Here is a 60656-nt window from a genome sequence, read left to right on the forward strand (position 1 = left end):
TATCAGAGAATCACAGACAGGACTCGTCAAATTACATAATATAATACACAATGTACATACCAAACAAAGGCAGATTCCATGTGCTATAAGTGCACAAACTGCCATGATCAAATTGAATTGAAAGTGGAACGGAAAAGTATTCAACTGAAGGAACTTTTCTGATGACAATGGTCTATTTTGATGAATCACACGTATGTGCACAATATCAATACCAAATCTTTTTTTAAATGAGTACCTTTCCGACAAGATTATTTTTCATCTTCGTAAGGTCAGAAGTCACATTCTGTTCTTGATGTGTCTAAATCAAGATATCAGGTGTTGATAAAGTCTGGGACACAGGCTAAATAAAAAGAACCCGCACAAATGTTTATTCGGCACCAAACGGACGGTGCAGCTGGATCAGCAAGTGCATTCGATCTTTTCAATGCACATGTATTTAAAAGCTAAATCATTTCTGACCGTGAATTTTAGTGCACTGTGTAAAAAGAAGATATTTTGGATTACGTTCAAGAAATCTTACAGAATGGAAAGATTACTACACAGAGCTCCCACATTATATAGCCGGGTAACCATAGCAATGAGAGAGGAAAATCAGAATCCGCACGACTATGGCCTCAATTATTTAAGTGCAAAAATCATCTTGAGGGAATGTTACGGTTTCTCGCCACTAAAACTTAGCAGGCTTTTCCACGAAGCTACAAATGAGGGAAAGATGTAGGCTCTCTTTAATCAATTGTTAAATGTATGCCACAAGACCAAACCATATAGGAGTACAATATAACAGTAGCGTACCATAGAAATAAGAAAACAAGGATTTGGGTAACATAAACGCTCATACTTAAAATGAATACAACTAAAATTGCCTTTATCACACACCTCTGCAAGCTAAACAATGCTAATATGGATCACAATGTTCTGTATCAATTCTTCATCTTCACAGTCAACTATGTCTTCACCAACTTTGAGATAATTCGCCAACATTTTCACACGCTATTGTAATAAATTGTAGCCGTGCAATTGTGCAAACACCGTGACCCTCACTGGAACAGAACAATAAATAATGTTGCCAATTACATGTTTTTGCCAAGACAAATGACTGCAGAGAAAAGGACAGTTTAACACTGAACAGCTAATAGGCTTTCTGACATATTGATTTAATAAACAGTAGTGGTAATAATCCAGTAAACGATGTAAATAGATCATTTGCACGCAGATTCAGTAAAAGGTTCAGAGAAGCAGGCAACTGCACAGAACCCAACTACGATAATGCGAGATGGCTTTGCAGGCGAGTTGGAGGAGTGATCAGAAAAGGACAATATGGGCACATCGCAGGACACACAAACACACACACCAGACATTCGATCGCGTGTAATTATGTAGCTGATAGCTGTGTTTGTTTTGGGCAACAGCAAAAAAAAAAAAAGTTAAATATTCAAAAAATGTTCTGCTTTAAATTACACTACCCAGCCACACTATTTGGCACACTTCCCCAACCAACAAGTCGTCATCATCCCATCAACAAGTATCTGTACTTTTACTTAAGTCTGAGTGTGAGTACTTTTGCCACCTCGAGTTGTTTAAGAGGTCGGGAGCGAGGTCGGGGGGTGTCGGGCGCTGAACAAGCTTGTTGGCGGAAGGCACTAGTGGGGGGGGGTCGCATCGACAATAGACTCACGGCAATTCGCATGAGCATAGATTGGTGGTACTTGGTGATCTATCACTTTGCTCCCGAACAAACTGCCATCTACTTGAGCGAAAGTATAAAATGACAAGGAGCACGAATAAAAACCTACAAAATTGTCAAAACATCATGAGAACAGCAATATGCAGGGAGCACTTAAATGCCAGTTGTTTGCACACTGGCTATCTTATTGTAAATTATTATTATTGGCCTGTTGGCAATTATGCCCTTGTACAAATACTAGAAGAATGCATTTATTTACGCATCGTTTTTTTACCTCTTTTGTCCGTGACTTCTATTAGAACTGGTACTTTTTTTTGTTACATGCCCTGCACCTCCCTCAAATGAAGCAACTGTCTAAATGATCATTAAAACTCAAATATTGAAATTGAAATGGTTTCATTCTCTCAGACCGACTCGAACGCACGTTTGATGGCTTCCCATTATGTCTCCCTGGAATTGCTTCGTAATGTCATAACCATAAACCAGGGAAATAACTGGAGTGCGGGGATCATGCAGGAGATGACAAGTTCACAATAAAAGTAATTGCTTGAAAATAATTACTTACTACAAAAGACTGTAAGCAGTGGCAGAGTTCAAACAAGACGAGAAACGGGTGCGAAGTCTTAGGAGGGCAAACACTTCAGACAGGAAGTCAAAACACAAAATATAAATGTTAAAACAACTGACTTAAAAATGTTGCTTGGCCTAAGGAAATGTATTTACTGTACTGTTTATGCATTCCCCAGTCACTTCACTGCATACAGTTGTGCTAATAAAATCCAATAAAACAGCTGTATGAATTGACAAATGATTGCCTCACCTTCATTAGTAATAATTGAACAAATCTTGGCTGTTTAGTTTGTGAGCTTCAACCACGATAGTATACTTTAGATTCAGTCTTAGCTCCGTCGTAGCACAGTCACAATCAACGGGTTCGTCGACGCCGCGCTGCGCTGCGCTCTGCGAAGTGCAGTGGGAAAAGCCCTTTTTATGACAATCACAACAGTTCAGCAGGTTATGCGTCAAATGCATTATGTCATTTTGTAAACTTAGGGCCTGATTTACTGAAGGTTTTTCAAAAAACGGTCTCCATCTTGATCGCCCACGAAAACAAATATGGACGCAATCTATTAACCGGGGCGCAACCAGGATTGCGCCTGCCAAACGCACTGAACTGCCGCGCAGTTAATTTTTTGTGTTGTGGGAGGATTATATGCAAATATATGAAAATGCCACATGAATGGAATCATGTCTGCATGGGGTTATTGCAGTGTGCATTTGGCAGCCTGTGAGTGACACAAGCATCCCAACCACTTTTTCACTCTTCCGTCGTCGTCGTCCTCTCCAATCCATTCACCTTCACCCTCATTCAATATATTCATTTCCTAAACATTGAATAACCATTTGCCACATTGAAGTGCATAATTGAAAGTTTAAACATTTAAAAAAAAAAATTCTGCACTGTAAGTACCTTAGTAATTAATAAAGGAGAAGAGTCTACATTTAAGGCTAGAAATAGATTTACTTGACAGCAGGTTTCTTTGGTAATCGGGTAACTGATAAATAAGAGAGCGTTTTTGTAAACTTGGCAATGGTTTGTGTTGGTATGCAGAGGGTGTGCTTTAATTTTCACTGTTACCCGTGAAATTGTTGGTCATTTCCTTGAACTCAGCCTTATGACAGGAGCTTCAGGAAAGGTCCCCAGATGGGCCATCGGCATCATCTGTCTCTAATAAAAGTAACATCAAATGTTTACAAGTGAAACCTGCGTCTATTTCTAGACTTTCTAAATTAAGCTATGCATTCCATCTGAGATGTAGCTTGTGTTTGCATTTTATAAAGTAAAATCATACAAAAATGAATAAAATAATATATATATATGTTGTTTTATTCATTTTTTGACTCATTTTTTGCATTGCATGCAATAAAATCATAAGTTTTTTCTCAGATAAATCAGCTAACCAGTAAAGCTTTATGGACGTTTTGAATTTCCGGAAAATACGAATGTACCACCCAATGCGTGTTGGCTGTGTCAGGGCGCAAAAGTGTGCCCAACGGTTTGTCTCTAAGGCTTGACACCAATGTTCTTATCTTCAATGTTAAGTGACAATCACGTAAACAGATTTAACAAATGATAACTCATAGAAGATATTAAGCAGAGGGCTCGTAATTGGATACGAGGGAAAAGAACTCAACTTGCCTCGCAGCTTTCAAATGCGAGTCGTCAAATTTCAAAGGACCACTGAATGCAGCTCAGTAGCCAATTGTGTCTTTCTGCAGCTCAGTCTGACAGGCAAGAACCGGGGCTAAGGCTCATGTGTTTCCACGGCTTGGTGGCTATGCTAGCAGCTAGCTCCCCGGCGTTGATGATGTTGCAAAGTCAGGCTGGGACATTCTGAGAGCAAGCAAGCAAGCACGCTGGCTTGCTGCAAATCAATAAGCAGGGTGAATGAGGAGGCGGCACAACTATTAGTCTCGGTGGTACCGGCCGCCTCCTGCAGCTAGCTGGAAGTTTATCATCCTGCCGCAGAAGAAGAAGAAGAAGGAGAAGAAGAAGGAGGAGGAGGAGGAGCAGGAGGTTTGGCTAATTAGCTAGCCGAGACCGGGGCAAGGCGGCCCGTACATGTCTTCCTCTCCACCTACTGCCACACGGAAATCTTGCAGTTCATGTTTCGCCAAGAAGTCAGTGTGACGTCTTTTATTCCGTCTTGTTCGTATCTTTTCCACCACGAGAAGACGAATATGTCCAGGTACAACATATACAGCCTGTTAGACTGGGTGTACGGCGGGGTGGACCCCAAGTTTGAGGGCAACGGGGGCCCAGAATGCGCCGCCTTCCTCGCGCCCCAGCAGCGCATCAGCGAAAGTCTGGTGGTGCTCCTCGTGTCCCTGGTGGAGATTGGCGTGGCGTTGAAGAAAATAAACATCTCCAGAGAGCTCAAAGTGGTGGGCAAAGAGTGCACAAGGACCAAGGAAGACAGTCTCGGCAAGAACTTGTTGCTTGTTGCACTATGCATGACTTTTGGAGTGGAAGTGGGCTTCAAATTCGCCACCAAGACGGTCATCTACCTGTTGAATCCGTGCCATGTGGTCACCATGATCCAGGTGAGGGGGACACTGTGGCTCAGTGGCACACTCTGCTGTGACTAATTGACGTTGATGTGCACGTTCAATGACGACGATAAGCACTTGTGCGCTCACCGGGGCCAACGCGAGGTAAAACTGCAAACTCTGATTGTGTCCACTACTTGATTTACACTCTAATATTTCGGTTGCCTTATTTAGAAGAAGGGCTGTCACCAACACTGCTCCATATTATGCAATGCTTGTCAACACCACTTCAAGCTACTCAATAGCCACACATAACACTGTTGGTAGTTGTTTGATTGACCCAAATGTGTTCCCACAATGAGAGTTCCTCCTTTTCAAAAGTAAAAGTTTTCACAAACTACAACATAGTGTTGTTTTGCAAGTTCCCCTTTTTTTCACTTCCTTGTGACTGACTGTAAATGCATCTCATCTGAAGCCTAGCAAACGTTTTGATCGCATCAAAGGTGCTCAACTTGGCCCTTCTGAGTCAAATGTATAACCTGACGATCCAGAATATATCTGCGCTGGATTTAAATACCGTAGTTTTGTTTGGTTTCTAGGTGTAGGACAGTTAAGGTGAGGTCTTGTTTGTACCATCGTTTGCTGCACCTGTGGCTAGATAATGCCACACAAAAGGATTCCGCATTGGATTTACAAGTTGAAGTTGTAGGCTTTTGCCCCGCAAATGGCAAAGATCGTCTGCCAGCTCTCAAGCCCGTCGGCTCACGTGCGCGATTGCAACGGGAGTGCTTTTCATTGACTCTTCCCTATTGCCGTAACTGTAATGTGGTAAATAAATACTGTGGCTACATTCTTATTGAGATTGCACATAGTTGGCATAGTTGGCACGGCTGGTAGCGTGCGGTGATGAAATGTAGAAGAACCACGGTAGGCCTACTCTTGTAACTCTTACATTTTTAGCCTCGCTGAAGTCATCCGGTTTCGGGGAGTTGTTCCTGTCTCATCCAAAAGAGCCAATCCTCGCTCATCCCTCCCCATTGAAATTCCGGCATGCAAATTGTGGACTCCCCCCACCAGTTTTACAGCATGAGTGGAAGCAAAGGTACAGGGCTACATGGCGGTTAGTGATTAAACTCAAAGACCCCTTTGGTGCAGATACGTGTCAGTGGGTCATCCATTTGTTGCTTTGTGTGTTCGAAACCAAATCCCAGTTTGCGTCTTTGTATTTCACCAGGACTTGGATGTATGAATAGACAAGGTCACCTGCATTCTATCTCCATAGAAAAGTAAAATAGGAGCTCTTTTGGGAACAGACCCATGTATCTGGCTGTGTTGTTGACATGCACTGCGTATTAGCTATAGACTAGTAAGAAGCTTTTGCTAAGTGTTGTCCGTTCATAGCTTAAATTGGATATTCCTGAATTTCACTCCCTGTAAAAAAATGTCAGGCTCATGACTTATTGGCCCGTCCGTGTTTGTTGATGTCATGCTAAGTGATCCATCATGTGGTGAGTGTAAATGGAAAGTTGCCAGAGCAGTCAGATGAGCTAGATCTCTACTAAATACAATGTTTTAGAATATGTGTTATGATTTATGACCCAAATGTCCCATCTAATGTATGTCTAGGTTATTATATATATTATATCTAAAACAGGGTCCAGGTATGCCTTACTGAGGTGAAAGAGTCTGACTGAAGCGTTAAGGCTTCCCATCTGGCATGATGTGGCAACAGAGACTTTTTTTATATATATATATATATATATATATATATATTTGCATGAACTAGCTGTCATAACAGTGTAGAAATTAATTTATCGCAGGAATCCCGCTTTTGCCAACATAGTCGTGTGTAAGTCCTTATCACCGCCTAACCTTTCTCCCCTTGTCGTCCAGTTCCCAACTTAATAGAACTGTCTCATGGCTTGTCGCTCATCCTTTCCTTGTTTTTCCACTTTTTGCAAGTCACTTTGAGTGCGTTTCATATAATGTGTCACATTGTTTACAACCTGCATTCAGCAGCAGCAAGTGACCACAATATTAGCATCAGCGGTGAGTATCTCTATCAGCAGTAGCAATGTCAACGAGGATCCACTAGATCACAATTATGTTGAGTTCACTAAACACAGTCATTTTATGACTGTACTTGTAATAAAGAAGATTGGCGTAAGATAGTTTCTTTACACAGCACTTTTTTAGGAATGTTATATAACAAATGTAACTTAATCATAAAGGACATGGTCAAGTTTTATCTCAGTCCAGATGGTTGGTTGATTTTTATCAAAACAATCTGTTGTTGAACCTTTTTCCAGAGTGTGGTGTCATAGATCGATAGGCAGATCAAATTGGACAAAATATAACCGCTAATGTGTTGGTAGCGCCGCAGCACATAGAGTACACACGCTCACTCCCACGCTCATGTTATTGAATGACAAGGTGTGTCTGGTACTGTATTTCAGCCTCCAATATCACCATATAAAGACACATTCTGTTTAGTAGTTTTACTTGAGGTGTAGTGTTGCCGGCAAATGGACATTTTACTCTCACGGAAAGTATTTTATTTTAAAAACATTCATTAATCGGTGTGTTTATGTGGTTCAGTTTCTTCTCTCCTTTACATTTTCAAGATGAGATTGCCGTCGATTGACGTCGGTCACAGCATGTTGTGAAATGTGCCTGTGTGTCAAACCAGAGAGAGGCTCTCTTTTGATTTTACAGATTGTTAGGGGTGCAGAGGATCACTATGGAAGAGAACCGAACCCCCAAGAGTTTATAATTTAGCTGTAAAATTAATAGGGACATGCAGCTATAAAGTTAATTGTGTCTTTAATGCTACATCAGCAGCGTCACGCATAGTTTGCCATCGCTCACGCTTGTGGACATAATGTGGCCGATTTGTTTCGTGGAGCTGCTGATGCTTCTGCGCAGTCGTGATGAAGCTGATGAAGTTGACGGTTGTTGTTGTTGTTGTCCTCTTGAGTCTGCTCATGACTTGTTTGCAGTTGAATGCCCCTGAAGTCGTACCATTTGGAATCTAACCAAAATATTTATTGTGAGCCTTCGTCTCAGTGAGTATCTAAAGCGGGCATCTTCATCTGACGGACTGCGGTCAGGGTCCGGACTGCGTCACCGTCTCTTGCAATTAACAGTTAATTGCTGTTAAATAAAGTATGTGCGCCATCACGCAGTATTTTATTCTCTCCTCCAAGCTGCTGTCACAGACTGTACGCACCCATCTTCAGTATTACGATAGATCATAATGAGCCAATCAAACACCGGAAGTGATTTGCCAGATGGATGACACAGTTGACTGTGTGAGAACGTCGACTCAGAAAACAGAAGTTTTAAAAATGAATGGAAGAATGAATCCTTTTTTTTTTATTCTTCCAGAAGCAAGTGGAAAACCATTTTCTCATATGTTGCGAGACCGTGGCTTTTATAAAAAGCGGGAACGTTAAGCGGCACGGATGCTTCGACCAAACATCCGCTGAACTCTGAGGCCAGAACACGTAAGAGAGGCAAACCAAGAGCATACAAATTGTTGGGACTATAAAGTATGTGCCCACCCATCAAGTGTGAAGCACGTGTAACTAATGAGTTGTATATTTCTGAAAATGCTTCTGTGAGCAAACCATTCAGAATTTTGCCATACAGTGTGGCTTAATTACATAATACCCTTGACTAGTCTGGGTGAAGATCTGCTATTTAAGTCGATAACAGAAGAAAAGAAATACTAATATACACCCCAGAGCGAGCCATGTTTAGTTTTTATTCGAAACAACCAATCTTCAGTCTAGTATTGATATTCAGCAGTTAACTTTTTTTTTTTCTTTTTTTTTTTACTTCTATGATGGCAACCTGGAACAAAATGCAATTTCTAATATTTCTTGTGGGATTTTTTTTCCTCCAAATTGTTGGACTGCACTTGAACACAGAGGTTTCCCTGTATCTCAAAAAGTTGAATGTACAATTATTAACAGTGCAAAGGTGCTCACTGAAACTGTGCAAGATATTATAACATATTTATAAGAGTCCAGTTAGAGGCGGGCCTAAACCGAGATTTGAACGCAGAACCTATGCAACGTGAACCACTACATCACCGTGCTGCCTACTGACAAAATGTTACATGTAAATCCCAGAGCTTCGATTTAGTCATCTCAGCATTTGTATGACTCAGTGTTAACACAAACGCACACACACTGGAAATAATATCCCAACTTCATGCGGCGGCAGCCCAGCCGGGGATTAATGCTAGTTATCACATTATCACAATCTGGCTTTGCCACGCATCATTTGGAACAGACAGATCAGCCTCGTCCTAAAAAAAAAAAAATTCTACCATTTTATATAGCGTATTAGTTCTTCATAAATGTGTCAGCAGTGACACATGAATCTTTAAGCAGTCAATATCTGAGCAGACGAGCAAACATCTCTACTTAGTCAAGATCTTCTTACTCCGAAGCTGCTTGCCTTGTCATTTGCATGAAATCCATTTCAGAGTGTAATCTCTTGTGTGAAGAAGAAGAAAAAAAAAAGCAGCAGTGATGAAGTCACCGCAAAAGACCAGACTTCCATCGGTGTCATGTACTCAAACATCTTGTTACCATGTAAGATCTGTGGTTTTATTGATGCAAATAAATGCTTTGGATGAAACATGCTAATGACATTTTAAACATCATCTGTCTGAGCCAGATCTCTTAACTGTGAACATACCGACATGTTACCCAATATCTAAATTAGAATTTCTATCCAACATGTGCAGCTAGGATCCTCCTCACCAAAGTCGCCCCATTCCAGGTGATTGTTGTTAACAAAGCTTGACAACAGGTGAAGCTTTAACCTGCACTGCAATTCTCATTTTCTAATTTCCGAGCACTGAACCTTTCATTTTTAACTTTTGTGTTGTTGTTACTTTATCAACACTTGTTAAAAGCCACGCTGTGTTCGTCATCCGATCCCCACTAATATGAATGTGACATGAGTGTGTAACTTTGTATTTGTCTTTCTGTTCCGTAGATCTTTCTGCTGGCCTGCCCGCCATGTAAAACTGCAATGATTGTGTTTAGGTAAGCTCACGTATGTAACTCATTACGTATCTCATGCAGATGAATACACTCAATAGCCAAATCATTTAGTGAAAGGCAATACAAGTGAAAGTCAATACAAGAGCTTTATCAGATGTTCTGCCTTCAATATATGAATCGCATTGTTAGAAATGTATTAATTGTCTCTCAACCTGCTCACCCACCACTCTGCAGCGTGCTGCTTCACTATCAGACAAATGTCTTCCCTGCAGCAAGACAAAAAAACAATTGTGGCCTGATGTATTAATGTTGATGTGCAAATGAGAAAATGTGAAACTCCTGGTTTGAGAACCGATTTGGCCTACACTTTGGAACAGTCACACACCTTCGATGCCCCCTATGTGTGGTTGTCTTAGTAATATAGCTACCGTAATTTCTCGTGTATAATACACATTTTTCTCCGAAAAAGAATTCATTCAAAAAATCAATAGTACGTATTATACATAAGTATAAGGACAATTTTAATATTTTATCACATTGTGTTAACGTACACCAGTACCTACGGTTGTTAAAAAGGTGTACTCTCACTCCAATATGATATGTATGTATGTGTTACAAATGTATACATAATTCGGTAAGTTTTCGCTGCTCACCGAGGGTGCATTCGGAAATTCAGTCTGACGCCTAACTCTACTCCGAGCGTGCACATGTGCCACACATTGCAACAACGCTCTGAGTTTCCGAACGGTCGGGAGTGTACCAGAGCGCGCTCAGAGTTTATTTCCAAATGCGCCCCCGAGAATCATGACGGTCTCGCGGGTAAGGCCATATTGTTACCATATATCATATCTGTTGGTACCGCATCCGTTTGAAGGCATCAGCGTTAGCATCTTTGTTTACTAGACGGCAGATTTATTTCTTGAGATGAAACTCAGTGGGACGATCAGAAACGCCGTCTGCTTGTATGAACGGAATGGTGAGTGAGACAAAAAGCTAACTTCAGGCTCCCTCGCATCCGACATTTTCATCACTAGTTGTCAGTCAATAGCTAGAATCGTCACAAATATGATGGCAATTTGAGCACATCGCCGGCACAAGTAGAATCGACGACCATCAACCGAGTAACTTCACAGCGCTCTCAAACTGGCTGCCGAAATGGAAACTGATGCACTCAAAGGTGATGCCGTGAAGTGTGCAATGCGGAAATGCTTTTGCAGAAATGTTAGATGAGCTCAGTTCGTGGCTGGAGGTCATGTCGGCTGAAATCTGTCAAGTTCCCTCATGATGACCTCAGAATGTAATCTTGTCAGCCGATTGTGATGATTGCATGTGTGTATTTCTAGGCTGCAGGTTCATATGTTGAATGGCGCTCTGCTGGCTTTAATGTTCCCTGTGGTCAACACTAGACTGGTAAGCAACAATTACGCTCAGGCAAGCTTTGCCCTGTCCACACGTTGTTGTCCTACGTGTTCACGTTTCTCAATGTTACTCATTTTGTGGAGATGTTAAGACCTGAAGACTAAGCTCTAACTGTACATTAAACATGTTTTTTTTAATGGCTAAATTACATATTTATCTGTACTAATTTGTGTTTGACTAAAAAAAAAAAATAATAATAATAATGTAAAATTTATGGAACAAAGGCCAGTTAATATTAACGAAGAAATTTGTTCTTCTCAAGATTGAGGGCACAAGAACAATGTTCATTCTGGCCAGGACATTTCTTACGTCACCAGAACTCCTCATGAGAAGTCCTTGTAAGGCCCGCCCGCATCGTGTGTCTTTTGTGCACAATATTCTCGCTACCTCTTTACCTCTCATGAATTATTCGCCGTTTGTGTGCCTTTAAATTCCTTACATGACACTGTATTGATGTTTGTACCTTAACGCCTCAGCGAGCTGATTTTCAAAATTCTTTGATTGATCCTCCATTGTTTGAAAACTGTCACTAAAAGCAAGAATTAGAACATTTCTGCTTTTTTTGTGTTAACCATGACCACTTCAAATGATGTCCAATTAAAAATGCAGAGGGAAAAAAAGTTCTGTCGTGTCAAGGGAAAAGATGTCTTTATACCGTTTGGGAAGCATTTGTTTGTTATGACATTTGTCTCCAAATAGATTTAATTTACATGATTGGATGGGGGCAACGCCATTGAAAATATAAAACCATCGCATTAAAAACAACGGTATGGCAGTAACTGAGCGCGCCCTCTTGTGCCACGAAACGACATTCTCTGTTTGTAACCTCGAAATGTCGTATGTTGTAACCGCCGTAAATCGAGGAAACCCTGCACTTGTAAATGAAAGACAAAAGCATCCATTTTCTTTGACTGATAATAACAGAGAAAAACTTGTGCCACAAGTTTACAGCGAGCCCCATCAAAATCAAATTCCCACAGATATCCCTCTTTGTCTATATAACAGAATGTAAATGTGGCCTATCACTTGAAGCAATATTGAAATAATCTTGTGTGTATCTCGTGTCGATTCTGTTCTTTTACCTTTCAAAAGAAAAAAAAACAAACGTGTGACTTCTCCTCTGTGTTGTCTCTTCAGCTGCCATTTGAAAAGGAGATTTACTACATTCAGCACTCCATGCTGTATCTGGTGCCGCTTTACCTTTTCAGGAAAGGAGGTAAGGTGTTGACCTCCGCCTGCATCGCGCCTTCCTCGACGCCAGACTTTGTTCTCCTCTGACGTCAATGCCCGCGTCGTCCGTGTCAGACAGTTCAACCGTAGTCGCTGCTGCTCTCTGTTCTCGGTTTATGTCTCCCCTGACCTCCTCCTATAAAGGTTACCATGCTACTTTATAACAAATGTTTTCAAGCTTCACTCACCATTGATAAAATGGCTGGCAGAATTACATAGCCATTCGCAGTGGCTTGAGCTACCGGAGGTTCTCAGCTGCGCCTTTATTTCCCCTTAATTAACCTTTCGGGAGGCTCAAGCAACATGAAGGCCTGTCTGTATCGAGCGGGAAGCTAATTGTGCACCTTACTAATAGCAGCTCTTTGTGTCATCTTAAGGGGTACTGGGAAACGTTTGTCTACAAATCACCACCAGGGATTTTCTTTTCCTGTGAGAGTCATTTATAAGAACAGTGTTTCCCAATTACATGGCAGCTCATCATGAGCGCAGAATTTTTTTTACAGTATGTTTAATGACCGTAATGCCCTTGTGTGTGTGTGTTATTAAGTCTGTTTTATGACGTTTAAATGTGTAGTTTGCAACTTCAAAAAAAAAAATCTTTTACTGCTCTTACAGTGTGTAGCGTATTCAAGATGACAGTCACGTAAGATGTCTGTCGTAATACCAAAAGTGACCTGGGAGAGGCAGCATGGTGCCACATGGCATCCAGACCGCTGGAAAATACAAACAAACAAAAAAAAGAGTGGTCACAAGTAGTTATAATCAGAAATTAAAGAAGCTAGGCTAACTGTTAGCCTACCTGCTAACTCCGTTGGAGTAACAAACTCTTCTCCTTGTCATTTGTTGGTGTGAGCGTACCCTGCTTTAGGTACATCCTTTCAATCTAGTGCCTGTCAATACAAGAACTACAGTCCAATTCCCAGAGCTCTTGACAAAACGTTTATTTTGATTGCAGTCATTTAAGAGAAGAAGTGTTTCTAATATTTGGACTCGCTTATTTTTGACATGAGGTGCAGTGGCCGCGACAAGTCTCACCCGGTTGTGTCTTATTGTTTTCTGACACAAGGAACACATAGATGTGTTGTTGTTAAGTCAATATGAAACAAGCACATTTGATACCTTTGTGCTCACTGCTCTTTTTATTGAAAACGCAGTCATGAGGAAACAGGAAAAGCCAGTGTGACAACATATCATCTCACTGCAACCGTGTCGCATTACATAGGCTGAAAACTCGTCAAAGATGGAAAATTGACATTGGGCTTTTCAGTGCTTCACAAACATGAGTAGTACTGCCATGGTAAACTTCTTTTTACCCTACGCACACACACACACACACAAATGTGTTTGTTGATGAATGCTTTTCTCTCCTTAGGCGTGTACAAGCCCGAGCCCCTGGGGGACATTTGGTGGGCGCTGCTCTCCACAGGCATCCTCTTCCTCTATCACTTCCTCTTCTTACAAGTTCTTGGCCTGGTAAGAGAGAGACCCCTGCTGGGCGACTACGATAGTTCATTGTTGGAGCTCAACAGAAATTCATTTGAAATATTAGGATTATTATTATATCCATACCTTTGTATGATTACCCACGATCATTGCTTAGATGAGGAGGAGGATCACAACATACAAATGAGATCTTTTTTTATTTATTTATTAGAAGTAATTGTGTCATTGCGACTTTTGCTGAGCTGTTTTTCTCCTCATCTGTAATGAAAACTGCCCCTCTGGGAACCTAACCAGCAATATGTTTTGCATACAATGACTGGAGGGTAAAATAATGCCCTCAGAAGAATTGCCCCTCCCCAGATTGTGCCATGCTGGTACAATATTTGCTTATAATTATGTCTCTGACCTTGAAGAACCTGAACTGTGTGCTTTTATTGGGGAAAGGCGCTGTATGTTTGAATTGGAATGGAATCTACTTTTATGTAAATTTACCACTGCTAATTATATTTAACATTAATTTTAAGAGTATTTAAGGGTTCCTAAATAGTGCTGTTTAAATCCTTCTTCCATCTGTTGTCAACACCGCTTGTCTTCATTTGGGTTGCGGTTGAAGTGGAGCCGATCACAGCAGCAGTCGAGCCTGGCCTCGTTGCCAGCCAATCGTAGGGCGCATATCGACAGATAACCATTCACCCTCACATGTACACACAGAGACCACTTGGAGTCTTCAATGAACCTAATGCAAGAGAAAAATGGAGAAACAATTTATATTATATATATATATATATATATATCTTTTTTATTATTTTTTCTTCTTCTTCTGCAGATGACTGAGGTGAATCTCAACAACATGCTGTGCCCGGCTGTGTCCGACCCCTTTTACGGCCCTTGGTATCGTGTGTGGGCGGCGGGCCACCAGACCCTCCTGACGCTAATCCACGGGAAGGTTGTGACGCTGCTCTCGCAGCACACGGGCCCCGTGTGCAGACACCTGCTGGACACGCTTCGACTGCGCGGCAAGAAAGTCGACTGAACCGCCGATGCACGCGAGCCTTTCACTCTCAATGCCTTTTATGTTGCTTTTATGTTTTTCATTTTAATACCTCTTTTACAGTGGGTTTTAATGCACACGATCCCATGCGTTGTCCTTTTTCATGTTGGCCTGCGTAAGTACACGACTTGTTATGTGGCTATTTCAAAGCTGGCGGTGGTCCTCAGTCGGCTTGATATCGAGAACAATTTTCCCAGAAATATGCAGGAAATCAATCATTTCTTATGCTGCCTTTTGCCTTTTTTTTTTTCGGGCCCACCACTGATCTGCTGTTGTCACTGTTCTTCATGTGCTACATGTACAACATCATATGTTATGAGTGTATCTGCCATTTTATTTGCGTCAAGCGTGTGTTTTTGTTTTGCGCTGTAAATGTAAATTGAAGTCATTTCCTGGTTCGAGTTGGAAGAGTGCCGTGAAGGGTCCGTCAGTGTTGTCAAAACTGATAGGAACGTGTTTATGTTCAAACATAGAAGGGGGAAAATAACATTTGTAAGTCAATGTGCATTTTTCCCTTCCCCTTCAGCCATCCAGTTCAAATTAAGTGATAATGAGGGAATATTAAGTGTTGTTTTAAATCAGTTCTCACTGGAATTTAGTAGAAAATCGTTCAAAAATGTATTATGTTCATACTATATGTTAAATGGACACACCCAAAAGGTGTCTTGTATTTGAATGTCAACGTGTTAAACATTAGGACCAAAACAATTGACTAATTGTCCCATGTTTTTGTACGAAATCCTGCTCAATTCCAGTGCAAACATTGTCGAGACGAATGAGGATTTGTGGGATCACTCAGTGATGTCCTCTGCCAAGGAAGTCCTGCGTTTTTTTTGGGGGGGTGGGGGTGCGTTGTCATATTGGTCAAGAGGGAAGGGCTGCAGTCATGCATCGGGAAACTTGAATTGAGTGTGTTGTTTGATGCTCCTGTTGATATCCACGTGGAAATTTCACTCACTCCGCCAACACAATTATCTGATCATCTATCTGCATGAGGTCACTTTGGGTCGTTTATAGGCATTGGAAAGGAAGTATTAATATTTCATCAGTCACGTTGCATATCATTTCAAGCGTGTATGTGTGGGATGCATCATTGTAGCATATTATACGTATATATTGTACTTCAATGTAAAGAAGGGATTTTTTTTCTACTCTTAAGGGATTATGTGTGGTTCTTAATTAAAGTTATTTTAGTTGACCAAGGTCGTTGTGATTTTCTTACCTACTAGTAAGTAACCTACCAGCTCTGCAATTATACAGTGGGTACGGAAAGTATTCAGACCCACTTAAATGTTTCTTTTTTTTTTTTTTTTTTTTTTTTTTTTATATTGCAGCCATTAGCTAAAATCATTTAAGTTAATTTCTGTTTCCTCATTAATGTACACACAGCACCACATTTGACAGGGGGGAAAAACAGAATTGTTGAAATCTTTGCAGATTTATTAAAAAAGGAAAACTGAAATATCACGCAGCCATAAGTATTCAGACCCCTCGCTCAGTATTTAGTAGAAGCACCCTTTTGAGCTAATACAGCCATGAATCTTTTTGGGAATGATGCAACAAGTTTTTCACACCTGGATTTGGGGATCATCTGCCATTCCTCCTTGCAGATCCTCTCCAGTTCTGTCAGGTTGGATGGTGAATGTTGGTGGGCAGCCATTTTCAGGTCTTTCCAGACATGCTCAATTGGGTTTAAGTCAGGACTGTGTCTGGGCCATTCAAAAACAGTCACGGAGTTGGTCTGAAAACACTCCTTCTGTATTTTAGCTGTGTGCTTAGGGTCATTGTCTTTTTTGAAGGTGAACCTTCGGCCCAGTCTGAGGTTCTGAGCACTCTGGAGAAGGTTTTCGTCCAGGATATCCTTGTACTTGGCCACATTCGTCTTTTCTTCGATTGCAACCGGTCGTCCTCTCCCTGCAGCTGAAAAACATTCCCAGCATGATGCTGCCACCACCATGCTTCACTGTTGGGACTGTATTGGACAGGTGATGAGCAGTGCCTGGTTTTCTCCACACACACCACTTAGAATTAAGGCCAAAAAGTTCTATCTTGGTCTCTTCAGAACAGAGAATCTTATTTCTCACCATCCTAGAGTCCATTTGGGTGTTGTTGTTTTTTTAGCAAACTCCATGCGGGCCTTCATGCGTCTTGTACTGAGGAGAGGCTTCCGTCGGGCCACTCTGCCATAAAGCCCCGACTGGTGGAGGGCTGCAGTGATGGTTGACTTTCTAGAACTTTCTCCCAACTCCCACCTGCATCTCTGGAGCTCAGCCACAGTAATCTTTGGGTTCTTCTTTACCAAGGCTCTTCTTCCCCGATTGCTCAGTTTGGCCGCACGGCCAGTTCTAGGAAGGGTTCTGATCGTCCCAAACGTCTTCCATTTCAGGATTATAGAGGCCACTGTGCTCTTAGGAACATTAAGTGCAGCAGAATTTTTTTGTAACCTTGGCCAGATCTGTGCTTTGCCACAATTCTGTCTCTGAGCTCTTCAGGCGGTTCCTTTGGCCTCATGATTCTCATTTGCTCTGACATGCACTGTGAGCTGTAAGGTCTTATATAGACAGGGGTGTGGCTTTCCTAATCAAGTCCAATCAGTATAATCAAAACACAGCTGGACTCCAATGAAGGTGTAGAACCATTTTAAGGATGATTAGAAGAAATGGGCCGGTACGGTGTACGACTTGTTAGCACATCTGCCTCACAGTTCTGGGGACCGGGGTTCAAAGTCTGAAAACTTTCCGTACCCACTGTATATGCTCCAGTGTTTGGGAGGTTATATTTTCCACCCTAAATAGTCACTATCTTTCTAAAGAATATTGGTGATCGCTTTGTATGAGGTGCGAAACATGGAAACCTTTTACAAAAAATGGGATTCCTTATTTTCTTGGAAATTAGCACATTTATATTTATTTGTGTTCTCTAAGATTATGTCTATATTTTGTATATTGTAAAAAATAGAACTATACAACAACAGATGGTGGAATATTTTTCAAAATAAACACTTTCTCCTAAAAAAAAAAAAGAAAAAGAAAGAAAAATACATGGACATACTGTATGTCTTGTCCCTCATTGGACCAATTCGGTTTCAACAACAACCGTTTTTTTCAAGTGCGTATTTCTATTTGAAAAAACACATTATGATATTAGGTTGTGTGCTGTAGTCTATATTTTAGACAGGCCAAAGAACGAGAGATATTAGCTGGAAGTCTTTTTGAAACCTTACAACCAGAATGGTGGGCATTCATCTGTCTAACTGCAACATCATAATGAGGAGGAGGGGAGAATTTGTGCTCAAATAAAACAAAACACGCTGTATGAGTTTACTTTTTATTGAATAAATGATTTTAAAATGTAACAATGTTTAAAACTACATTATCTTCACATCCACAGCTTACATACTCAGGTAACCCATCTATAGATTTCCTTTCACCCACCCCCAGACCCCACCCCAACTTATTTGCATTTATTTATTTTCTTATATATACATTTCTATATTTTGTATCTGTTTTGCTTTTTTTCCTGTTGAGGTCTTCCGATCATGATTTTATTTTATTTTTTTAAATGCTTATTTCAAGTCTTATCAAACAAACAGCAATTCAAGGAGAGGAGGAAGGTTCTAGCTCTACAGGGGTGGGATTTTAGGTTTCCCACTTCATGTTTTTCTCCATCAACATTTTCAAGTTACTAAAGCAGAGTAAAAACAAGATTCCAAAATCAAAATGACAAGAATTTATCATTGGTATGAGGAGTTACACCAGGCAACCCTCCCAGCCCATCAGGCCACAGCAACTAAAAAAAGTTCATTTTGCACAGTGACACATCTTAGAAGTCAGTGTCTCAAAAAGTCTGAACATAGAAAACCACTAAAATAATTTTCAATGTAGATTCAAAATATTCTTTTGAAAAGAACTTCTGATGTACAAAAACAGTCATTTTCTTTGTGTTCTCTTTTTTAAATCCCATGTAGTAAAAAGTTTCAAACAAGTTTATTGTAGATCTTGTTTCATTTGTCATTATCATTATTCTTTTTTTTCCCTCAAACTACTCATCTAATGTATCAGTGCGATTGTACACCAGTGCAGCTACTGGGTCCAGAGTAAAGAAAACGGGGATTTTCATCTTTAATGGCATAAAAAAATTAAAAAAAAATCCATCTTTTATACAAGGTATAACTGCTGGTCTTGTGGGGGAGGGGACACATTTATAAACCCATAAAGCTAAGAGGCACACCATGGGAGTTTCATTTTTTTCAATTAAGAGCAATAATAAAATAACAAACAAAATAAGTAACACATTTGCAACCATTCTGAACCATCCTTAATGCCATGAACGGCTTCAGAGATACTTTCAATGACAAGTCATTGAAACATTGGGTTGCTTAAGTCCAGACAGTTGAGAGATCAATACACACACGCACAGAAACACAAACAGATGATGGGTTTTTTTGTTGTTGTGTTTTTTTTTTTTTTTTTTTTTTTTTTTTTTTGGAAGGACAGGAAGCCAGGCCTGAAGAGCAGCATTTTGGACATGGCCGCTAGCATCTTTGGTTGAGTCAAACAGGACAAGTTAACATGAGCTCGAGCGATTCTGCGGGAAAACGATATTGACCCCGTGCGGAAGGCTGAGGCCGAACTCTGAAGCCTCCCTCCAGAGCCTACACACCTAACTGCTACAACAAACTACCCACAAAAAAAAAAAAAAAACAATATCCCATGAGGTATCAATGCTTTGAAATCATCCATCAGTACACAAGCAATGCGTTCTACGTAAAACTCACGATGCAAAATGCCGGCCTACTGCTTGGTTTGAGTATTTGCCGTTTCACAACCAATTCAGCAGCTTGAGGGTAACGGAGAATGTGCTCAGGAGTTGTTGGTTGTCATCGTTGTTTTTTTTAAAGCAACATCCAACCTACTGGGAGAGGCAAATGACGCATCAAGACGTGAACAGACTAGTCCATGAGGCTGGGCCATGGTGTACGTATTGGGGGGGGGGGGGGTTAAAAGAGCAGGTTAGCATGTGACTTCTTGTCCTTTCAAACCTGCACTGGTGTTGACACCGGTAGGAACAACAACAACAACAACAAAAACAGATCTGCATATTTCAAGGAGAGTAAAGGTAACACATGTAAGATTCTCTCACAACAGATCTCAGGTGAATGCTAACAGTACATTCTATAGTTTGCTGCTGGGAGTCATCCCGCTTCATTATATGCGAAGGAATATCGTTTTCCCATAGGGAACTCATCCCAATAGTCACCCACAATGAATTTGATGAAAGCAGGGGCTACGTTTGTTTCCTTCAATGTGCCGCATTTTGCAGCAATATAGAGAGAAAATCTTACATGTAACATCACTTTATTTTTTTTTTAATATTTTTTTTTTTTTTTTTTTAAGTATGATATGATCGATGAGTCCGCATGACCAGTCACGAGCTGTGACCACCCCAATATGAGGTCTGATAGCACCATATTTGTCTATTAACTCTCTTAATGGTTCATAAGAGTGTCCAAGCATAATATATACTGTATATCATGGAGAAAACCATAGGTCTCATACTCATACATACATACATGCAACTAAACACATTGCATGTGTATACAAAGACATATATGTCAGAGAGCATGGTCAATTTGGTTTTGCAGCAGATCATTTCTGGTTGTGCTGTGATTAAATGGAGCAGGAGAGTAACGCTCAGTCGGAAAACGATCAGCCGCTCTTCCAGTGGTTTGACCTTCCAAAGGTGGTGGAGCCAGGTAGGACGTGTCCAAGCAGCTACGAACGATCGACCGATCCATCGGTGCCATGATTGGAGCACGGGAAGTCCGAACCACGGGTGGGGACAACGAGAACAGAGCATCCTCTCTCGGTCCATTCGTTTTGAATGCATTCATTTAAGGCAACACAACTTTAAACGTCATTTCGGGTTAGCTGTGGATGGATTGCCAAAAGCCCTTGACGTTTTTGCATAAAGAAAAAAAAGTGAAGAATCCGCCAGTTAGTAAAGGCTGTTACAAAAGATGTTGGTCAAGTAACGAGAACCTCTCAAAAAAAAAAAAAAAAAAAAAGGCCAGTCAGTCAAACCAAAACAGGCAGTTTGCAACATGACACTTAAGCCCCGGTGTGCCTGTGCGTGGATGTGACTAACAACAACAACAATTTCACAGGAAATGTCTTCTTGGGACATATTTGACCCCATGCAAACAATCTGTTCATACTAAATCTGTTATGTCTTCACAGCTGACAAAACAAGAGAACCTAATCTCAAAATTGCAGTTGGAATACATCGCACATTGTGAACAATGCTTCGCCAGCATCCGACCGAGGAGACGACGTTTCTACAAAGTACACTGATAATGTACGAGACGCGAGAATGAGGACACGTAGTGAATGTATGCTGGAGAGAATATGGCTTTACGAAGTTTCCCTGTCACATGACTCCCTACCAGTAAACGCACACTAAGTGGAAACAACACCTTGCATATGTGGGCCCTGGATCTGCTTCTATTGCTCACAACCTACACCTCTTACCACCAGGAAAGATTTCTTAAAAAAAAAAAAAAAAAACGTTCATCACACTTATCCTCCCTTAATGAAAGATTTATAAACACAAAACACACGGATAATGATTGGGAGGTCAACCAAAAACTAATATAAATAATAATAATAAGGTTAAATCCAATTTCTTCTCACTTGGGGGGCGGGGCAATGAACGTCGATATCCACACACAAAAACAAAAGCTGTGAGCTCACACAATGAACACAGGCTGCGAAGAGGGCATCACTATCCTGTACGGTAAACAACACTTTGTGCGTGTACACATCCAAATACAAACTTTCATCTACTAACTAATAGCCTTTACAAAGCTAAAACAACCTTGTTTTTTTTTTTTTTTTTTTTTTGAGAGGGATCAGAGGAGAGACGAAACAGCCTTTGTGAATAACAGTGGCCCCCAGCTACATGGTTTACATAAAGTCAGGGGGGGGGGGGGGGGAAGAAAATGATTACACGTAAAATAGTATCAAAGCCCACACAATATTTACGCAGTGTTAATCCACCGTAAGAGACGTCCTTCCATCCACAGACTCAAACACCTGTTTAGGTTTGCTGAGGAGAATTGATAATGAAGGTTCAAATTTAAAAAATACAAATGAAGGGCTTTACTAGACATATGTGTGCTGCAAAAACCACAGGCCAAGAAAGCCAACAAAGGAGGTGAATTTCTTGCCGTAATCAATTGACGCTTTGTAGCAGACCGTTGCCAAGTCGACGTCTTGGGAGACAGCCACCATGGCAACGGAAACTATCATCATAAAATGGTACAGTAGTAGAAATAGCTAGACCAGGAGGGGGCGGGCTCTCCTGGGAAAAGGTCCGCAGAGAGGTCCAATGATTGGTCATGCGGCTCGCTGTCAGGAATAATGGTTGTAGGGTGGAAGAGGGTGCCCGATGCCATTCTGGTAGTGATGATGTTGGCGGTGGGCTATGTATTCCGCATAGCCCATTGTCATCTTCTCGCTACGGTACCTACGAATGCCAAAAGACATTGTCACAACAACGTATTTTATACGTAGTTGAAACCAGAAGTTTACATATAAAGATGCGATTTTTCTCTCACTGTCTGACATGAAATCAGACTAAACTTTTCCCTGTTTTAGGTCATTTAGGATTTCCAAAACTATTTATATTTGCTAAATGCCCCAATAATGAGGTAAGGATGTTATTTTTTTATTTTTTTTTTTAAGACAAGTTTTCATTACTTTCTTCAAAGTCAGAAATGTAGATACAGTAAGATTACCAAGGTCTTTAGACAATTTGGAAAAAACCCAGACGATGATGTTATGTTTTTGGAAGCTTCTGACCATTGACAACAGCTGAGTTAATTAGTGACCAATCTGTTGATGTATAGATGCAAAGGCACAAATTTCAAAAGTCATTATTTACTTCAAATGAGCTGGCATTATTGGCATTTTTACATCTGTGCTTGCTATTGTAGCGACAACTTGGTCAAATGTTCTTCTATTTGCTGTGCACAAAGACAGGCGGAAGGGGGTGGCGACGGCGAAAAGCGTCGGCGACCTGGCACGCCCGCAGCTGAACTCACAGGTACCATGACTGGGCAGAAAATTTAAGAACCTGCCTGACTTCTGGCGCTCGTTTTCTTTCCCCTCACCCCCACACTCCGGGCGTAGTTTCCGCAAGCAGCCAGCCGCAGATGAGAGCCAGCCCTCGAAGTGAAGCGGAAGAGGAGACAGACAAACGCCCGGCCATAAAGCGGCACTCGCCGGCGAGATCCAGCCGGCTGTTTACGCATACACTTGCCGGGCGAATGCTCAGGGTCTGCCCATGATCAGAGCTTTGTGACAAAAGCCAGACTCGTCATTTACACTTCAGTACATGGACGGGATGAGGGCTGACTCGCTTGCACGAGTGAATGTCGGTCCCTAAACTGGCCGAGAAAGAGCGTGTGTAAAGCATGCTATTATTTTGAATTGTTGGGATATTTTGACGGAAGCACATCACAGAAGTTTTAACAACACACCTGGGAACAGTTTTGAATTGTGAACATGTTACATAAAACTGCCCCATTAAAGCATCACCATACTTGTGAATGGAATACTGTGATGTGAGCTTACCTGGTTAACTTAATGGTCTTCCTGAAATCATTTGTGATGGGAGCTTTGTAACCTCCCTTTCGTAGTAAGGAATCTATGGTTTGAATGTGGTCCCAACCTACAGAAGAAAAGTGTTTATAATTAACAGAGGCACACGGTCAGATATTTATTCAAGAGCATAATTATGTTAAGTGAGCTACATTTCCAAACCGTGCTTCCATCAACACTTACTTCCACTGAAATGGCCCCATTTTGATAGTTTATGTTAAGCTTACATGATATGCATACACACAGAGAAAATGGTTGGTACCCCTCTGTTCTTGATATTTAAAAAATAATAATAATTAAAAATCGTCACTGAAATAACTTGAAACTGACAAAAGTATTAATAAATAAAAATGCACTGAAAATTCAGCATGGAAAATAAAGACTTTGCTTTTAAATTGTGGCTCGACAGAATCAAGTTTTATATATATAAATCTATACACACACACACACATATACATACACACACACTAATGAGCCCAGGCCTGGACAGAAATAATACCCTTAACTTAATATTTGTTTGCACAATCTTTTGAGGCATTTATTTTTAATAAATAAAAATGCACTGAAAATTCAGCATGGAAAATAAAGACTTTGCTTTTAAATTGTGGCTCGACAGAATCAAGTTTTATATATATATATATATATATATATATATATACACACACACACACACACACACACACACACACATGCATACACACACACTAATGAGCCAGGCCTGGACAGAAATAATACCCTTAACTTAATATTTGTTTGCACAATCTTTTGAGGCAATCACCGTAATCAAAGGATTTGATTCGGGTATTTTCTCGGGTTGGACGCGCACCTTCTCCAGACTGCATGTTTCCGTTCCTTCTACAGATGTTCACTAAGATTTAGATCTTAGCCACTCCAAAGTTTGTCTCTGAGCCATTCTTGGGTGTTTTCAGTTGTGTGTTTTGGATCATCAACCTGTCGCGAGAGCGATGAACTGCAACTGAGAGCGAGCATTCTGATACTAAGCAGCACATTTACTCCAGAACGTCTTGAGATTTCATTGTATCCGACACAGATTCAAAATATCTGGTGCCGGATGTATCACAGAAGCCCTAAGACATAACTGAACCTTCCTCTGTTTCACAGTAGGGACAGTGCTCTTTTCTCGGAATGCTTCATTTTTACATTTGTGAACAAAGAGTTGATTTGACTTGCCAAAAAGCTCCAGTTTTGTCTCTTCTCTCTCTTCAACGGACATTCTTCCAGAAGCTTTGTGGCTTGTCATTATGCTTTGTGGCAAAATCCTGTGGCCAATTCCTGTCTCGCTTTATTATGATTTGCTTTCAACAGTTGTCTGCCCTTGGGTGTCTCCCAAGAAGTCTGCTTTGGCTCAAACAACCACAGATGGTGCGACTACTGACACCGATGTAGGCTACCTTGATCTTGAAATGTACCTATAATTTCTTTGGAGGTTGTTCTGGGCTCTGCGGTTACCATTCATGTCAAGCGTCTCTTCCATTTCTCATCCATTTTCCTCTTTCGGCCACGTCCACGGAGGTTGGCTGAAGTGCCGTGGCATCTCAATAATATATAATCTCAACAATAATATAAGTGCCATCTCAATAATATGCACAACTGCAGTCGCAGGAACATCAATCTGCTTGCAGCTTGTCTTATAGCATTTACGTTTACATGCTTGTCAATAGTTTTCTCTCTCATCTCCTGAGACAACAACATCAACAGCACAGTGACTACTTGGCACCCTTAAAATAAACCGACTAGCTGATTACAAGTTTGAAGTGTCGCAAATTGGAGGACGCACCTTACTTTAACATGTCCCTTTTGTCAAAATTTTGTCAATCTGTTCAAGGGATACCATCATTTTTGTCCAGGCCTGTTTCATTAGTTTTTAAGCATTCTCTTGAACCACAATTCAAAAGCGGTCTCAGATATTCATTGGTTAATTTTCAGTACATTTCATAACTGTATGTATACAACCAGTGTTGCCAATTTAGCTACCTTAAAAACCCAAATTAGCAATTAGTTTTCAAAAAGGCTATTAGCAACAAATCTTGTGACTTTGTAGTTCTCGAAGACATTGCCACCTTTGAATGACAACAAATTTGACAACTTATAGCAGGAAGAAACAGATTTACCTTGCTCCTTCGCAACCTCTGGCAGGTAGGTGGCGGTGCGCTTTGATCCTTTCTCATTGAAAAACTCTATCCTAATACCGTGAACACCCACCTATGAAGATAAAATAGACACCATTTTTGAAAACTATTTTTATACAATCTATTCTAGAATGAAGCGACATATAGTCCTAGAAAGGGGAGGGGTATATGTGGCGTTAATATTACAAAGAAGACATTTATTAATGAGTGTTCTGACTGTGGTGCACATATACTATACAAGCAAACCTCTTGTCACTCACCTCCCAGTCAAGGTAGTCACCGACATCTTCAAAGTTGGTGAGAAGAGACACTGAGCAGAAGAGGCGAGGCAGCTCATCCCTTGTCATGGGGGGGAAGCGGCTGTCTTTAAGGGCACTGCAGTCAAAACAAAACAAAGGAAACAACATTAAACGCGTTCACTGCCATTGACGGCTTTAGAAGTCAAATATCCATGTTAACTGGGAGGGCTGGCAGTGATTAACATGGAACCAAAACACTTTTCTATTACATTTCTACATTTTCCTCCCAAGGAGGGTCAACAAGGTCCATTATCTGAAGTTGGGTGTGCTCACATAGCATTAGGGATCTGTACACAATTCCAGAGAGCTGACATGGAAACTGGAGGCATGTGTGTTTACGTGTGTTTGGCAAAAGAGCTGTCTGACCCTGGTCGGGAACTGCAAGTGGAGAAATTCCACACAAAGCAGTTAGAGAGGTAAATACTTTTTTTTAAAACAATATTGTGCAAACACATGATCCCAGCAAACTAACAAAGGGAAATTTTGCAAATTTTGATTTATTTTCACACTGCAGTACACTGCAGTTTTGTCGAGTTAAACCATGTCTGGAACTCAAGACGTTTCCAGAGGTCATCTGGGGGCAGTGAAGGACAGCTGTTGTCACATGATCACCCAATTCAATCCGATGTGAAATTTTCAGTTTGTTTCTGGATGCCTCGGTCTTGTGTTGATTTGGTGAAGGGATTAAGGGTCGGAAACACCCAAGGCTTCAGATCAACTAAAAACAATGAAGTTGCGGCACGGTGGTGGACTGGTGCGCAGTAATTCCTCGTAGAAAGGTCGCTTCAAGCTTGGACCACTATCAACACCTGACTCCGGTTCCCCCACCGACAAGTGCGTGCGAGGTCAATTTACACTGCTCCTCGGGGATGGGTTAAATACAGACAACAAATTTCACTACGGACAGTGCATGTGGCTAATGCACTTTTTTCTCATTAGAATAAATACAAGAGGAGGTTTACATCAGTTTCACAGCATTTCACGATTTGAGGGTGCCATAAATGTTGTCTGGTTGTAGATGGTCACGTTTTATATATTTGTTTTTCTTTTAAATTAGGAGCTACTCTACATGTAATAAATTTTTAAAAATAATTAACCTTAAACAAACAATACCAACAGTCAGTAATATGGCTCACCTGGTAAGGGTGTACTCCCTGAGTCCTGAGTGCAGATTCATGGCAGAAAATGTACCTATACAACCCCTCAACCGCTTGTCTCTGCCTATTTTCCATGTGACAAACAGCGGGCTGAAAAACAAAAGCACAGTATTCATTAATTTTAATGGCAATTTTACACCTTTTGGATGAAAGAACAGCTGTAAAAGTCCTAACTTGAAACAAGCTCATCATAAAAAAGGGTAGACTGAGAAACAATTAACACTTATCTGGGTAGTTGCCTGTGAATGAAATATATCAAATGAAACTGTGAATCAACACCACTGGTACATCCAGGCATGCATATCTGAAATCACATGATTATGAACCAACAGGGAATAATCTCCACCGATATGCATTATTCTGTAAGAACTGTAACTAACCGATGGAGCAGCCTGTGCTCGAAGAAGTGATTCACTTCACAGTGAATGGCACACCCTACTTTAAACTTTAAAATACCGGAGGATTTACTGGCACTTGCAAAATGTGAATCACCAAATGCTTGTGTGTCATACTTGGCTGCCACCACATTTTTCATAAAATGAGGCAAACGCTGAATGAAAGTGTATTAACCCTCCTAAATTTGAAAACTCAGCATAATCATAAAGTCATGGTCAGCTCGGACAGATTTCTTCAATCCTAATGAAAACAAACTGCTTCATGAAAATATGTCATGTCAGCTTTAGAATATATTTTAGAGCTTTAGAATATATTTTAAAGTTCTGCTACTGGTCAATAAATCACTAAACGGCTTAAGTCCTGAATACATGAATGAAATGCTAATGGAATATAAACCCAGTAGGGCTCTGAGAGCGACAGACTCAGGTCAAATAGTGGAGCACAGAGTCCAACGCAAACATGGTGAAGCAGCATTTAGCTATTATGCTGCACACAAATGGAATAACTTGCCAACAGAAGTGACGTCAGCCCCAAGTGTGCATGATTTTTAAGTCCAGGTTAAAAATTATACTTTATTTCCCATGCTTTTTAGAGCATTTCCACTTTTAAATGGTATTTGTTGCACTGTATGCTGTTTTAATTGTATTTTTATTTTATTTCTTTTTTCCTCTTTGTTTTAAATGTTTATAAGCTGTTTTTTCTTTGTTTTTAAATGCTTTTAATCATGTAAAGCATTTTGAGTTACCTTGTGTATGAAACGCGCTATATAAATAAATTTGCTTTGCTTTGCAAATGAGCCAGATACTTGACTGGTGACAGACAAGCACTTACATTCATAACATGGAATTCAACCATTAATGGGAAAAAAAAAAATAATAAACATCAAAAGCCCAAACCACAAAATGCAGTGACACACTTAACATGATGACACAGACGAAAGACATTATGTTCTGTTTACTGGGGCTCTTTTCTTACAGTGGGCATTGGGACTGGGAGAGCACATTTTTAACTCGCACAATTACTGAGACATGGCCTCAGTTGTTCTGCAGTCTTTCTTTTATGGGAAAGTCAGCGGATTTTCCTGTTATGAAAGGTAAAATTAGTCATGCTTGCAAGGTCTGTCAGGGGAAACATTGTGAGATGTGTTTTCATGAGGAATGGGGAAAATGTGTGTGGCAGCGCCCATTCTTTGATTGCAGAATTTTAAGCTGGTCTGTACAAAAGGCATTTAGAAAGAGTTGGATGTTAATATGTCAGTAATGACAAGTTCTTAATCGAAAAAGTGTTAAAAGTTGGTTGAAAAATATGCCATGTTCAAGAAAAGTTTTTGTTTCGCACTTTTAACAATATTTGACTAAAATAAAATATTTCCATCACAATTGCAAGACATATTGGCAGTATTTCGTATTGTTACCATAATTGCCGAGTACACTAATCAGGTCTGAAAAAGTGGTATCTGTGACTCCCTAATATACACTGCGTGTTCAACCACATCCACCCTACATGTACGAGTACAACAGCTGCATCTGACATGATCCAAAATGCATTCAGGCTGTTTTATGGACGTATACTAGTGTTCATTCATCTGAATACACACCAGAATTCTAGTTTGGGACTCAAATAGGCACTACCATAAGTGATTTAGTGGTACACAGTAGTGTAAACAATACAGTAGATTGCATTTATATAGTCAGTAAACTTTTAAAAGATGAAAGTCACAAGATCGTGCTGTAGAAAATCAGTAATTCAACATTACACCCTTCATACTGTAACGCTTAGAGACAGTATTCTCACTTGTGCCTTACTGGTCGATTGCATGCTTGGAAACAGAAGCAAACGATCTTGAACAGCCTCTTCATGAAGGCTAAACCACCGCAGACTCAACATATCAGATTACAATCTCTGAATGAGGTGTGCTCAAAAATGTCTGATGCTCATTGTTAGTTTGGCCGTGACACTTAAAAAATGTAAACTATGAAAACCACGATCTATACTTACGTAAAGTTAATTGGCACTGTCTGTGTTCATATTTGATAGCATTTTGAAATCGGGACAGTATAAAAGTAGTCATTCCGAGGCAAGATACATCTTTCTTTGTTGTGAATGCTAACGGCAGTTATTAGCTCTTTGACTACACTTCACTTATCCACGAATATTGATTTACAAATAGAGGTTTGAAGGGGGAAAATACTTGAAACGTAATAGAATGAATGTTAGTTAGCAGTCGATTAAGGATTACAATCTCATTATGTGCTTCCTCATCGAGCGAGTGGTACCACTGACTGAGCTAACCGAGCTAAGCTTTGAATGTAGCAATATGGAGTTCATTGAATGTACAACTAACAGGATTAAAACAGCACGAAAGCTAACGCTGTATATACCGTGGCTTATTTGATCAAGTTATATTGTATGTGTTTTTGTACAAATGGGCTTCTGTGTGACTTAATAAATTGCAATGAATTTTTAGTTGTTCCACCCTTTTTGTTGAGGCATGCTAATAGTAGCAAGTAGCCGACAGGCTGAGCTAGCGTTAGCCGGTGACAGAAGAGTTAAAAGGTAATATTATCTTATAAATTGTGGCAGAAAGCGACCAGGAATCGGGATAAAATCCGACGGATACTCTTTCACGTGTATGCACATTAGTGCCGGTTAAATGGTTTGAACACAGCCTTTACGTGAATGTAGCGTAGGCCAGGGCAGTCAGTAAGGCCCCAAATTCCAACTGGCCACAGTCGAGGAGAGATTTTCACATTAAAATCGTTCATGTCAAATATTTGTCGGATGTGACAGTTTGTGCCTCCGACTCGGACGCGAAGGCTAGGAACGCTGCCGCTCAAGGCATGTCCTGTGACAACACAGCGGTGCTCTTGTGAGCGTGCAGCAAAATCAACAAGACAATAAGTTGGGACTTACTAGGGATCGTTTGTAAACCTGGGTGTTCTTGGAGGTTGGTATCCGTACAGATGGCAATAAAGCACGTCAAAGCAGAAGCAGCACATCTCCGCCGAAACCACCATTTTTCTGCCTCCACTTCCCGATCCAGGTCCTGGGCTGAGATTCGGGGTGAGACCGGACGAAGTGTAGCCGGCCGGGGATGGAGACAGAGTCGACAGAGCGCTCGTGCCGCCGCAGCCGCTGTTACTACCGCCGCCGCTAACGTTGCCCCCGGGTCCCCCCAGGCCGTTGGCCCTGCTCACGTTCGGCGCTCCTGCAACAGTCGCCGAGGAGCCAATCCCCAACTCCGATCCACAATGTCCGCTTCCTGCCACCCCGCTACCCGCCCCCACCCCGCCGGGACCCCCCGACCCGGGAGATCCCGACAGCTTCTGCTTCTTCACCCCGCAGCACCCGGCCGCCATCTTGGAACAATCTGCACCTACACACCGCTTCCGACCCATAACCGTCACTGCGGGAAGGGTGGGGGGGACGCCGACCGCACGTACAAATCCCACTGCGTTGACACGTATGGCGGACAATACACTACTCCGCTGTCACGCTAGTCTTTTGTCGGAGGCGAACGTCGAAGCGGGCGATGTGGCGAGAAGACCGCAGCGTCACCAGGCGTTGCTTTCCCCGATGCGTGACTTTACTAAGCGAAGCCCATAGCTCACGCGAGCAGGTTAGCTTCGGGCCCCAGTCGGTATTCGCCCCTCCGAGGCTGTCGAGTCAGTCGGCGACGAGCATTCGAGTTCAAGCCGCGTCTGACAGCGGCCGGGCGGTCCAGATGTCGGAGTAGCCCCGCGGCAAATCTCTTAGCTGGAAGCCAGGAGATCAAGTACGCAGTACCCATAAACGCTTCAGCAGCGATTGCGCACAGTGTCATGGACGCTCATCGCTCGTCCACCAGCTTGTGTGCTCCTGCCTGGACAACTTCTAATCACACAACACTTTGCTGGGACCACGCAGACTAAAATGGCCTCTGTCAATGCGGGGCTGCCGTGGCACAATGGACCGCGTCGGCGCACAGCAAGACATTTCAGGAACATTAGCGCCCACTTTGCACCTGCATCGCAGTCTGCTCTTGGAGCGGACTCAACACAACCCGAGCGGAAAGTTTGCGCTGAGAAACGTTTGTCTAGAGGCTGTCATCCGTTGCAGTGGGTGCATAACGAAGCGCATTCTCGTCCTCGAGCCGGGAGAAATCCTCGCTGCGTACCCGTCTCTCGGCTGCTGCCACTCGGTGCCGTTCGGGTAAGAGAGCCCTGTGATCGCTCTGTGGGCATAGGCGTCGGTGTAGTCGGCACGGCACGACGGAACCCGATTCAGGAAATTAGGTTGCGTCCCCTCGCTACGCATAGTGCGCAAATTTGATTTTTTTTTTTTTTTTTTTTTTTTTTTTTTGGGAGTGGCGAGTTCGCGAACGCGCGTTCCTCAAAACTGCGCGCGCACTCATGACGTTCGCCCATTGCTTTCTAGCCAGCCATCCATTTTCTGTACCGCGGGCGTGTGACACTGTCATTCAAAACAAAACATTATGCTGTGTCTAACGGTCAAATATATGATGTACTGTACAACCCCTTCATTGGGTTGTGCTAGTGTACTTAATGATGTTGTCCAGCGGTTGTATGTTTTCGTGCCAACTCAAAACCGCAAAAGTATCTAAACTTAATCGTAGCGATCACTTCTTTTACCGACTGCGTCTCCTCTCCTCCCATTACCGTGAAGGGCTTCCCATTTTCAGTGCATGACCTCTGCAGTGTCAGATGCTCGGCAGCGGGCTGCTCATGAAGTCAGTGAGCGAGATCGAGCCTTTTAATTACAGTGTTTAACGTATCATATAACGGATGTCCCTGAAGAATTATTATACTCGCGTCATGCGGAACTTTGACATAATCGCTTGTTAGGTGGAGCTCGGAAGTATCTGTAACAGATGAGAAGGCTGAGCCATACGTGTGTATTAGAGTGAATAATACTGCAGGTCCTGACGGCACTGTAACCAGTTGTTTCATGAAGAGTGACAAGGACTGGTGCAGCAGCAAACCGAATGCAGCGTCATCACTGCCGAGATGCATAGAATTACAGAACATGACAAAGGTAGAACATAAACATAAGCAGTTTGTGATGACTGGTTGTATTGCATGTAGAGCTCTGTTTTCTGTTCAGAGACCTTGTCATCAATTTAACTGGACTCAGCTGTTTACACCTCTGGCTCCCAGTGTAATGACCTTTTTCTTCCAGCCAGAACAGAGAGTCACTCTCCATTTTTCATGGTAGGCTGAAAACCCATTTCATCAATAGGAATGATTTGTCACACACTTACTTTCTCACAGATCTTTCTCCTCTCTCTGCACTAATATATATGTCCTGAGCAATATTTCTTTTCTTAGCACATCTATCTTAAGGCACAGAAATGTGACCTGGACGAACTAGCATGCACACCACCTCAAGTATTTGGCTGTAAATGTTGCCACCCCACCATCTGTATTCTTCTTCTTCACCCTTTGTATTTTAATATCAATATGACTCTCCTACTAAATGTGCACATTAATAGTTTCATCCTGAAAACCAATGCTATTTGTTTTGATCGTTTTCAGGATGAAGTGAATCCTGTTTGAAAAAGATCTACAATAAATTATGAATATGACTTCAAAATGGATGTGTGCAGTGATCCATTGAGTTGGCAGAAGTACTTATACTCTGTACCTAGAAGATACTTGTGTGGTGGGGGAGGGGGGGGGGGATAATGAAAAACTCTCAAATAAAAGTACAGACTCTGAAATGTACTTGAGTACAAAAGTAAAACTATTTTATTACGGTCAATTGACCCATGAGCAAGCTTATGGACGCAGGCATTTATGCTATCGAAACAATGTGTTCCCGTAGCTTTGCTAACGCTGTGAACTGACGAACAAACAATTCCAAATTAGCTATTAGTAACAATTGAAAAACATACACTATCTTAATATAGCATCTTACCTTGTGATTTTTCTTCAGATACTAAGAATTCTTGAACACCAGACGCTTGTGTTTTTTAGGCTAGCACAAGACAACGTTAGCCACAAATCATCCTAGTAGCTGACAACATAAAAGCACTCTTTAATAAGTGCATTGATGGGAATATCGTCCCCAAATTGCGTTATCAACCATTATAACGCCCTAAGAGTTCAATTAATTTAGATCTCAACCACTTCAGCTCTCTCTATTTATGCCTTTTATTTAAATATTTTTTTTCGTGTCGTCATCCGCCGGTTTATAAAAGTAATGAACCTATTTTGACAAAGTAGAGTAGAAAATACAGAAATCTGTTTTCAAATGTAGAGAGTAAAAAAACAAATAAATACTCTAGTAAAGTAAACTACCTGAAAAATCGACTTAAATAGGCCCCTGTGACAATAATTCGATACTTCCCATATGTGTTGTGTGAAGCCATCATACAGGATGTCACGCTGTCTTTTTCCTTTTCACCTCTTGGTGTCAGTAGGGACACCAAGCGACATCGACTTGGCCTCATCCTTAACAAGAGAAGAAGAAGACGACGAAGCAGAAGAAGAAGAAGCAGCAGCCGAAGAAGAAGAACAAGGGGCGGAGCTGGATGTTTGAAAGTCGCGGGCAGGAACGACACCCCGTTCAAGAGATTGGCTTCATTACACTTTTTTCCTGTTATCATTATCAACGATTGAGAATTATTTCAGGTTGCACTTTCGCTTCGTGACGGTTACTTTGGTTGTCTGTAATCATTAGTTGCCTCTTTTGGGTAATTTTCTGTGAAAGAAACGACGCTGGAGAAGAGGCGGAGAGGTAAGCCAAAGTACTACGAACAATCACCGACGCTATACACTTTGTCTGTACTCCATTTGAAAACACAGCAAAACTGACACACAGATAACTACATGAGTAATTATTACAGTACAGAAGACGTGAAAAATGTGTAGCTTGTCGTGCATGTTTCCATTTTCTACCCCCCACATAACGGCGTTGTTTTAATGAAGTCGTCGTACGTAGTTTACCAAGGAATTCATTGGTTTGCTTTCATATTCTGTTTTACTGTGGAATTGAAGTAATGCTTACGTGTCGCCGGGCATTTACGCATTACTTAGACAAAACAAACACTGGAAATAGTATATAAATTGCATTTTCCAGTGTTTGTATTGAATGCTTTATCAGCACTGTAAGATAATGTCATCTATTTATTTATTGTTTTTCATTGCTGGTATGATTAGACACACCACTAATATTTTTTCCTCAATAATATGGCAAGCCATCCTTCAACAGTTTACATTATGTGTCACATGTGAAGGTTTATTTGATCTCCTGTTCAAAATATGTTTGCTCATTAGCCTCTTGTTCTTTTTAAAGATTATCTAGAATTTCCATCATGACCAACGAGGATGCAAAGGTGATACCAGTGCGGGTCGCCTTGCGCTGTCGTCCTTTAGTGCCAAAAGAAATCAATGAGGGATGTCAGTGCTGCCTCACATTTGTGCCAGGAGAACCACAGGTTGGTATTCACAGGAAGTTAGAGTTTGTTCACTTGATATGAACATCACAAAAACATTGGAGATTGCTTTAAGTGTTTGACGTGAGTGCTCATTCTCAACACTTGTCCACAGGAGGCTCATTCGGTGGATAAAATAGAAGAATATAAATACAAACTCAAAGCTGTACATACGGTATACTGTAATCCCGTTTACTGCGGTGGTGACGTTCCAGAAAACCACCACACTCGATGAAATCCTGTCATGTTCTTTGTATCCTCAAGCAGTTTGGTGATTTACCAAAACAGCACATTATTACAAATTGGCAGTGCACAAACGGGTTGCTGCGTTAGCTTTTAAAGTAATAAATCCTTTACCAAAAAAAAAAATGTTGACTCGTCAACTGATTGCTATGCAGGATGGTCATTCCACTCAACCACACTGGCCATCAACAGCAACACCTTATTGTCGACCACCCCAGGGAACACACCCGCTGAGGAAGAAATAGAGGGACTCCACACTAGAAATTTAGAACTAAAGAAGCATTTTGGATTGAAGGTGAAATGTCTTCAACAAATAAGAACAGTCCAGTTGCCTTGATTCAGCCTTTGCGGATTACCATGACCTGGATGACTGACAATCTACACAGACATGTCGACCTACTCAATTCCAGACTTCAAGTAAAAATCATTTATTTTCATGCCCAGTTAATGGTGTCGTACATACAGCCGCAAATCTTTTCTTTTTCTTTTCAACTTTGCTTAATACTGCTTTTTATTGACACTCAGATGCAGTTGACTGAAACTAAACCCACAACAAAAAGGATTACACACATTGTATATTTTAATACAACATATATTTAGTTTCAGACACATCGCCAACTTGATGTCAACAGCACAATGCAAAATCCTATTTACAAGCTAACAGAGTTTGCGCCAAAGTAGCGATACTTGTAGAGCTCCAAATAATGAATATTTAACACAAACATACACATAGATAGTATAGCAATCCTCACAGGGATATATTCTTCCTATTCTGTTTAAAATGTATTTTATGCAGTTCAACAGCGACTTTCTTCTTCTGGTAAAAACGCGTACCGAACCGTGGCCCAAAAATTGATGTGCGCTCTGTACTGTGGGATACTTGTACTGTCCCACATCTATTAACCACTAGTCCACTCTTCTGGCCTAGCTGGTAATTGTTCTTTAGACAACATGTATATTTGTTTTCGGTGATACTATTTAGGTACAATATAAATCTTTCTTTCAGGTGGTGGTTGGCACAGAGAAGGCGTTCACCTACGACTACGTATTTGATCCCACTGTAGAGCAGGAAGAGGTCTTCTCTACTGCTGTGTCCCCCTTAATACGTGGGCTATTAAAAGGTAGCTGCATGACTGAAGAAGATGACTAAACCGGGGGGGGTGACCAAATTAGCAAAGAGGCCCAGAATGGTGTTTTTTCTTTTGTAGGCTACCATGCCACTGTGCTTGCATATGGACAGACCGGCTCTGGGAAGACCTTCTCCATGGGGGGAGCGTACACATCGGCTCAAGAGAATGATCAGTCTGTTGGTGTTATTCCACGAGTCATCAGGAGGATCTTTGACGAAAAGGAAAAGAGGGGAGACTGTGAATTCAGCATGGCAGTGTCATATCTGGAGGTTGTGTGACTTTGTTTTTATTGAATAAAGATTTCTTTGGCAATCTGAAGGTTTTTTTTTTTTTTTGGTTTTTTTTTTTTAATAAATACACAGTCCTTTCTTTCTCTCTTTCATAGATCTACAATGAGGATGTATTGGATTTGTTGTGTACCGCTAAAGAGAAACCTGCTATGAGCATTAGGGAAGACCCCAAAGAAGGTATCAAGGTAAATGTTGGAAACCTTAAATCAAATGTCAAAAGTTCTTAGTAAACGAGTCAACAGACATTTTCTCATAGCTATGTTTTGTGTTTGTCTGAAAGTCATGTCTTTAATGTCCACTCTCAGATTGTGGGCTTGACTGAGAAGCGGGTGGTCTCTGCTCACGAGATGGTAGCCTGCCTGGAGCTCGGCAACTCCGCTCGCACCGTGGGCTCCACGGCGATGAACGCCGCCTCATCACGCTCGCATGCTATCTTCACCATCACACTGGAGCAACGCAAAGGGAAAGACAAGTCGGTGCCATTATTGTCCCTTCAATTGTTAAATTTAATTCTCTAGTCACTGTTCAGCCATGTGTTGTTCCCTTTGAAATGACTTGAACGTTTAAAAATCTCACTATTTACGAGGCTTTACTCGATCAGGATTTATGGGGCCGATCAAGTTTAAAAAAAGAGGAAAAAAAACGATAATCGATCACCGATCCGATCGCAAGATGGAGCAATGTCTATTTACATGACTTGTTCATTTATTGTATATACTTGTGTACTGTGTTCATCCATCCATTCATTTTGTGTACAGCTTATCCTCACAAGGGTTGCGGGCGTGCTGGACGTCCCAACTCAAATTATTCTCTAGCATTTTAGACAAAAGTTAAAACGCCAATTACCTCTCGGGGGGCATTCAAGGATTGGCCACTGACATAAGTTTAGGTCAAAACAACATTACATGACAGAAATAATGGGTGCTAACTGACTGTAATTCAATTACTTTATTGCAATGCAATTATATTAATAAATACTGTTAATGACATGCTTACTGCTACTCTAACTTTCTCACTGTCCCAGCTATATGGACAGGTGTTGTCCAGAGTTGAAGTCCGTTTGTCTCTCCCCACCCCATGATTAGTACTTGGTCCTCGTCTCGTGTACATTCTTCAGATGCTCGATCAAATTTGTTGTGTCGAAGCATTTAGGTGACGTTCCCCACGACGTACTTCAGTTGTGCACAGACTGCAAATAACTTGCGTGTTGTTTGTCTGAGACACCCCAAAATAGTCCCACACCGACGACGTGTTCTTTCACCGAAATGATTGAAAAAACTTTATTGGCCGTCAGATAGTTGCAGTACTGTGCAACAAGACGTGACAAGGCTAAAACTAAACTAGCTTTTGGATTCATACGCGACAAAGACGTGGGGTTAAATGTCTTGTGCGGAGCCGATCGATGACGTCATTGATCGGATCGGCGACTTATGACATGAAACCTGATCAGCATAAAATGCTAATTGTCGACCGATAACGCCGATCAAATCGCCGTAAAGTCTACTGTTTACTGGAAAATGAGTCCAGATAAAGATCTAGAAATGTATTGAATGATAGTTATATGAATCTCACATAGAAACAAAGATGCCATTCTTATTTTTAATAATTTGGGTGTGTAGGAGTTTGTAACGTGCAAATATGAGGCAACCTTTTCAGTCTGTTTCCTTTATTTGTTGATCTTTGCAGAGTCGACTCTGTTTCCAAACTGCATCTTGTAGATCTGGCTGGTTCGGAAAGGCAGAAGAAAACCAAAGCGGAGGGGGATCGTTTAAAGGAAGGTACAACGCTTTGAAACCTTCGCTTAGCGTAACCTTGAATTAGACATTCAGCACATGATGTGTGCTGCAGAATGAAATTGCTCTACCCTCTGATTGTGTCCCCAATAACATTTTGATCCTCAGGCATCAGTATCAATCGAGGCCTTTTGTCTTTGGGCAATGTGATCAGTGCCCTGGGGGATGAAAGCAAGAAAAATGCCTTTGTCCCTTACAGAGACTCCAAACTCACTCGCCTGTTACAAGGTAGGCTTTGATTCATTTTTAGGTCAGCCTCAGACACATCCTCTCTTTGAGGACCATCACATCTCCAGGCAAACAATATTTGGCAAGCAATGTGCATACTGCCTGTGTCGGCTTTAGTTGAAAGTTAGATTTCATCTTCTTTCATCACTTTTCACCCAACAAGTGAATTAGTTGAGTCAGCTAATTTCTTTTAACCTAAAATGCATTTCTTTAAAATGTATATATTTCTAAGCGACATTAGAGAGGACTACATCTACAGCCACAACCGCATGTGTAGTGTCATTTTATTTTTTCATAGCATAGTTTACCGATTTGTTGTGCCTCATCAGATTCCCTTGGAGGCAACAGTCACACGCTGATGATCGCAGTGCGTCAGTCCTGCAGACTCAAACATGGAGGAGACCATCAACACGCTGCGATACGCTGACCGAGCTCGGAAGATTAAAAACAAGCCTGTTGTGAACATCGACCCCAGAGTGGCAGAGATGAGCCGTTTGAAGCAACAGGTGTATAGGAAGCAACAAAAATCATACGCAAGACAGATATATTATGATGACCACATGCAAATTACATGAAAATTCAGTAAGAGCCTTCACAAAGATAGTAATGCTCATATGTTACTCCTCAAGAGGTTTTAACTCATCAATATCTGTTATCGCGCATATAACTTGCTGAATGAGATACAACAATTCTCTATGATAGTGTAGTTGCTAACCACTGCAAACTAAAACCACAATAATAATCTTTGCCGGTGTTATTCCAACCTCAGTTTTAGAATTTTTGAGAAAGCTCTTGTAGTGGATGCCATCTGATTGTGTAGGTGTACCCAGTGTGTTGGGCAAGTAACGAGAGTCCTCGCATTGTTTTTGTCCACAGGTTCAGGAGCTGCAGGTGATGCTTCTTCACGCCCGTGGAGGAGTCGCGCCGGTGCTGTCTGGGTAAGAAGCAGGAGGAAAAGATTGGCGTCGTGATGGATATGGCTTTACAAAAGGTCATGCTGTTTATTTGTTGTGCTCTTGTTTTGTTTTTGTTTTTGTTGCATTTTTTTTTCTCCCCCCAGGCCAGAGTCTGGCGAGAATGTGAAAAAGCTGCTGGAAAAGAACCGCAGTCTGCAGGACGAGAACAACAAATTGAGCAAGGAGCTGAGTGAGACTGCAGGACAAACCGCACTCATGTTTGAGAAAATCATTATGGTGAGTAACTATGAAAAAGGCTGCCTTCAAGGTCTCCAAACAGCTGAAGGGAATCTGTTGCAGTGAATTTGCATAAAACGTTATTCATTCTAGACATTTTTCTTTTTCACCTCAACAATTGTCATATATGTCATTTTATTGTAGAGTGAACAAACAAATGAGAAACTGCAAAGCAAACTTGAACAACTGCAGCATCATGCAGCGTAAGTTTTTCAGTCAGTTTTGACTTTTTTATTTTTTTTATTATTACTTTTATAGACTGGAACTCTTAATATTAGGCTGGTTAGATGTTTAATTCTTCAGGGCCTACATGTTTTGGGAAGTTCATTTTATTGGTCGCGATGTCTCAAGAATGCTTGTTGTGGTCTTAATTACAGTTGCACAGTCAATCTTGAGAAAGTTTTGGAGACACTAGAGGATCAAGAGTTGAAGGAAAACGTTGAGGTGATGAAGAACCTGCAAGATGTTATCTTGGAGCTCAAGGTATGAAAATTACCACTACAAACCTGTTAATAAACATGTTGCGTGTCAGTAAGTTTAATGAGCTGGGATAAAAACAAATTCTCTAAGCGTGAGAGTGCGGGCATTGCTGCCTCTATTGACGCCATGGCTGCTGGAGGGGACGTGTCAGATGTACTGGGCAATGCCACAACAAACGCAGCAGATGAGTCCTCATCTGTAAGTTGATTTTTCTCCCAGTGAAAATGTTCCTTTTCTTTTTCATTGTGTGCTTTTGTCAAAGTATGTACGTTTTTCCCTAGTGTTATCTTATTAAAATAGCAACTAAAATGCTTCGCCCATTTTTTGACAATAGGATACCAATGGAACTGCTGGCAAGAACTCCCTAGATGGCTTTACAGCTCATCATGCGCTGCAGCAGGCCCAGCTGTCCAAAGAGCTGATTGAGCTGAACAAAGTGTTGAGTTGGAAGGAGGCCTTGGTCAAGAAGATGTGCCAGAATGATAGCCAGCTGGAGTCCGTGCAGTCAGAGCAACAGGTGAGAAACGTTTGTCTCGTAATCATGTCATTCTGAGTCATATTAATCACCAGTCTGAAGTTGTAGGGGAAGAAAATACTACTACAGTGGTGTGCAAGGGTTTTTTGTTTGTTTTTTAAATAAATATATGCCTCATGTTAATGTTTGAGATCATTCAGTAAATGTAAAATATGTGCAAAGGGCCAAATGATTTTTCACACAGGGTCAGGTCACTTTGAATAGTGTTTTTCTTTTAATAAATAAAATCACCATTTAAACTTACTTTTATGTTTCTGTGTGTTAGCTTTGTCTACTTTACATTTGTTTGATGATTGTAAACAAAGTTTGGAAACTGAAAAAAAGAATAATTAGGGAAGGGGGCAAATACTTTTTGGCAGCACTGTACGTGGTGACCTTGGGTCAGGTTTTTTTCATCTTCGTATTCTGCCGAAATATCACTTTGCATCATAGACATTTTATATTTAATCCCGTAGAACAATATGCTGGATCTGCAGATGGCAGTGAACTCCCTGCAAAAGGAGAAAGAGGAGCTAGTGTTGGCACTTCAGTCTGCAAAGAAAGACACCAACCAGGCTAAGTATGTTCTCAGATGTGCCTTTAGGGTTACAGTACTTATTCAAATGCATCATAATTTCACATCATTAAGTAATAGCTTAAGAACCAGCTCTTCCAGCTTCATCTGACTTGCACCCTTCTCCCAAAGGCTGAGTGAACAGCGCAGGAAGCGTCTGCAGGAGCTGGAGGGCCAGCTGGTTGACATGAAGAAGAAGCTTCTTGAACAGTCCAAAATGCTCAAACTCAAAGAGTCATCTGTTCAGAAAGTTAACAAGCTCATGCAGGAGATACAGGTTAGTTAATATTTTGCTGGCTTGAACATACACAAATACACTGCCACGGGCTAAAAAGGCATCTTTAAAAAAAATTAAAAAAAATTATTATATAATAACGCTTGCTCTAACGTTGGTAGTTATCTGGTAATGCCGGTACAAAGTATTTTAATTTGTTTTGACAATTGTGCAAAAATACTTTTTTTTTTTTTTTCAACTACTCAAGATGTCATGGTCCAAAAAGTAAACCAATTTATTGTCTCTGCAGGCGATGAAGTCCCAGCGTATACAGCTAATGAGGCAGATGAGGGATGACTCTGAGAAGTTTCGAATCTGGAAGAGCAAGAAGGACAGAGAGGTGCTTCAACTGAAAGAGAAGGTACAGTATATGGACTTCCTGACACACTGCCAGGATTTTCATGTTCTTTGCCACACATTTAAAACAAAATAAAATCATTTCTATTTGTTACAGGATCGTAAGCGTCAGTATGAGTTGCTTAAACTCGAGAGGGATTTCCAGAACCAGGCTAATGTCTTGCGTCGGAAAACAGAGGAGGTGAAGTTTCTTCTTTTATTCTTCGGTGCAATTTACCATGTGTGAGCTGCACTAGATTACGTCTTGTGGAACGTGAGCCGACTCCATATCCTATTCACAACAGATGTGTACGTTTTGTCCAACAGGCTGCAGCTGCAAACAAGCGCCTGAAAGTTGCTCTGCAGAAGAGAAGTGAAGTTGTGGAGAAGCGTAAAGATAGTCAAAACAGAGGGATAGAAGGAGCTGCTGCAAAAGTGAAGGTACTCTTTGCTCTTCAACATTTTGCGATGCCGTCCTTGATAAAGTAATTGCTGCCCCTCATAGTATTATAGGCTAGCGTTCCATGTTACTGCATCAAGACTACACTGCATATGAATTTACACTATGGGATGTGTGTCTTCATGTGCTCAGAATTGGCTTCTCAATGAGGTGGAGGTTATGGTTAGCACAGAGGAGGCCCGGCGTCACCTCAATGACCTTCTGGAGGACAGGAAAGTCTTGGCTCAGGACATAACTCACCTCAAGCAGCAGATTGATGCCGGGGAGCGTCCTGCTGCCAAAATCAGGGTGGGTTTTCCTTATTATTTCTGGTCTGTGTCGTTTACTGTCATATGTCTCGCTGCTTTGTTTTTAAATGCGTTTATTTGGGTCATCCTCCCATAAAGCGTCGGACACTGCTCATTTCTGAGCTGGAGAGCCAGGGGGCGCTGGAAACACCTCTGACCAAACAGGTGGAGAACCTGAAGACGGAAATGGAACTCAGGTTTGTCAGAAGAACCAAAAATCTTTGTAAATCCCACTAATCTGTTCATTTGAACTATTGGTGCAATGAAGCCCCCAAGAGGTGTGCTAAAGTCAATGTTTCTGGAAACACTACTTGGATATACTTGTCTTTATGACTGATTGCCATTAACCAGCAGTTTTATTAACATTCATCATTTGAACAGGAATGCCCAGATAGCCGACCTTCAGCAGAAGGTCCTTGCCGCAGACAGCGAGGGGCGTCTGAAACAGCGAATAGATGGCATCACAAGCATTGTTGATGCCAAGTGTGCGGTCAGAGTCCTGATGGCTGAGGTGAACTTAGCTGGTTGGATGAAGTGCTTGAGTTTTACTTTAAATTTTTAAGAGCTTCCATTTTACGTTCAGTCTTAAAAAAAAATGTTTAGAACCATTTTCGGTACTTTTCTTGAATAAGAAATGAAATCATGTTGTGTGTGCTCATACACACCCCCCTTAATTAGCTGGTGTCAGCAAAGACAGCTGCAGCCAAGCTTGAGAGTGAACTCCAACAAGAGAAGGCAAATGGACAAGACTTAAACAAAATGTTGGCTGATGAACGAATCGTGATGTCCACCATGGACATGGAGCACCAGCAGCAGCTTGTGGACTTAGAGCAGATACATCAAGAGAAAGTACTAATCTCTTTAGTTGTTTTGCACATTTTTTAAAAGATTTCTACCTCTACAATATTTGCTTCTCCATTTCTCCCATGCAGGTCCATTGTCTCCTCAACCAGCTCCAGAACAAACCATCTGAGGAGAGATTAAAGGAGAAGGAGCTCCTGCAGTGTCTCAAAGTTCAGGTTAGTCTGGCACACAGAGAATTGTTAAAAATAAAATCAACAATTATACCTGTGTAATGTGGGTTTGGTGATAGAGAAAATAAAACATGCAGGCATAAACCTGAACAAAATGTATTGTCCTAAATCAAATGTCTTGCATAATAAGCTAAATTATTTTTAGTTCTCGTAATTTATTTGTGTAAGTATGCAAGTTACCTCAGGCATTTAAAGTGCTTGAATTTTTCTTGAAATTGTTGTCAAGATCTATCATTTCATAACTGTTTTGGATACTTTGAAATGTGATCATGTTATGCGTACGCAAACACTGTTTTTTAAATTTTCTTATTCAGCTTGTGTCCGCAAAGACGGATGTGGCCAAGCTGGAGCGTGAACACCAACAGGAGAAAGCAAATGGACAAGCGTTAAGCAAAATGTTGGCTGAGGAGCGACGCCTGATGTCCACCATGGACGTGGAGCACCAGCAGCAGCTTGTGGAATTACAGCAGAGGCATCAAGAGAAAGTACTCATCGCTTGCGCATTTTATTTCAAGATCTGTCCCCTCTACAGTATTTTCTTCTCCTTGCAGGTCCATTATCTCCTCGACCAGCTCCAGAACAAACCTGTTTGTGGGGAGTCGGATGAAACTGAGCAGAAAGATGAGGAGAGCTCAAAGGAGAAGGAGCTCCTGCAGCGTCTCAAAGTTCAGGTTAGTCCCGGCACTCTGAGAATTGTTTAAAAAATAAATAAATAACATCAACAAGTATGCCTGAATAATGGGGTTCCTCGCCTAAGGATGAGGAGCTCCAGAAACTGCGTGTTCTGTGCGAGCAGAACCAAAACCTACCGGAGCAGCACAGACTGGTAAGTGTTCAAGAGGCCTTGTCCTTACCTTGTCCTTTCATCGCCGGTTGGTCGTACGGAAACTTATGCACACAAAAAAATGCAGGTACATCTCAATAAATTAGAATACTGTCGACTTTCTCGTGGACTTTTTTGACATATTCTAATTCATTGCGATGTACCTGTAATCCATCAAAGAAAAACTAGCAATAGGAAGAGGGGATAAAATATGGCGCTGATCTAAATTAGTTGTTCAACTTGGCGGGGGGCTGCTTTGCTGATTTCAAACTTGTGACTTCGGCCCTACAGTATACAGTGAGAATGATAGATAACATCTAAGTGGTCATGAAACAAATTTTATCCGTAGTGAATGTTTGTTTTTGTACCTTAGGAGGAAGAGGATGACTGGCGTCCTGACAAACTGGAAAAGGGACGCCGGACCTCGAGGAAACCGAGGGCAACAGGGGTAAGGACCGGCTTCATTTTCAGGATATGCTTTCACAAAAGAGGTTATTGCTTTAGACCGCATGTCTGTAAAAGGAGAGAAAAGATGTTATCATTGTCTTCGAATGTGATCTGTACGTCACAAATCCAAGTTTTTCTTTTTTTCTTTTGTGCAGTGTTCTTGTAAAGGCTGCTGTATCAACAATTATTGTCGTTGCCGTAAAGGGAAGATGACTTGTAGTGAGAATTGCCAGTGTGACCACGAGAAATGTCGAAATATGGACAACCTGGTTGTTGCTGAGGTTGGTTGTCTTGCCATAACTTTTGGTACATGTGCACTGTAATACACTGCAATGAGGCCTGTCTGGTTACATTTATCTGCCTGAGAGGAGGAAATTATTAGAGCAGTACAATGCAGTGTCACAACAGTAAGAGAGTAATTATTGCTACTTTGCATTTGACATCTGATTAGCTATACATAATGCTGTATACAGATCAAGCATCAAAATCACTAAGGTGTATTCATGCAGTAATTTTCCCCGATTTTCATTCCAGGATGATAGCCAGAGTGAAAATGTTTCCAGAGACTCTGTCAGTCCAGACGGCTCCTTCTTCATGCCGCCATCTTGCACACCAACAAAGAAGGTAAGTGGGTCCAGTCTCAAACATCAGCTACTCCTCATTGGTTGATGAAGAGAAGCAACACACAAACATGTAAACAATTGATTTCACTTTTCTTTGAGGTGCTGGAGCTAAAGTTAGTTCGTAAGCCTGTTTCACAAGAGGAAGAACAGGATGTGGATCAAGAGGAAGACAGGAGATTCCTTAAGAAGAAGAAACGGCTCCTAACAAGTTTTCAGAACAGTTTTTTCTCTGGCTGCACTCCAATCAGAGAGGAATCGTGACTGTTTTAATGAGCTTTTATTTAGTTGTCCACACATCTTGGCCTATGTGGGCTGTCCTACTATGTGACTTGCGTCCGAGCTGTTTCTTTCTGAAGGTTTGTGTAGAGGGCAACAAATGAACTGTGAACACAGTTCAAAAGATGGACTCATTAATGCAAAATGAGATGCTCATGAAATCTGCACAATTTGAGGAAAACTTAGTTTCAGGTTTGGACTTCCGCTGAAGTTCTTTGTCTTTGAGCAACTCTATTTTTAGTGTCAAAGGTTAATAAAGTCTTAGGGTCAAATCTTGTTTTTGTTTTTTACCGATGTTCAGTTGTTTCTTGTCATTTGTTCAACTCTGCTTTTTGTAATTTGTCTTTGACTCACTCTTTAAAATTCCCCTTTCATTTGATGAAAAATTTAACTCCTATGTTTGCAAAATGTTTATTTACCATGATTGAGTACTGAATTTGAAGCTAGGAATCACCATTTGCATACTTTTTTTTTTTTTTTTTTTTTACAGCATTTGTCCTCATTAGTGTTGGAGCGAGCCTATCCCAGCTGACTCTAGGCCAGAGAAGGGTGCACCCTGGACTGGTCGCCAGCCAATCGCAGGGCACATATAGCAAAAAATAACAATGATTAAAAAGGTTCAAACTCACACCTTTGGACAATTTAGGATGTTGCATTAACCGAACGTGCATGCAATATAGGAGGAATCCAGACTATCCGAACTGAACTCACAAGCACGACAACGTGCAAACACCGCACAGGAGATGAAATTCGAACCCAGAACCTCTCCATTGGAGGCAGATGTGCTAACCACGATCTCACTGTGCTGTCTCCCAATCTACACTGTTATTTAAAAGGCTCCCATTCGATAGTATGGAAAGGCAATATTGTCTTCAAGGCTCGTTGAAGAAAAAGAAGCTTTTTGTTGCGTGGTTCATGAGTGTCAGCTGAAAAAATTCAAACAGTCCTCATAAAGTTATTAAACTTGCTGACGTAGCCTACCATAAATTGTTTTAAAGCACCCTCTTCCTGGTAAGGCACAGGTGGATTATATCAAATCGGTGTCACATTTTGTGTACTCGCAGAGTTTTTCTTTTGGTTCAGTGGCGCCTTCCACCAATCGTCTGAGCATTTGATCTTTGCAAAGGCAAATGCCGTTAGATGACGACGAAAAGTACCGAGTGTAATGTGTCGAGTGGATTCCTTCTGGGAAAATGAGCTCATCGAGAGCAGCTCTGATTGGAGCAGTGCATGTGACCTGCTGAGCAGGTTAAAGGTGCTATCTGCTTGAAATTGCATCTGAAATGATGACTATCAATCCAAAGGTGAAAGACAGTGATTTATCAACATTACACATTATTGCTGTGCACATATTCCTCTCTCTTCAAGATGCTGGACTCTGCCCTCCAGCGTAGCCATGCCTTGAACTTAGAGATAAGATAACCCAAGTATATTAATGAACATTTACAAGAATGTGTAAATATGCCTGTACTTTGAAGGAAAACATTTTATATTTGGCTCATATTTTTAGCTTCAATGAAGACAACTATACTGCTTTTGTGCTTAATATCAACTTAAAGCGACATCTCCAAAAGATGGAAACTCCTGTGTCCTTTACATTCTGTTTCGTTATGAACATGGTAACTTTTATGTGTCGTACAGTCTGATAACAACTATATCTTATTTTACAGGCACTCATCTGACACGTGTTTAGTATTAATAACCGAGACACACCATAAATTAGTGCAACTGTTAAAAACTTGGCCGATTCATCATTTACCCAAAAATATGTTTCCGTCATTTTCTGCTTAAAAAATGCTGGTTAAAAAACAACAACAACAAAAACGTACACCACCCGGCAAAGTTGCTCACTGTGTGCAGTTCGTAACCTTGACATGTCATACTGTACGTCGATACCATCATGAACCGAGGTCCCGCTGCCGTGTTTCATGGGTTTGAATCTCTGTGGCATTTGCGTGCATGCATGTTTATGCTTTTTGTGACTTTTCTGTGGGTACTCCTCGAAGGTGTAGTATGCGGGCCCAGAATCGGGTACTACGCACGGGTGGTGGTAAGCGGAGCGCGAAAGTAGGCTGGTGTCTTGCCAATGAGTGAAATTTCATTCATTCATTTGATATTTTACTAATGGGGGAAAAGGGTTTTGACATTAGAACAACTTCAAAATCAACCACCGTCACGGAATAGATTGCGTTTGACTGTATAGGTTCCATGTATTTTCACGTATTCAACCCCACCCACCCTTCCTACACACTTGAATCGTCTTACTGACCGCAGGTCACCTCATATTGATGATGTTTCACACCCCGAGCTTTTTCGGATACTCTTTCCAGTAAACTGATCGTTCGTGACTGCACGAGGAAACCCAACGCAGCACAAATGTGGATCATAAACGGAGCTCACGTGCTAACCTTAGCCGTGGGGCACGTTTGCATCTTGTCGTGAACATCTACTCAGCCTGTGACACCACATCGAATGACTCCTGGCCTTGGGTGCACTTGTGAGGTGTTCAGCGCATATTTTACAGCAAGGACAAAGGAAGATGTACTTGGCCCTTCCCTGTGTCAGTCAGCGTGGAATCAGGATGTTGGACAGGGGCAGGGCATGGGGCCTGTTAAATATTGACAGCCATTGTAATCATTAACCTCTCACCAACCCCTGATCTCTTAAACTGGCGGCTCGGCCTGGTTGCCATTCCTGCTCTGCCATGACTAACTTTGACAGCAGAAATGCAGCTCTCACTCACCTCTCCACTTCCACCTAAGTCTGCGCTGAGCTCGCTCGCCTGATCTGTTTCTCCTTCTTCACTCCCGTTTCTCTAACTTACTGCTGCGGCCTAAATGTCGTCGGCGTGGGGCACCGTCCTGCTCCGCTCCAAACTTTGGTCTCAAGTTGCACCGCTAGGTGAGTACAGCTCAAATTGAAGACCGCATTTACAACTAACGTGAACGTATCAAATTGATTTTCTTCACAGGAAACAACACAATTTGATCATTATTTCAATATTTAAAGGACCATTGGAATATTAAAGGAGACAATTTTATTTTTGGCGTTGAACATTGTGGAAAACTTTAACAGCTTTTTGTTATGTTTCAGGGGGAAAAAATATGGAATTAGTTGTATGCTTTTATTTTGATTGATTGACTGGCAACCAGGCCAGGGCGTACCCAGCCTCACACCCGAGGAGGTGAAGAGATTTGAATTACGAGGGATTGATTGTATTTATAACATTTGTGTCTTCTCAAAGAGGAAGAAAAAGATTGAAGAAGAAAAAAAGTACGAGCAAAGAAGCTAATTCGATTTTTCAACAACGTCATCAGGCTGAATTTTACTGAAAGGTAAAGTCGACAGAGATATTGAGCAGGACAAAGAAGAAACATGTCACAAAATTTCAAATAGAAGAGATTTAAAATTGTAGACAAACATCAGTTTCAGCAGGAAGTGCAAGGCCTGCACATTTGACACGCCCGTGTTTTCACATATTGACAGGCATCGTCATGATTGCCCCCATAAAACGTGCGTTATCTTGTCAAGCTTTGCCCCTTTGGCCACACTCTTGCTTGGATGATGTGGTCTATTTGAGGCAATAAAACTGGGAGGAGGAAATTAGCAGGTCAAAGTCACTTGCCAGCGGATCCTCGTCAAAAGCAGTCGAAATCCTCGCTTAACCTCAGCCAACGTTGAACTTTGGTCTTCGCGCGCTCGGTCGCGCTCTCACCTTGGATGTGCGGCCGCTGTGGGAAGGAGCCACCTCGGTCTCGTCACACATCTGCCTGACGGAGCCAAGCTGCAGTGCCTTGATGAGATTTCCGGGGCTCGCTGCATGTAACAGCAACTCCATGTGGATGCTGGATCGAGTTCCAGTGGAGGTGCTGTTACTTGCAGAAAGTTAACACAGACGACTGGCGGCGATTGCTACGAGCGAATACGCTATGAGGCTGTTTATTAAAAAGAGTAATGGGGCACAAGGTGATGACCTATGAATTGACAGCCAGTGATGATAACGTCTGCCTGTCATTTCTGTAGGCCACTGCTGTGTTTGTCCTTCAGAACGTGGAGTCATTCTCGTGCATCATCCATCCATCCATCTTTGAATGATCTTTGTACGGCTGCAAGGAGGGTTGAACGTGTTGCGTTGTCCTAAATCTTTCTTGACAATATTCCAATAAAGTTTGGACATTTTCATTTTAGTATTTACTCTGTGTGTGTATACGGGTTACTCCCAAACTGGAGGGCAATTTAGGATTTTACTATTTATTTGATCATTTTTGTTACGTTTTCAAGGAAAAAAAGGTACTGACCCATTCTATAATTTGATTCATCCAGCTCGACCATCAAGAGTACACTTCTTATCCAATATTTTATGAGTTGTGTCATGTTTGGCACAACTCAGGCACCAGCTGAAAAACACATATTTCAAACATATTGCTGAATAGAGCCATTATCATGAAATTAAGTTGCATTTAAATTGAATACTAATTTTAGTATTACTCTAATTACAGAAACAGGGTTGAAAGTAGCAGGGTTGTAAATCCGTGCTAATGTTAGTTTTTGCACACGAGTGCATGCTAGTTGTGTTAGCTGCTTTGCTATCTGATCAAGATTTTTTTCCAGATTTGTAACTATATCATCAAACTTTTTCAAAAAATGTCTCTTTCTGAGGTTTGCATTCATCAGACTGACACATTCCATGACTTTTTTTTCCCCCTCGTCCACTAGATCAGCTAGTGTCCCCAGCCTTTTTTGTGCGCGAACTGGTTTCATGTAAAGCAATATTTTTGACAGACCAGCAGAGAAACAAAAGAAAACCAAAATATTTTGGTCACCGTCATTGCAGAAAATCTTAAATGAGTTTTCAGCAGTTTTGAAGCCTTCATTGCCTCATTTGCACGCCTGCTGCCACATATTACGCAGAGCACACGTTGACCTGGTGTGTGAGAATCACCCACCAGTAGCAATAAACCCGAATTTGAAGTAGGACTGCTGATGTTGTCTCTTAAATACTTTTTCTTGGATGCCGTGGGCTCTTCTGTCTCATCATTAGGCCTTTTCCCCTTTCAGAAGAGGATGTTTGTTTTTCACTTATTTTTGCAAGCTTTTGAATAACATGCCAACACTTAATTTCATTTAAATGCCTTAAAGCATATATGCTTTAAACAGCTTTTGAGATTTTCAACGTTAGTCTTTTTTTTTTTTTTTTTTTTTAAATCTTAAACAATTTACATATTTGTTTTAAAATTCTAACAAAAAGTGCAGGCAGCTCACAGACTCAGCAGCATGTCTTAAGTTAAACAAATAAATAGCTCCCGGAGATTTAAGTCAGTACATCAAATTTCCAAAATTGCAATACAGAGCACCCCGCTGTTCACGGGTGATAGGGACAGGGCTGGACCGTGACTTGCAAAAAAAGGCGGATAATTTATGCCCGTTATAATTTCATTGAAAAAGACTTTTTTTATTTTATTTTTTTTTCAAAATATTCTTGAATAAGATAGGATAAACCACCAATAAGCATTTTTTTGGTGTTGGTTCACCCTCCAAAAAAAGAAGGAAAAAAAACAACAAGACATGTAATTTTATTGAAATTAAATTAATTTAATTGAAATTTTAAAAAAAATGGTTTAAATCTGCGAACAGGTGAATCCACGGGTGCCGAACCACAAGTAAGTCCACTGTATAACTGAAACGTTAATCTTTCACTTATCACTTATTCACCGCCTCTGTTTATAATCGTAAAATGAAAAGTTAAATATGTATTATATAGTGCGTGTGTCAATTAGTGAATAAGAGGCATTAACTTTGTGCAATTTGTAGAAAGGCGCTTTATGAAGTTCAGTCCATTGACTTGATTGCATTCGTTTAGGGGAAAATATGACACATTCAAAATGGCGGACGCGCTGACGTATCGCAGCAACGGAGCAAGCTACCTAAGGCGGGGTCTATTGATATTTGATGTACTGTACTTGGTGTAAATGAAACAGTGACATCTAGCGGCAGTGCGCAAGAGGAGCACTTCCCGTTAAGAAACGCGGTAAAACGCTATTCCGGTTTCCAACAGAAGGAGGGCAGCAGCATGGCATCCAGCAGCGAAAACATGGCTAATGTTAATGGACGAGAGAACGGGGAGCCGGTGGTCAAGCGGCCACGAGAGAACGTCACGCCGGAGTCGCCGCTGCGTTCCCAGAAGGAACCTGCCAACAAAGTGACCGTGGTGCTCGGAGCCCAATGGGGGGACGAGGGCAAAGGAAAAGTTGTGGACTTGCTGGCAATGGATGCGGATATCGTGTGCAGGTGTCAGGTAGCAGCTACGCTCGTACTCAACATCACACTTTAGACGCGCGCCAGCCGTGACATTCATTCGTCCTTGGAGCGCTCAATAAAATTGGAGAGGCCAGCCAAAGTCGTTTCAGATCAGCACTAGTTAATTATTCATGACCTGTGTTGAGGTCCCGGATGTGGACAAGCTACATTGCTGCTAGCCATGTTTGCCAGCGAGTGTGCGACGATAGATTAAAATCGTGCTCATACACGCAGGGCTAATCTTTTCAAAAAGTGTCAACTGGTCATGCTGCACAAAATGTTTCCGCCCGACCGGCGTTTTATCTCTTTCGCCAATGCGTGGGATGTGGCGTTTACGTACCCTTCGAGATCGGATATCTGAATTATTATTATTATTTTTGTCTACAGGGTGGCAACAATGCAGGTCACACTGTGGTCGTGGACTCTGTGGAGTACGACTTTCACTTGCTGCCCAGCGGTGTCCTCAACAAGAAGGCCATCTCCTTTATAGGTAATATCCTCGAATGGTGCTCTCATTTATTGTGACTAACTTGCATTTTCAGGGAAGATAAAGAAAATACTAAAAAATACTGCCCACACACAATGTTACACAGTTTCCATAAACACCTTGATCCCAACACCAATTGTGTGCGTCATTCATTGTTCTTTTTTTTTTTTTTTTTTTTTTTTTTTTTTTTTTTTTAGCAGTCGGAATTTTACTTGAGGTATTATTAGGTTTTTTAGTGTCTAGAGAACTCCTACTTTTCAGCAATGAACCAAACTCAACACAGTTGTCTGCTTGCTGGCTCCTGTCGAGGTGCCCTTGAGCAAAAGATGCAGCAGTTTGTTTGCCACATTCACTCTGAATCGCATCAAGCATGTGTGAGATAAAAACAACAACAACAACAACAAAAAAGTCATTTGAATGGAGGTGTGTAGACTTTTTATATCCGCTATTGTGAATTTTGTTTGTTGACTAAAACGTTGAACAAAATATAGATAAATTTCATACTTCGAGTTTCCATTGGACAGTGATTAACGACAAAACAAAGTCTTGCTTTCTTTTTATTTTAGAAAAGGGAAACGGGACAGTTGACAGAGGTTCACGATGTGTTATGTAAAAAGGATACGATCAGAGAAATACATCAGTATTCCTGAGAAATGTAATGAAATGTTTTTTGCTTTATTTATAACATTATAGTGAATATATGTCTGATTTAACGTTGCAGGCAATGGAGTGGTCGTACACCTCCCAGGGCTGTTTGCAGAGGCGCAATCTAACCTGAAAAAAGGCAAAGGTACTGTAAAGGCTTGTTTATATACACATGCATTTGTCAAGTTCTCTGGATAATGAAAACATTTGATGGGATTTATTTTATTATCATTTTTTTTTTTGCTACGCAGGATTACAAGGATGGGAAGAAAGACTCAAGATTTCGGATCGTGCTCACATTGGTGAGTATATTTTTTTTACCTGAACATATTATATATTTTTTAATGTGGAAGCGTGTTATTGAGGCTCCCTCGGTCCACCTCTAGTGTTCAACTTCCATCAGGCCGTCGATGGCATTCAGGAGCAGCAGCGGCAGCAGCAAGAAGGGAAAAAGTAATTTTGCTCACATTATTGAAAGCACTGACGTCTGATTGTGTATCATGTCTGCTGGAGGGACTGTTTTCCGGTTCGACTTTTTCTTTCATTACCTGTTGCGTGTTTATCTTTGCTGCAGTTTGGGAACAACCAAAAAGGGAATAGGCCCCGCCTACTCCTCCAAAGCTGCTCGGAATGGCCTGCGAGTCTGTGACCTTGTCTCCGATTTCAAAGTCTTTGAGGACAAGTGAGTTTGTTTGAGCTTCTCTTTTAAAGCGCGGTACAGAAGAAGAAATAGAAGAATCTCGGCTAACTGTTACAGTAGCTCATCTGGTGACGACATTGTGGATGATCATAAGACAACACATTCGCCATGAATCGTTCTTGAAGTCGATAACATTGGAAGGAAAAAAGAGTCTTAAAGCCATTGATGGGTAATATCTTGCTTCTCCGAATCTGTCGCGCCATCGTCGTTATGGCTCCATGCTTCATATTCCTCCATGCTGCTGCTGTTGATGTTTTTTCCGACATTAAGTCCTCAAGATCGCACCGGCCGCTGACTTGAAATCAAAGTCAGAAGTAGAAAGCGGAGATACTGGAGATGCTGTACGGAGTAAAAGTAAAACGTCATCTGAAAAATAAATATCCAAGTAAAGTGCCGAGGCCTGAAAAATGTACTGAAGCACACTAAAGTATTTACATTGATTGTAAAGGAGCGAAAATGCTCAAATCCGGCTTGATTGTCGCTATGTTAAGTGCACATTTTAAGTACCCCACCTTAGTGTGTTAATTAAATATTGCAAAATGCTATTGTACTGGTTTTGTTAACTGGAGGTTAATTCAGGACAAAGTTTATTTTCACCTGATCTACAACCACCTTTATAACTGTAATAACGCTTCTGCGCGTAAGTGGTGGCACTCGTCCATGACGAGCTTTGGAAAACAGCCGTCAGTCCATGTCCAATTTTTTTTTTAGCTTGAATGAATATCTATGAACAGAATGTTTAACTGAACCATATTTGCTTGCTTGTTTTTTTTTGTTTGTTTTTTTTAGGTTCCGTATGTTAGCAGAGCATTTCCTGGCAATGTATCCAAATCTCAATGTGGACATTGAAGGTGAACTGGAGCAGTTAAAGGTGAGAGGTGATGAAATCGCACACAGCGTTATGCTTCTGTATCGCGGTTCATCAATCGCCTTCTCGCTAGATCGTAGATTTTTAAGCGATCGTGTTTTTTTTTTTTTTTTTTTTTTTTAATGGGTTTTTCAGTACAAAGGAAAATCCGAATTTAGAGTTGCGCGCCTTCAGTGTAGTGCCACTTTGTGGCGCAACATGCTGGGCTGAGATGCAGCATAATTAAGAGCAAGACAAAGAGGGAAAGAAGGTCCAGTAATGTTGATTGTTCCCACAGAACTGAGAGAATAAATATCTGTAAGTATTTTCGTATGCTGTTTTTATGTGTTGCGGCTCCGTATGTAGCAGTTGAAGTAGCAGTTGTTTGAAGCATTACCAGAACATCTGTGCTAATTTCCCTTAGCCCGTCTACGGTGTTTCGCATTGTGTCAGTATTTAGTTAGTGGACTTTCGTTAGACGAAATTATATGGTTTGGTTGGACATTTGGGTGTTTAAATGTATATATTTGTAATTCTTTTAAACAGTCACATAAGTGACACTTTACAGTAAACTTCAACAGGGCGTGGTTGCAAGAGTGACAACAGGCGCTCAAGAATACTTTAAAAAAATGTTTTAATAAGTTTACTTTTTTTTTTTTTTTTTTAACTCTATGGCTTGGTCTTGGGTTTGAAATGTATTATCCAAAATAACTTGAAACATACCTCTGGTACACTGTTCAGTTATTAATGTACATTGATTGGTAATTCTAATAAAATCAGTAAATTGCCAGACTATGTAGTAATAGTTGTTCTTTGTTGGTTGAAGGAAGCGTTTCTTTTTTCAGGCATATGCAGAGCGACTGCGCCCTCTGGTGACAGACGGCGTATACTTCATGCATAAAGCGCTTACTGGACCAAGTAAGAAAATCCTGGTGGAGGGAGCAAACGCAGCGCTGTTGGATATTGACTTTGGTGAGTGGCAAGACGATTGGGCATTTAATCGTGCTGACTGCCAGATGTTTTTGGCTCCTTCGGGTAATAGACAATCGTCCACTCAGGCACGTATCCCTTTGTGACGTCGTCGAACTGCACCGTCGGAGGAGTGTGCACCGGACTTGGCGTGCCCCCGTCACACGTTGGCAGAGTGTACGGCGTCGTCAAAGCCTACACGACCCGTGTGGGCGTCGGTGCTTTCCCAACAGAACAGGATAACGTGAGTTGGGATGCGTTTGGAGGCGTGTGTGTGCGTGTGTGTGTGTGTGTGTTTTTTTTTTTTTAAAGATGCTGTCTTCTCTAAAACGCATGCATGTTATATTGAACATGATTTGTATAGTTACAAGTTTGGACCAATATCACACAACCTGTAAACATACATACAAATGAAGCTACAGTGGAAATTGATATTATTGCATCACATTAAGTAGGGACGGGCGAGTACCAGTTATTGGTATCGGGCAGATACCAGCCTTATTTCAAGGTATCGAGGACTTGTGCTGTACCAATAATTAAAACAACAAAAATCTGATCTGTTGGGGATAGGTTCCGCCCCAAAAATCAGAATAGGTGAATTTGCGAGTGCCAAAAAGCAACTATGTCGGGGGAAATACTCTGTACTGGTGTTTCTGTGTTTTAATTAATTTAATTGGGAAAATAGATGTCATGTATGCAAATGGAAGTCCAATTTGTCTTGCAGGGGACGGGGGCGCTTTTACAGTCGCGAGGTCACGAAGTAGGCGTGACAACTGGCAGAAAGCGACGTTGCGGCTGGCTGGACTTGATACTGGTCCGATACGCTCACATGGTCAACGGCTTCTCGGCGTGAGCGACCGAAATCTCCTCAGGTGTGGCTGCTCTCCATTGTCACAGCTGCACTGAGTTTGAGCTTGTGTTTGCAGCATTGCTCTGACCAAACTGGACATTTTGGACACTCTGACGGAGATCAAAGTGGGAGTGGCCTATAATGTTGATGGAGAACCTCTGCCAAGTTTCCCAGGCAAGTGACGAACCCTCGTGTAAATGTCTGCCGGGGGTTTGTTGCACTGCAGCTTGTCTGATCCTGTCCTTTTCCGCTCTGTCTGACCTGCCGGTCAAGGCTTGCATTTGTAAAACCTGGACGCTTTTTGTTCTTTGTGGTGCAGCTAACATGGACGTTCTGACGCGCGTCACCGTGGAGTACAAGACCTTCCCCGGGTGGTGCCGCAGCACCGAGGCGGCTCGCAGCTTTGCCGAGCTGCCGTCGCAGGCGCAGAACTACATTCGCTTCATTGAGGACTTCCTGCAAGTGCCAGGTTTGTAAAATTTGGAGCTTGGATTTGCATTATAAATCTCCATTTGCTATTCTCATTGACCGTAACGAATGATTAGCGAATCGCAATCGAATCGTTACTCCTTCTTCTAATCCGAAATGAAAACGTCATTGTCCAACTAAGGAAAAATCCAATTTGATTGTTTGAAAACTATCTAAAGCTCCTTGGTTACGTCCTGGTCACAGTTCTTTAGGGGTTGCAGATTTTGTCACAACACCAGAGAAGGCAGTTGACGCATGTTGGCTGGCCCCTTTTGGCAAGCGCTTTTTGTAAAACGCTACTCTCTAGTTTAAAATGGCTTACTTTAACCAGGATCCCTCGCCGCATCGCGGCCGTGGTCTGTTATACGCCGGGTTTGTAAAATGCGTAAATCCACACTGGCTGCTTCTGCTAGTTAGTTATTCGGCTAGCTCTCGTCAATCATCTGCCACGATGTGTTGAATGAATCTTGCATAACTTTATTCAATTCATCTGCCACGGTTGCAGTCTGCCAACATCCGTGCAATTCCTCACGGCCATCGGACGCCTGGTTTCGCGGTGATTATCGTCTCGGGGGGAGAGTATGGCTACGTCAGCCACGTGACTGTGGCTACAACTGCGCAGTTAGTCAAAATGGCGGCCGAAGTAAATGGCATTGCAGCTCTTGTCAGAATAAATTACGGGCTTTGATTCATTTTCATTTGAATGTGGAAATTCTGATTTGGGGATTTGTTTTTCAAGCCGACTCGAGAGTGAATCTGAATGGCCACTCATTCGTTTGTAGCTCCAGTAAAATTCCACTCTCGCTGATGCACTTTTAGCCATTTATAGGAAGTGACAAAGGGTCAAACACACAAATGTAAAATGACCTTTGGTTCCCTTTCATTGCAGTGAAGTGGGTTGGAGTGGGAAAGTCCAGAGAGAGCATGATCAAACTGTACTGATCCGGCCACACCTGCCGTCTTCCAAACTTGCGGCCAAGACGACGGCACTTTCCCATCGTGTCAAACGTAAACTCCATCGTAATGGAAATACTTCACCAGCAAAGATGTTTTTGAAACGTTTCTGCCTCGCAGTTACCAGTAACCTTTCACAAGCCAACTTGTCCTTTCCAGCTGATGCTTTGTGTTTTTAGGGTGTCAAGCTTCAAAATTGCGTATTTATTGTACGCATTGTTCCTTTCCACAGTGAAATTTGTTTTTTGTTTTTTTTTATGATTTTGAAGCTTTTGGAGCTGTGTCTGTTTACCTTTTAACAATTATTTCCACATATTTACTGGGTCGTTAAAGAGAATTAAGCCTTTTAAACTGGGTGGCATAATAGATTAATATTGTTTTACAATCTCTGCTATGAAATGGCAACTTGAACGCCATTATTATACAATAGCTTTGCTTGAACAGTTTTAAATCCATTTCACTTGTTTGTGACTGTGATTGTTGGAGTGAATATTGTGCTTTTGTAAATCATCCTTAATACAAAAAAAAAAAAAAAAAAGGGAGGAGGGGAAATCATAATTTGATTCAGAAGGTTTTTTCCATGTCACAACTTTGACCAAAAATGACAAGTTTGATGTGAATGTAAAATAGTTCTTCTAAATTGGTTTCCTACCTATGGCATTGTATTTCTGATGTCCAAAGCAAAAGATGTGGCTTGCTATTGTCAATAAATGGAAACTTTCAAATCTTGTTCGTGCTTTGACTATTTGTTTGAAACAGTTTGAGTTAAAAAAGAAAGAAGTAATTTAACACCAAAGTTAATATTTCTAATTGACCATATCTCTGTAAAAAGCCCCATGTTCATTGCTTCCAGGAAATCTATAGAATTATTCACCCGTCCGGTATTTTTCTTCCTTTAAACCCTCATGTGGACGTTCTCTTTGTAAAAGCTTTTCAGTGCCAGGAGGAATTAGATTAAACCGTTAAGTGGTTTTCTCGGGAGATCGATGCTGAGGTGTAATGTAGTCCAGTCTTTCTAATGAAACCAAGGCCCAAAACACGCGAACCTGTTCTGTGCGCCAAAAGTGATCAAAAGTAGACCATTAACAAGAATAGTCTTGCAATATGTCAAAATTACCCTTTACTTCCAGTCTTAGTTACGTGTTACCATCGAGACTAAGCTTCAAACATTTAGCCATTGATTAATGAGTTTATCTTGTAGTTCAAATATGGACTATTTAATACATTACCAATTTCAATTATTTAATAATCCCGAGGGTGTTTATTTATTTTATTTTTTTTTGTCATGGCGAAACAATCCTCACACATGGAAACTATAAGAACGTTACCTTTTTGAAAAACCCAAAAGCAGGATTCAGTTTTGTAACACAATACCATTAGGAAAATGGCTATTCTTGCAGTTTTTTTCTTAGTCCAGCTTCACTTAAATAAGCAAACATGCAGACGTTTGCTAATAAATCAATCTTCAGTCCACAGAAGTCTGCATCATCAAAAATGGAAGAAAGAAGAGTCTTAATTGAAAATAAAGTGCTCATAATTGCACGGTCGTCAGGGCCTCCCTTCCTTTTTATTCACCGCCATCTTCTTCCTTGGTAAATGTCAACACGTTTATGCTTGGGCCAAACAATTTGAGCTTTTTCTTACCGCGTCGCTTCTTCGTAGGTGTTATTTGCTCATCATTTGCGTTTCCCTTGACCCGATGGACCGTATTTAACCACAAGAGTGAGGAACCAAAGCTAAAAATTGACAAGTAAGTTATGTTTTTTTTGTTTTCTCCTCAATTTCTAAATGTATAATGCCTTTCTCTGTGTTCAAATTGAAAACAAAAACATTTAGCATTGGAAGATGTTGCAGCAGTACAAGTATCTTTGTGGGAAACGTATGAGTAGTCACACTTTACAGTATGTCTGGAAGGTTTACAATTGACGCTCCACCCCAAATATCACCCAACGTCAGCCATAGGCTCCAGCTTGCCTGTCACCTGAACATAGAAGAACATTTATTTGCGCTTACAATTTATTACATTACGGCTGAAAATGGACATTTGCATGATGTGAAGGAATTTGATTCCTGCTCAAGTCCTGTAAACATGTTTCATAGGTGTTTGTTTGTTGTTGTTTTTTTTTTTCCCCCTCTGCAGCGTTTCCACAATTTCTGTGTGTTCTGGCGGCCGGCTGTCTATTTTCACTGGAAATAAAAAAAAATACAGTTCATCCTTCTGATTCAATGAAGCATCGTATTCAGCTGTTTCATTGCAGATGGAATGCGCTCAGCTTTTATGAGAACATACGGAGACAGACGCTCGCTCAAAAGCGGAGTGAACTAAAGGAGATAAATGTGTTTGAGTTTCACTTGATCTGTTGAGTGCATGAAATAAATCCAATTTAAACTAAGTACTGTGCCAAGATGGAGTTGGACTTGCATCATAACATTTT

General features: G+C 41.2%; 4 protein-coding genes across 5 annotated transcripts; 3 read left to right on the top strand and 1 right to left on the bottom strand.

Moving 5' to 3' along the window:
- The first annotated feature begins 4038 nt into the window (after positions 1 to 4038).
- On the top strand, positions 4039 to 16097 carry LOC133415848 (transmembrane protein 164). Its single transcript, XM_061702349.1, has 6 exons — positions 4039 to 4789; positions 9749 to 9798; positions 11100 to 11166; positions 12313 to 12391; positions 13778 to 13878; positions 14675 to 16097. Exons 1-6 carry the CDS (start codon positions 4352 to 4354, stop codon positions 14879 to 14881), a joined length of 942 nt encoding a protein of 313 aa, XP_061558333.1. The 5' UTR covers positions 4039 to 4351; the 3' UTR covers positions 14882 to 16097.
- Positions 16098 to 18340: 2243 nt separating this feature from the next.
- On the bottom strand, positions 18341 to 31868 carry ammecr1 (AMMECR nuclear protein 1). Of its 2 annotated transcripts, none has more exons than XM_061702360.1 (6): positions 30478 to 31868; positions 27148 to 27258; positions 25973 to 26087; positions 25695 to 25785; positions 23536 to 23632; positions 18341 to 22426 (listed from the first exon to the last, which is right to left on the bottom strand). In XM_061702360.1, the coding sequence occupies exons 1-6, from the start codon at positions 30960 to 30962 to the stop codon at positions 22312 to 22314; spliced, it is 1014 nt and encodes a 337-aa protein (XP_061558344.1). In that variant the 5' UTR covers positions 30963 to 31868; the 3' UTR covers positions 18341 to 22311. The 2 variants fall into 2 exon arrangements, with proteins under 2 accessions (XP_061558344.1, XP_061558345.1); XM_061702361.1 differs by having other exon boundaries at positions 22336 to 23348.
- Positions 31869 to 31920: 52 nt separating this feature from the next.
- On the top strand, positions 31921 to 46276 carry kif4 (kinesin family member 4). The gene is given in 34 exon segments (XM_061703083.1): positions 31921 to 32774; positions 33983 to 34302; positions 34861 to 35002; positions 36249 to 36363; positions 36451 to 36641; positions 36758 to 36847; positions 36968 to 37134; positions 38349 to 38440; positions 38564 to 38683; positions 39013 to 39050; positions 39052 to 39189; positions 39560 to 39621; positions 39744 to 39876; positions 40021 to 40079; positions 40254 to 40359; positions 40447 to 40554; positions 40691 to 40873; positions 41347 to 41450; positions 41577 to 41721; positions 41969 to 42079; positions 42173 to 42256; positions 42382 to 42495; positions 42647 to 42802; positions 42901 to 42998; positions 43183 to 43312; positions 43480 to 43650; positions 43734 to 43820; positions 44150 to 44320; positions 44387 to 44506; positions 44593 to 44661; positions 45032 to 45106; positions 45261 to 45386; positions 45640 to 45729; positions 45828 to 46276. Coding segments are annotated over 32 exon segments (3738 nt in total). The 5' UTR covers positions 31921 to 32774; positions 33983 to 34302; positions 34861 to 34879; the 3' UTR covers positions 45990 to 46276.
- Positions 46277 to 52005: 5729 nt separating this feature from the next.
- adssl (adenylosuccinate synthase, like) lies at positions 52006 to 58763 on the top strand. Its single transcript, XM_061702210.1, has 13 exons — positions 52006 to 52299; positions 52689 to 52791; positions 53510 to 53578; positions 53685 to 53735; positions 53820 to 53886; positions 54008 to 54115; positions 54923 to 55004; positions 55826 to 55952; positions 56039 to 56193; positions 56674 to 56798; positions 56876 to 56973; positions 57119 to 57268; positions 58157 to 58763. The coding sequence occupies exons 1-13, from the start codon at positions 52075 to 52077 to the stop codon at positions 58207 to 58209; spliced, it is 1413 nt and encodes a 470-aa protein (XP_061558194.1). The 5' UTR covers positions 52006 to 52074; the 3' UTR covers positions 58210 to 58763.
- The last annotated feature ends 1893 nt before the right edge of the window (positions 58764 to 60656 follow it).

This window comes from Phycodurus eques, chromosome 17 (genome assembly GCF_024500275.1).
Source record: "Phycodurus eques isolate BA_2022a chromosome 17, UOR_Pequ_1.1, whole genome shotgun sequence".
NCBI classification, from domain to species: Eukaryota; Metazoa; Chordata; class Actinopteri; order Syngnathiformes; family Syngnathidae; genus Phycodurus; species Phycodurus eques.

Excerpts from the sequence above, each read along its gene's own strand:
- LOC133415848 (XM_061702349.1), top strand. The coding sequence starts at position 4,352 with ATGTTTCGCCAAGAAGTCAGTGTGACGTCTTTTATTCCGTCTTGTTCG. Across the intron at positions 9,799-11,099 it reads ACTGCAATGATTGTGTTTAG|GCTGCAGGTTCATATGTTGA; the intron begins GTAAGCTCACGT and ends GTGTATTTCTAG. Across the intron at positions 13,879-14,674 it reads TCTTACAAGTTCTTGGCCTG|ATGACTGAGGTGAATCTCAA; the intron begins GTAAGAGAGAGA and ends CTTCTTCTGCAG.
- ammecr1 (XM_061702360.1), bottom strand. The coding sequence starts at position 30,962 with ATGGGTCGGAAGCGGTGTGTAGGTGCAGATTGTTCCAAGATGGCGGCC. Across the intron at positions 26,088-27,147 it reads AGGGAGTACACCCTTACCAG|TGCCCTTAAAGACAGCCGCT; the intron begins GTGAGCCATATT and ends TTTTGACTGCAG. Across the intron at positions 25,786-25,972 it reads GTGACTACCTTGACTGGGAG|GTGGGTGTTCACGGTATTAG; the intron begins GTGAGTGACAAG and ends TTATCTTCATAG.
- adssl (XM_061702210.1), top strand. The coding sequence starts at position 52,075 with ATGGCATCCAGCAGCGAAAACATGGCTAATGTTAATGGACGAGAGAAC. Across the intron at positions 52,300-52,688 it reads ATATCGTGTGCAGGTGTCAG|GGTGGCAACAATGCAGGTCA; the intron begins GTAGCAGCTACG and ends TTTTGTCTACAG. Across the intron at positions 54,116-54,922 it reads TTCAAAGTCTTTGAGGACAA|GTTCCGTATGTTAGCAGAGC; the intron begins GTGAGTTTGTTT and ends TGTTTTTTTTAG.